General features: G+C 40.5%; 4 protein-coding genes across 7 annotated transcripts; 2 read left to right on the forward strand and 2 right to left on the reverse strand.

The window, feature by feature from the left end:
• The first annotated feature begins 14,905 nt into the window (after positions 1–14,905).
• On the forward strand, positions 14,906–18,303 carry erlec1 (endoplasmic reticulum lectin 1). 3 transcript variants are annotated; one of them, XM_072436790.1, is made up of 14 exons: positions 14,906–15,222; positions 15,297–15,401; positions 15,537–15,617; positions 15,741–15,818; positions 15,893–15,950; positions 16,023–16,069; positions 16,457–16,680; positions 16,978–17,158; positions 17,213–17,374; positions 17,451–17,510; positions 17,571–17,695; positions 17,770–17,847; positions 17,924–17,999; positions 18,199–18,303. In XM_072436790.1, exons 1-14 carry the CDS (start codon positions 15,085–15,087, stop codon positions 18,268–18,270), a joined length of 1,485 nt encoding a protein of 494 aa, XP_072292891.1. In that variant the 5' UTR covers positions 14,906–15,084; the 3' UTR covers positions 18,271–18,303. The 3 variants fall into 3 exon arrangements, with proteins under 3 accessions (XP_072292891.1, XP_072292893.1, XP_072292892.1); XM_072436792.1 differs by having other exon boundaries at positions 16,978–17,137; XM_072436791.1 differs by having other exon boundaries at positions 15,896–15,950.
• A 947-nt stretch (positions 18,304–19,250) lies between these two features.
• On the reverse strand, positions 19,251–21,918 carry gpr75 (G protein-coupled receptor 75). The gene is made up of 2 exons (XM_072437090.1): positions 21,625–21,918; positions 19,251–21,407 (listed from the first exon to the last, which is right to left on the reverse strand). Exon 2 carries the CDS (start codon positions 21,288–21,290, stop codon positions 19,638–19,640), a length of 1,653 nt encoding a protein of 550 aa, XP_072293191.1. The 5' UTR covers positions 21,291–21,407; positions 21,625–21,918; the 3' UTR covers positions 19,251–19,637.
• Positions 21,919–22,456: 538 nt separating this feature from the next.
• psme4a (proteasome activator subunit 4a) lies at positions 22,457–37,195 on the reverse strand. 2 transcript variants are annotated; one of them, XM_072437286.1, is made up of 47 exons: positions 36,538–37,195; positions 35,923–36,063; positions 35,705–35,821; positions 35,157–35,213; positions 33,881–33,925; positions 33,075–33,224; positions 32,938–33,001; positions 32,789–32,863; positions 32,371–32,493; positions 32,196–32,288; positions 31,234–31,499; positions 30,933–31,119; positions 30,759–30,848; positions 30,612–30,676; positions 30,328–30,478; positions 30,156–30,254; positions 30,013–30,082; positions 29,857–29,924; positions 29,564–29,779; positions 29,241–29,398; positions 29,058–29,153; positions 28,924–28,979; positions 28,791–28,847; positions 28,662–28,717; positions 28,430–28,528; positions 28,277–28,339; positions 28,111–28,206; positions 27,885–28,016; positions 27,600–27,809; positions 27,388–27,524; positions 27,243–27,296; positions 27,043–27,172; positions 26,883–26,964; positions 26,651–26,804; positions 26,512–26,581; positions 26,302–26,427; positions 26,077–26,229; positions 25,893–25,997; positions 25,728–25,819; positions 25,523–25,654; positions 25,238–25,446; positions 25,055–25,140; positions 24,845–24,973; positions 24,543–24,698; positions 23,889–24,051; positions 23,681–23,814; positions 22,457–23,586 (listed from the first exon to the last, which is right to left on the reverse strand). In XM_072437286.1, exons 1-47 carry the CDS (start codon positions 36,732–36,734, stop codon positions 23,452–23,454), a joined length of 5,544 nt encoding a protein of 1,847 aa, XP_072293387.1. In that variant the 5' UTR covers positions 36,735–37,195; the 3' UTR covers positions 22,457–23,451. The 2 variants fall into 2 exon arrangements, with proteins under 2 accessions (XP_072293387.1, XP_072293388.1); XM_072437287.1 differs by lacking the exon at positions 35,157–35,213.
• A 5,154-nt stretch (positions 37,196–42,349) lies between these two features.
• wdr27 (WD repeat domain 27) lies at positions 42,350–59,607 on the forward strand. Its single transcript, XM_072437520.1, has 24 exons — positions 42,350–42,613; positions 42,686–42,827; positions 42,973–43,097; positions 43,364–43,477; positions 43,585–43,636; positions 43,705–43,775; positions 43,860–43,974; positions 44,042–44,138; positions 44,646–44,737; positions 44,814–44,881; positions 44,958–45,070; positions 45,213–45,286; positions 46,382–46,451; positions 46,546–46,611; positions 46,681–46,784; positions 47,005–47,094; positions 47,444–47,565; positions 48,323–48,456; positions 48,573–48,667; positions 48,962–49,083; positions 51,192–51,289; positions 53,771–53,873; positions 55,178–55,276; positions 59,154–59,607. Exons 1-24 carry the CDS (start codon positions 42,482–42,484, stop codon positions 59,223–59,225), a joined length of 2,370 nt encoding a protein of 789 aa, XP_072293621.1. The 5' UTR covers positions 42,350–42,481; the 3' UTR covers positions 59,226–59,607.
• The last annotated feature ends 10,878 nt before the right edge of the window (positions 59,608–70,485 follow it).

A 70,485-nucleotide genomic window follows, 5' to 3' on the forward strand; every position in this document is an offset into this window, starting at 1 on the left:
TACCCGCGTTTGTGAAGTCACGCAAGATTTAGTTGCCAAAACATCGTGATGACTCTGGAGCGCCAGTGTTCTGTGCAAGGACTTGTATGCACAGAACTTTATTTTGTGACGCAAACAAAGAGTTTAAGCATTTATTCAGGGGTTTATGAGACATTTAAGTATTGAGATCTTTTCTATAGTTCCGAAGCAATTCATTTTTGACCATTTATTGAGATTTGCATTTTACACTTTTTTTTTTTACATTTGGTGGTCACATCAAAACTGCAATAGAAAAAGCTAAGTTGCCGAGCCAGTTTTCAGTCAGAGGGGGGGACTCTGGGCTTGTAATTGGTGAGAAGCCGGAGCCCACTCCACACAGAGGAGGGGTTGTTGTTTGAGAACTGCTGCTTCAGACACGTATTGTACAGAGACTTAGCTCTCAACACCTCCCTGCTAAATCCATACTTCGCGTCTTTGTAGCGTTCTCTATCGCCGGCCCTGTGCGCGGCCTCCTTCTGCGGCCTTAACTGCCTCAGTTTTGGAGTAAACCAGAGTTTGTCATTATTGAAAGTGACGTTGGTGTGTGTTGACATAATGCTGTCCTTACAGAATTGTCACAGTGTCCGTGTATTCATCCAAACTATCTGTAGAACATTTAATCAGCATTAGATATAATTACTGACATATTATTATTACAGATTAGCATGGTTGAAGAATCAGAAGACATGTATAGCACCTCCTATAGACTTGGACAATCGTTCCTGAAATGCAATAGTTCCTACAAATCAATCAGTTATAAGCTCATTAAATTGTGTTACGTTAGACATTCTGCAGCAGTCTATCGTTTTGTAGTCACCAATGTGGTTCGGGGGAAAAAATACAGACAACCGTCGTCTCTTTGGTCTGAGGGAAAAAGTCTGAACCACTTTTGGCCTACTTGACTGGGCCCATAACCTGTTACGTTAGACATTCTGCAGCAGTCTATCGTTTTGTAGTCACCAATGTGGTTCGGGGGAAAAAATACAGACAACCGTCGTCTCTTTGGTCTGAGGGAAAAAGCAACACTACTGACCATTTATTGCGCATGCTCATTACAACACAACAACACATTCACTGATCACGCAGGTAACACATGGCTTTGCTCCATCTGCAAGTATGCTCAACAAATTGTCTAAATAAATTGTAGAGGAATATTTGAGGAGATTTATTCCAATTGGAATTGTGGGCTGAAATAAAGTCAAAATCAAGCCACAGTGGGCTTGTAGGAGCTTTTCATAAGCAAAAAGAACTAACCCTAACCCGTACTGTGTCTATAGAAGTGCATTTGCATGTCTTTGAGCGGGTGTTAAAAAGACGTGTTGGCTGCTGAAAAGGCAGAGAGCCACATGGCAAATCTGCAAAATGTGAAGAGTGTCACACAGGAGGCAGCTGTGCCCCATTCAACCACACACAAAACTCACCCAGATGTTCTCAGCCCCGGTCCAAACTGATGTGAATATCAATCAGGAAACATTCATGTTTTCATCATGTTTGTAATTGTCCTCAGCCAGTTATTATATTTTTTTTTTCAAATCGGACATTCTGGAAACCAAGATTTCTTTTCCAGCTCAATGTGGGTGGGATGGATTAAGAAGTTCATTCTGATGTGTGCCTTTGTGAGGAGGAAGAACATCAAACAGCTCTATATCTTTCAGTCTGACAGCAAACAGTAGCCTATATATTTGCAGTTTATGTTCATTTTTCACAGTTGTGCTTCGATGACTTTTAGTTTGTATAATATTTCTCTTGCAAGTGTTGGTTCTATTTCTTATTGTATAGATTTGTAGATATACTAGATTGGAACAATTTAAGATTTAGGCAGGGCGGGTTTTTTTGTAGAGCACAATATGTACACAAGGCAATTCAAGTGCTTCACACAACTGGGAAAATGAAATGACATGTAAGGATGGAAATAAAATCATTTCAGTCACATGCGCAGCTAACCAAAATCGTTTTTAGCCCAGATTTGAACATTGCCAGAGTAGACACCTGTCTCACATCTTCAGGAAGATTTTAGCTGCATAAAACTGAAACACAGATTGTTTAGTCCGGACCCTATACATTTATTTTTACATGCTATTATGTGTTTATGTTATTGTTGTGCTCACCTTACCCATAAGTCTTTGCAGGAGTCTGCGGTGTGTCTAAATATTTGGCCTGCAACCATAGGTCTGTGTGTGGTAGGTTTCTGTAACATGGTCAGACACAGAGCATACTGTGAGTCTGAGAGAGACATGACTGTGCCAGAAATTAGACATCACTGAGCAGCCAAATGATTATAACCCCAAGTCCTTTAAGAAGAGGTTTTTGTGTGAGCCGCCTTAGAACAGATGACTTCCAGTTTCCTGTTTGCCTCGGGCCATTGTACATACTTGTATGTTTGTATCATGACGATGAATCATGAGCTAAAAGTGTCCACTCACTGGGTCATCTGTCAGGGTGCTGACAGGACCAGCTGGCCCACTACAGTTGCCAGGGGTACAGGGTGGAGGGTGGTCCTCCTACAATCCTGCAATCCTTCTAAATCAGGCCTCAAGCACAGCCAACAGTGGATTCTGCAAAGTATCCTCCAAAACAACAGCATCTGATGTAGACAGAAGGAGAGGAGGAGCTGTGCCCACGCAGCCTGGGCACTACTGCAGGGCCCATAGTTCAAAGTGGGTCAAGGATGGACTATCTCCCCTCTCAGGCTGTGTAAGCCATAATGGTATTTTGTGGTCAGAGGAAATTATGGAAGTGTGGAGATGATGAAAAATGTAACGCCTCCTAGACATCAGCGCTGGAGGAAGATGAGTGTGTTTATGGGCTTTACCTGATGTGATCGCTCAGGCCATATCCTCAAATACTCTCAGTCCTTGGCTCAATGAAGTTACAGAGAGAAACAGGTCAGACAGTAGATCGAATAAAGCTATTTAGTATTTTATTACAAAAACAGAACAGCAAAAAAACACTTACTACAGTGTTAACCTATAGTCTGATACTTCCACCAAATCTACTATAATAAACGTGTTATTATATTTGGATTCCTGCATGTTTGAGTAATCCAGTATTGTTCTGTGTTTGAGGCGTGAGTGTTCCAAAAAAATTCCTACCCCAAATGTAATGTTTACATACCATATACATACCTTACAGTAAATTCAAAACTTCCCTGCATTCCCCCAAACCCTTTACAATTCTATAATTAAAGAACCTCATTAACCCTAAAATCCTGTTGGCTCAATTACTCAAACATCAAGAACCCACCGCTACACCTACACCTTGAAAGAGACATGATTTAGTACGAGTAAGAATCTCATTTTCACTGTTAATTACCGGCCTGCGGACATCATGAGGAAACTAACAATTAACTTTCAGATGTAATGACACGTTTTGTCATCCTCTGGAGGATCTCAAAGTGTATTTTTTAAGAGAAACAATATAATAAGTCTACTTTTCCAAGTTGAAAGGATTTGGGAGTTGACTTTGGCAGTGTAGCGTCCCCTAGCACACAGAGGTGACAAAACTAAAAGTGAGAAGGGCTTAGGTAGAGCATCATCAATTCATGGCAGTTTACAGTGAGCGCCAGAGTGTAAGGCTGGGCATTTGAGAGTGTGTTCCCCTCCGGACTTGACCAGGTCGGCCTCTGAGATGCTGGTGGCGGATAGAGGAGCAGAGCAGCAGTGGCAGAACAGTAAAGAGTTGAATTGTAGAGGTGTGGACTTTTAGGCCTACCAGAGCGAGTGTCCCGGGCCTGGCAGATGGCAGCCTCAGGATAATGACCAGGTGACATCTGCGAAGGAGAGAGGGAGAGAGAGAGAGAGAGAGAGAGAGAGAGAGAGAGAGAGAGAGAGAGAGAGAGAGAGAGAAGGAGGGAGACACGTCGGACTAACACACTCACCTTGACCCAGCGGGAGGAGAGAGCACCATTCTACGTTCTACTTCTGTGGGCGTGGAAAGCAGCAGAGTCTACCTGGATTAGGGATGTCACTTCCTCAATACAGGGCTGTGATCTGATCGTTCTTTGGCAAACGTTGTGTTGGGCTGTGAAATGAATTATCGGGGAGAAACGCTCTTCTGAATGTATAACATGAGGGCACATTCTTATCCCATTTGCCTAATTCATCAACTCCTAAATTGGGGGTCATGGGGCACTGAGTTGTGGATCAGTCGGTGGATAGTCGGTTGGACTGGACCACAACTGGACCACTTTAGCTTGAAACCAACCACTGCAGACAGACTCAAAGACATCATTTATTGGGACATACTGCCATACTGGCAATGTTCAAATGTAAACTAAAAACAGTTTGTTTAGTTGTGCATACTAGATTGAAAGGATTTTATCTGCACTAATGATTGGTGTTTTTATTTGTTTGTGCTGTGATTTTAACGCATATCTCTTGTAATTACTTTGGTTTGTCAGTTGTATTCTCATTGATCAACCTGGAGAAAACTATGGTATCCCACCCACTAGCTGTATTATAAAAGCACAAACTAGTTTGTGCTTTTAAACAGATTATCATTTTGCAAGTATTTGGCTGAGTTTTAATTGTACCTCTATTTGAGTAATATTATTCTAACTATCATCTGTATATAGTCTCTCTGTCACACCCACCAGCCAAAAGAGTAACACAACACAAGCTAATATTGATCCACTAAGTTTCTCAACTTCTAAAATAGAGGTGTGAGAAGAGAAAAGAAAAAAACATTAACAGATTTCATGTGGGTGTGAATTTAATTTCTTTTATCCACCAGAGCTCAGTGTCTGCTTCCATAGCTCTATAAAGTACTGTTCTTTTATAATAATCAGAGCTGTCAGTCGAATAATAGGTGGACAGCGCTATTTCATTTACCGTTGAAACTTTTACACGTTTCTTGAAAATAGCCGGACTTCCTTTTTAAAAAAAAATTATTGCCTTTATCATACAGGAGAGGGAAGTGTGAAATGGGGGATGAGAGAGAGGGGAGGCATGCAGCACAATAGCCGTACATTTGCAATATATCTAAACATGTATCAATCTGCACAATGGTTGTTAGTAAAGGATAGCAGTAGTAAAATTGATAAAAATATTGTCTGAATTAAGTATCTCAATTTCAGTTGTTTCGATGGAAGTATTTGTTTGATTTAATTAATATACATTCAGCTCAGGTATTTGGATACATCTAAAACCTCCGTAATTGATTTGCAAAAACCAGACAGTGTCAAACTTTACTATTGACAAACGCTCTGTGAAAAGGCGAGCGCTGCTGCTTGTCTAAACCGTGTAACTCATTGTCGACTTTGCGATGCTGTGCGCACAAAGGTCATGGTTTGACAGTGGTGAGACCAGGAAAAGGTCAGATTCCTTGTGCCATTTGGAAAAGAGGCTCCGAGATACCGAGATGCCAATATGAATTACCACATCCTTCATAGTTCCCCCAATATGTGCCGTTTACTGAATAGTTCACAGGCACATGCTGCTGTAGGAGGAGAACGAAGCCTGGGGAAAGTGTACAAGTTTGCAAAAGTACATAATAAAGTGCGACTCTTTAGTTGAAGTGTGTTGTAGATATCCAGCAGGGAGATGACTTGCATAACCTCAGTACATTGCGACCTCGCGTGGGTTTGCAGTCTAAATAAGACTATTGGTACAACCGCAAACTGCTCTCCACATCCTACTTTTGTGAACTAAGGAGAAATATTGCAATAATCTAATAAAGTTGTGTTTTTGGCCTGCAGCGATGGATGACCCAATGAGGCAGTTAGCAAACTTTGCCTACTTCACAATGGAGGACCACAAAATCTCAAGTTTGTAGGGAATTCTGTTGGAAGAATGTAACCGTTTTTTTTAATAACGCCATGTCAAAGTGCCCACTACTCACAGGGAGCTGCTGGAGAAACTGTAAAACACTAGTTCCTTCTATTTGCTATTAAAAAAACGATTAAAAAGTAATACAAATGAAGCTTGTGTACCTTCAGTAACAGTCCTATTCATTGAAACACATTTATTTTCAGTTTTTTTGTACATTGAATCATTAACATTTATTCAGTCATTGTCATTGCAAAGATTGTTACATTTACTCAAGTTTACTAGCATTGTATATATATATATATATATATATATATATATATATATATATATATATATATATATATATTGACAGTGTAACAGTATTCTTACTTTTATGAAGGCTTGAGTTACTCCTCCCAGTGCGAGCAGGTCTAGCAGGGACAAAAGCTTATCCTGACAATAAGGATTTAAACATTTATAAATCAGATGTTACACCCAGTCAGTAACTCAAGTCAAACAACTTGCCTTGTCATAAAGAGGCAGAGAAATCCGAGGCACATTGAGTGTAAAAGTTGATTGATCTGACACGTTTTTGTTTTTTCAAAATGTTTCTGTCCATCCTGGAAGAACACCAGACTTTTTTGACCCTTTGAAGCACTATCATTTCTCCTAATATTACAGGCATTTTATTTGGGTAGCAGTTTATGGGGACCACTATATATTTTTGAAGTAACGTCACACACTTCTCTGTCACTTCAGCTTCTGTGTGACATTTTGTACTTGCATGTTCAAATTATCTGGCATTTGCACCTGACTTGCGCCACAGACTTCGGTTGTATTTTAGACTGTAAATCGTGGAACGGCTCTTGAACTTGTGCGGCATCTCTGACTTCTATGTAGACTTAATGATTGACTACAGTCCAACATGACCGGCCAAGGTCACAAATACACACAAGAGACACAGTTGTTTCAAGAAAAATACTGCATTTTGAACACAAGACAAAAGAATACAAGAGCATTTATTTCCAGTCTTTTGTCGGTTGGAGCAGTACTAAGCACACTCTTTACTATTGTATTGGTATAAGATGAATAATAAATGTTTAGGGGGACATTGTCATGGGATAAGGTTTGTTTTTTGTCATGAACAAACCACATTAGGCAGCCCCTTCACATCTCTCACCAGCTAACCATCTGTGGCCCAAACTGGTGCCAGTAAGACATGGTGACTGTGTTCAAATAATGATGGATTGTTGGATTTGTTTGCATCAATAACATTACTGCAGTCGAATACAAATGAATGGGCAAATGCAGTAGCATGAATACTGTACCATAAGAGTGCACCATATTGTAATACAGCTCAGGGGTTGTTTTGGTTTGAAGCTTAGACTATTTCTATTCATGTTTGTATAGTATATGCGACATTATTTAATCTATAATTGTTTTTTTATCATCAACATTGGCATTAAAGTTGTTGTAACATGTAAACATTTCTTGAGTAGCCATCAAAACGGTCGCAAGATGATTTCAAGATATAATTACAAAAATGTCTTTCATCTATAATCAAAATGAGTAAAATTAGGTTAATTTACACAAAAAATGATTACTAAAAACAACATTAAACCTGATTTATGTTTTGCCAATTGAAATTATTACTTATATCATCAATATCATTTTACAGGGGATCCCAGGTCAATGCATGATTATTTTAAGGGTCCCAGTCTGAAATGTTTGGGAATCCCTGCCCTGCACAATGCACTTCAATGTACTCCATCATTTTTATTAAAATTCTACAATGAATTTCTAAAAGTAAAAAGTAAAAATAATATGTCTATTCTTTCCCAGCTTTGATTTTGCTTCCTTGGTCCTCTTCAAGCCCCTGTCCGATTGGCTGACAATTATGATAAGGTAGTAACAGGAGATCTCTGGGGAAAAGGGAAAATCCCATAACCTCAAATGATGATAGATGCACTACTCAATCTGCTGTGAATTAAATTACTTTTTCATTCTCATTTAGATGCATTGGGGCTTGTGTGTCTCGACATACTCTGATAGTGTCATTCAAAAGCCAAGTCACAGGCGAAATGAAATCCCTTGAACCAGCGCCACGATTATTTGAAGCCTTTCCAGATCCTTCCAACCAAAAAACTCTCTCATTACCTTCTCTGCAGGCATGTTGGGAGACGCACCCTGATCCGCTGACACGGCCAAATCCATCGCTTTCATGTTTCTAACACTGCTTGTTTTTACTTCTTTGCTGAATTTATACAAGCTGTAGGCTTTTACAAGATTCATTTAGCCCATAACTGCCAGGCCAAAACAACAGGTGCTGTAGAACAACAGAGCACAACAAGCCAACTCATGTTGTCATATTAAAATCTGGATTCAAACCTGTGAGCCTCTTTTTCAAGGATAAATGATCTGTTGAGCCGCAAGACTTTTGGCTCTCACTCTTCAGTTACAGATGCCTCTCCTGTCTATTCAGCACCTGCACTTCTATATTTATCCAGGTTTGGGACTGGAACAATAAGATTGCATTTGAACCAAATGCTGGCAAAATGAGTGGATCTGGGAGGGTAGAATGGTAAATCTTAGGAATCCAAACAGAACGGCACTAAAGAGTTATATTTCTTGACTGACCTCTTGCGGCTTTTGTAACAGAATACCACTGCTAAAGGACCTTTTAGCTGGCCCATAAGTCATCATTTAAAGCTGTTTTTTCCAACCAAGGTATGGTTGGGTAACACAAGCACTTGCCTGGGGTAACTTAGAATGATTTATATGATGTATAGTCATCTTTATGTTCACATAAAATGAGATACTGTTTTGCAGAACCCCTCAAAATCAGTATAGAATCTCAATAAATAGTCATAAAAAGTACAAATATAAATACAGCATAAGCGCCTAATTTCGAGCAGAAAATGCGTCACATCTACACCTGCAGTCATACATTTTAACACTGTTTACACACATGCAATAGTGCGACCTGAGTCTACAGTGCCAGTGCTCATTTAAGAGAAAGGTGGAATTCAATAGTATTTAAAGATAAAATGTTCTTTGTTATACATATTAGATCCGGATTAATGTTTCCGTAAGACAATTTTGGCATGAATATGAATCAAACAAGAAAATATTTTAGTTTGTAAGATAATAGCAAATGGATTTATAATAAAAATAAATAGCGGATCACAAAATGGGTAGAGTTCTCAGAGTGAGACAATGCTTAGGGGCTACTCACTGATTTAAAGCATCATTTTGAAGCTTGAGGGTAAAGAAATTAGAAAGTTAATAATAATGAGCTGTAAATGTGATTAAAAGTCCATCCACAGACACGGTGCTGAGGTGTTGGCTGTGTGGTTTATAGGCGACAGCTAAGGATACATCTTAATCTCACTGCAGACCTTCAAATGCCAGGTTTCATTTCTCCTCGCTCCCTTTGGACTGATGTTATTATGGTTCTCGAGATGACAGTTGTATCAATTATGCATAAGGTGTGAATGTGCGAAAGGCATGTATGCAAATCAGGTTCACCCCAGCCATGCCGAAATAAATGAAATCCCATTTGAAAATAGGTATCACCTGGTAAGTTAAAAACTCTTCACAAAACACACAGCAATGGGGAAAGGAGGAAAATGTCACTCAAATACAGTGGAAGTAAAAATACAAAATATATATTAATTAATGCAACTACTGAATGGATTTGACATAATATTTTATAAATATTATAAATTAATCTAATCCAACTTCATTTGTAAAGCAAATTTTACCAACACAAAGTCCCCAAATTGCTGCACAGAGTACAAAACAAGCACAAGCCGCGCTAGTGGCGATGATGGCTCTCACCACCCGCGCGACCGCCTTCCAGCGCGACCGTGTTTTGTTGTTGTGTAACGATCTGCTCCTCAGAGCCCAGTTACCATTCATTTATTTAGGGTGTAATAGTGATGCGCAATGCTTTTGTGCCTGTTTGAGCTGCTAATAATGTCAGATCATGTGTAACCTGGAAAATAAAATGTCCACGCCCCAAACACTTCGTTGTGACCTCGTGCCTTTTACTTTAACCAAACAAAAAATCATGTCACACGGCTTCAGTTTACAGTTTCAACGGTCTCAAACCTTCACGGTGTTCACAGAGTTTAGTCATTAAATCCAACTGAGAGAAAGTATATTCCAAAAAAGACGGGTAATCCACAATCAATAATCCACAATCAGGCGCTAGGCCCGAGCGGCACCAAAATCACCAAACCCAAGCTCCTCCCCCCACCTGTAGTAACCCTAAGCTCCTCCCCCCACCTGTAGTAACCCTAAGCTCCTCCCCCCACCTGTAGTAACCCTAAGCTCCAGTCCACCCACCTCGGACACGCCTCCCATTCATAAAAAGGAATACAGGGCGGGATACTCAGAAAAGCGGGCCGTTACACACATTTTTTACGCACCTTTTGTGGCTATGCTACAGTTGTTGTTGTTGTTGTTGTTGTTGTTGTTGTTGTTGTTGTTGTTGTTGTTGTTTTATGGCGGTGTTGGCATCCGAGGCGACCGTGTTTTGACCGTGTTTTGATCGCGATTGCCCCGACACTTCATTCTCTTAGACTTTATACTTTAGACTTTATTCTTTAGACTTTACACTGCACCCCCTCCTCCCCGTACCTCCTTCACCTAGCAAAAGAGATCCGCCGCCATTGCTGATGCTAACACTAATGCTAAGACCACAGCACAAGAGGAATGTTCCATCAAAATAAAAGAGGAAGAGAAAGTGAAGGCATTCATTGCGCCTCTGCTGGCCAATTGTGAAAATACACAATATCTGTGATGCACTTTTTTCATGGCGTCTCGAGGAGAATATAAACCATGAGTTTCAAACAAATCAGACAATGTTGAGTTTTTCACACAATGGGTAGGGGGCGCTATAGAGTCAATTTGTTACATGGGTATTTATTATTTCCAATAAGACCATAAAAACACATTAGAGAGGGAAATATGAGCTCCGTAGATCAATTCCATTAGGCGTGACTTGTCCTTGAAAACACTGAAAATTAAGCCTTTTTTGAGGGCGTGTTACGCGGAGACCGTAAAGAATATCAACATTCTTTTGGATATTTATTAAATTTCAATGTCTTTAGATGCAAAAGATGTTGTTTTGAGCTCGATCGGACAAAAAACCTAGGACAAGTACGATTTTGAAAAAAAAAAGTCAAGCGTGGCGGTGCCACTTTGATTAGACATGGCTGACTTCTTGTTTATCATAGAGCGATGCTGCCAGGTGTGTTTTACTCCTCAAAGGTCAGAGGTCAAAGGTAGCTCTATCACTGTTCCACGTGCCATGTGCCTAGGCCAAAGATTAAGCATTTCATGTTTTTTCTTTTTTGAACTAGTCGGCACTGTTGCGACGGCCGTTCTCACAACCTCCATTTTATTCGAGTTCGGGCCGAGCTGATCGTGTCTATGCCCCCGTGTGTGACCTATGACCCCATGTGTGACCTATGACCCCATGTGTGACATTCATCAATGTTAGAGGGTCAAAAATGCCCGAGTTGTGACAAAATTACCATGAAAGAATAATAATAAGAAGAAACCAGGCAATAACAAAGTCTCTTCGCATTCCATGCTCGAGCCAATTCATTCCATTCCATGCTCGAGCCAATAAACAAATTAATTAATTAATAAATATGTACTAATCAAATAAAAACAAATTAAAAACCATATAAAATATAAAATAGTAAAATTCGGTCAGAGGACCACACAATTCTCATGCTCATGGTTAAATGCCAGTGAATAAAAGTGCGTTTTTAAACAAGAATAAAAAGCATCAACTGAAGGTGCAGTCTTTATGTGAGGGGGAAGAGCGTTCCAAAGTTTGGGGCCGACATCAGAAAAGGCCCGGTCGCCCCGGGTTTCGAGTCTCTTTGAGTCTTTTGGGGACAAGAAGTTGGAGCTGGCCCTCAGACCTGAGCGAGCGCAGGAGTGTAGGGAACAATGAGGTCTGAAATGTACGCGGGGGCCAGTCCGTGAAGTGCTTTAAAAACAAACAATAACACTTTAAAATCAACTCTAAAATGATTGAGGAGCCAGTGCAGTGAAGATATAATAAGTGTCATATGTTCTCTACGACATGGGCCGGTTAAAAGACGTGCTGCGGTATTTTGAAGGTTAGCTTGGCTGATCCCAGTGCACAGAGCATTACACTAGTCAAGACATGTAGAGATAAAAACATGGATCACCCACTGCAGGTCGCTAAAAGATAAAACCCATTTGAGTCTAGATAAAAGCCGAAGGTGATAAAAAACACTGCATTTATCTGCTTGTCAAGCTTAAAATCTCCATAAATGATGACACTAAGGTTGGTGGCTGTAGACTTGATGCAGGGTTGGAGAGACCCCAATTTTAAATTAAAATCAACTGCTTTGTTAGGCTTAAAAACAACTTTTCCTTTTTTGACTTATTCAGGTTAAGGAAATTCATAGCCAACCAAGCCTTGACATCATCCAAACATTTCAGGAGGGAGCCAGGGAAATATTTTTACTGGCAGATAGACTTGGGAATCGTCCACATTAAAGTGATATGATATTCCATGTTTTCACAAATCTGACCAAGTGGCAGGAGGAACAAAGAAAAAAGAATAGGTCCGAGAATAGAGCCGTGTGGGACTCCACAATGTAGAGGGGCCCTTGAAGAAAGGAGTCCCCAACTTTAAAATTAAATGACCTGTCGACCAGGTAGGACCTGAACCACTCCAATGCCGTTTCCCTGACACCCGCACGGTGCTCCAAGCGAGATGAGAGAATTGTGTGGTCCACTGTGTCAAAAGCAGCTGGTCTAAACCCAAAAGAACTGCCACACTCCCAGAATCAGTCATTACAAACAGCTCATTAAAACCTTTAAACGAGCAGTTTATGTGCATGAAGTGACCTGATTGATAAATATCTATTACATTGCGTTGTTGTAAAAAAGATTGTTGCTAAATTAAGACAAGTTTGTCCAGGAATGATTAATTGTAGAAAAACCTCAAGTGTAGTCATGGACACTATTTTAGAAAAACAAGGTAATTTAAGTTAACATTAAACATGACCGCATTCAGTGGCAGAAAGTTAAACTATAAAGCAATTCTACTAGAAACAGACAATTGCTGAAAAATAAAAGAAAATAAAAACAAATTGAATTAAATACTCAATCTCAATCATTTAAATTGCATTGTAAAACAAAACCTAAATCTAAAAATGTTGAGATAAAGCAATCTTAGTTTTTGAAATGTCACAAAAAGATTATGTCACATTTATTTGTACAATTATTTGTATCTGTATCATGTTTTTTCTTTCCAGGCAAAGCACTAACATTACCATGGAGACAAGCAGGTGGCTGACCCTCCACCAGAATCAGTTGCATCTTTAATCCTCCTCAAATCTTGTGGATATGTATGTATGGTCTACTGCAGGCCTGTAGAGAAAAAGATTGTGTTTGTGAAGGGAAAATGTGTTCAGATCTGCTCTGATGAAAGTGAGCAGTGATTTACTCCTCACGGCTGAGTCTGGATCATGTTCAATCATCCTCTTGCGTGACTTGAGCTCAGCCTTTGACATAGTTGAACATAACATTATTTTGTATTGTTTGGTCTGTTGGCCTGCCAGGCTCTGCCTTGTCTATGTTCCACTCCTTCTTTGCATGACCCAGAATCCTTCACTCGTCTGTCTCTCTGATACATACAGTGACATACATCTCAGACTTCCTTCAAGTCAAAGAATCCAACATTGACCTACTTCTCTTTGTTCCTCTTCATGCAACTGGACCTATGAAACCTTACCTGGGTAGTTTATCCTTTTCCTGCTTTTTCCTGCAATTTATGAGTTACCTTTGACACCAACCTCAAATTTGATTTTCACATCACAAAGGTTGTTCAATTGTGCCATTGCAAATCAGAAACATTGCCAAAATAAAGCCTTTTCTCTCCCATGGAGACCTTGAAAATGTCACTCATGCCCTCATCTTCTCTTCAATCGACAACTGCGATGCACTTTATTCTGGCCCGAGCCATTGTTATTACTCTACACCTCCACATCCCTCTCCTCTTAATCCTGCTTCATTTTGTCTCAGGTTTCTTTTGTAATCTCCCTCCTTCTTCACTGGCTCAAACTCAAAAGCTTATAACATGTGATTTATTCTTGAAGCAACAGTGACACCATCAGGTTATCAAAGGAACAGTCATTAATAGTCATTAAATTAATTTACAGCAGCACAACCGACAGACGCGAATACTCCACACATGGCCAAGGTCTATCAATTACCAATTACTTTTGTGCACTATATAGTTTTCATGTGAACACCTCCGCTCGTGAGGCTCGTACTTTAGACTGTTGTGTTGAATCAACACAGTTGTTGTATGAGAAATGGAGCAGGGACCTTCAACCATTAAAGCTTCATGCTTTTACACATGAGAAGAAATCACAATGTTTATTTTTTCTTTTAATTTCAGTCATGATTGTTGTTTAAAAGCAACACGTTTTTTCAACATATGACAATGTAAGAATTTAATGGCATTTTTATAAAAAATGTGTGTGTGGTAATGTACTATGGTCAGGATATAAGATAAGATAAGATAAGATAAGATAAGATAAGATATTCCTTTATTGTCCACACATGGGGAAATTTCATTGATGCAACGCAGGTAGATACAGAGGTAGATACAGAGGAAAAGAACAGATCACTTATAGGAAGTTTGAAAAACACTCTCAGTAGAAGATCTCCTATAAATAAAAACTCCCATAGACAAAACCTCCCATTTCCCAACAAGGGAAAATAAATAATAAATAAATACCATTGCATGTGATCACGACAGTAATTGCACATGAATATGTGTCGTGACAGTAACCACGGATACATAATATATATATATATATATATATATATATATATATATATATATATATATATATATATATATATATATATATATGTATATATATATATATATATATATATATATATATATATATATATATATATATATATATATATATATATATATATATATATATATATATATATATATATATATATATATATATATCCCACTTTTGGCCACCTGCATGGATGTAACATGCCACCAGGTGTCGCTGTTGACATTTCCACCCAAAGCTGGGTCGGAAAAAGACGTGGCAAACAAACGTTCATTTCCGGTACGATTGTTGTAGTGACAGATTTTCAGCCTTGTCAGAGCTCACACCGGGGAGACTTTTAGTAGTTTTATTCCCGGTACAGCGCACTGTTAGTGTGAGGTGTGTGGCCCCGGTGCGCCCGGGGGAAGCGGCCTGGGAGCCGCTGAAAGGAAATCATGGCTGGGCTGCTGTTGGTGCTGTTCGGGGCGCTGGTGGAAATCTGCAGTAGCATCTCTGCAAACAGAGGAGGGTACCCCACTTTTACTGATGAAATCCCCTTTAAAATAACCTGGCCCGGGTCTGATTTTAAGCTGGTAAGATACACATTTACAGTCAGAGTCAAACGTTAAACCTATTTGCTTTAGTAAATGTGGAATCTCCGTTGCAGCCAACGTCAGGTGCACTGTATAAGGAGGAGGACTATGTTATTATGACCACCACAGAGCAGGAGAAGTACAAGTGTCTCCTGCCCTCTCTGACCTCTGGAGATGAGGTAAGGTGTCTTCAGCATTTCAAGATTAGCATTACACTTAGAATTGTTAACCACCAAATTATATTTTACATAGCCTGCAGATATTATATAAACATATGCCACAGAATGTTTACTTTTGTCTCGTGTTTGTCCCAGGACGATGGTAACGAGTACAAAGGACTTACTGCAGGTGAACTCCTGGATCCCTTATTCAAACGCAGCAGCTGTTCATACAGGGTCAGTTTCACTTCCTTGTTTCTAATCTCTGTTTCCAGCTGGTCAGATGTGCAAAGCATTTGAATAGTACAGCGTACCTTTGGCATATTACATTTTAACATGTTTTGGTCTGACATGTTGCAGATTGAGTCATACTGGACTTATGAAGTATGCCATGGCAAATATGTCAGGCAATATCATGAAGAGAAGGAAACTGGACAAGTCAGTATTGTTTCTTTATATTTATACATCTCCTTTTACTACAAAGAAGGGTTAATAACTGTTTGTTTGTGAAGAAGGTTAGTGTACAGGAGTACTTCTTGGGCAATATGGCACAGAAGAGTCAGTCCACAGGTGAGTGGATTTATAATACTGTCATTTAACGTCTAATACGAGAAATCTAATCCAGTTTGAATTAATTTTCAGAAAAGCTTGAAGAAACTGAAAGTGAAAAATCGGAAGACGATACAGAGGTTTGTCATTATCTTTTACATTGCCATTGAAACATACTTTGGCATTGTTATTGGAGCTCAACAATTTTGGTAAAATATTTAATTGTGATTTTTCTTACAAACCTTACGATTAGTTTTGCGATTTACGTCCAGGAGCGTTAACATTTTAGAGAAGGCTGATATCTGAACTGATAGACATACAAGAATGACGTGTTTGTGGTCTAAACTACAGAATTAGCAGGTTTTAACAAGATATTAAGTTGTTTGCAAAGGAATTATTTATTGCTGTTCTTGCGATTTTCTAATTGCGACAATTCAAATTGTGATTTTGATTTGATTGCAATATATTTTACAGCCTTGATTGTAATATTGTAATTAATCACATTTATATATTTTGTAAAACCTCAGGTGCCTACTAAGAACATAGAGGGTCAGCTAACCCCATACTACTCTGTGGACATGGGGAATGGAACGCCTTGCACCCTGAAACAGGACGAGGCCCGTTCTACATCTGTGCTTTATGTGTGCCATCCTGAGGCCAAACATGAGATCTTATCTATTGCCGAGGTCACGACATGTGAATATGAGGTGGTGGTTCTGACGCCGCTGCTCTGTGACCATCCAAAATACAGGTCCGTTCATGCCCTTCTTTTGTACACCTGTACCCTAAAGTTGTCATCTTAATTACTAGTTACTTAAGTTATTGTTTTCCAGTTTCTCAGACCAATTTCTTTTTAAAAAAAAATATATATTTTAAATCTTGTAGAGTTAAATAATAATTATTTATTTGATCAGACTTCACACCCTCAAATATATTACTATATGGGAGAAGTATCACATTGTTGTTGTTATATTATTACTGCCAATAAAAGAGTAATTTGATATTTTTATTTATTATTGATTCATTGACTTTCCTTCCTGTGTGTCAGATTCAAGACTTCTCCCGTCAATGCAATCTTCTGCCAGGCATTGTCAGGCTCACCGCTCCGACCTCAGCAGCTCACACAGCTGGACAAGGAGCGAGAGGAGCTGCTCAAACCGCCTTTTAGCAGCAGCAGCAGCAGCAGCAGCGCTTCTGAAACCAAAGAGGTCAGGCAGTCTGAGATGCAGGTGAAGTAGTAGCAGTTAAATGCATTCTATAAAGTGAATTTGCACTTTGAATAGAATGCGGCGTCTCCAGTGAGAGAAGAGGCCTTTTCCTCCACTCAAAAACCCATGACGGTCGGAGGGCAAACTCAAGTCACTGTAGGGACAACACACATCTCCCGTCTAACTGATGAACAGCTGATTAAAGACTTTCTTAGTGGCTCGTACTGTCTGCATGGGGTAAGAAAAGACTATTTAATATGTTTTTTTTTTTTTTAAAGAACACATTACAAATAAAATCTTCTTTGTTTTTTAGGGTGTAGGTTGGTGGAAGTATGAATTCTGTTATGGCAAGCATGTCCATCAGTTCCACGAGGTAATGCTAGCCTTTTGCATATTAAATTAAGTTACATGTGTAACTGAACATATTTTTCAGGATAAAGAACAGGGAAAGAACATCGTGGTTGTGGGGAGCTGGAATGTGGAGGAGCACATTGACTGGGCCAAGAAAAATGTTGCTCGATCCTACCAGTTTAAGGAGGATGGAGTTCAGAAAGTCAAGTACGATTTCTCTTTTGCAATATAGTATGAAAATAATTTGACTTTATTGTATTATGATTATACTTTTCCCATAGGTTGGTTTCGCACCTTTATGGACATGGGGATGTTTGTGATTTGACAGGAAAACCAAGACAGGTTGTTGTAAAATTGAAGTAAGTAACAAAGTATTGCAACTGGGTGTCTGTAATAATTAATGTATTTATTATGTTTTCATGTTTTGTTTCTCAGATGTAAGGAGTCTGAATCTCCGCATGCAGTTACTGTGTACATGCTGGAGCCTCAGACGTGTCAGTATGTCCTTGGGGTAAGTGTTTAAAATAAGCAATGATTTACATAATCAATTTCCGTTGAAGCAAAAGAACAAACAGTCCAAGCAAACTGCTTTTTATCATTTACTGAATGTCTAATTTAAAATATAATGGATCTTTAAACGCTGCACTTTTCTAGGCAAAGTGCAAAACACAGAAATTGTGCATACAAAAATGTACACCTTTTTTCTTCAGGTTGAATCTCCAGTTATATGCAAAGTTCTGGATACAGCAGATGAACATGGACTCTTATCAATATCCAGGTAAACTTATGGACTGTATTACTGTAATACTGGAGAGGTGGAAGAAGAGAGGTCAAGGTAATGACTCTGGCTAACTCCATAAAGCCAACAATGAGATGCACCAACATAAGCCCAGAAGACTGAGCCCAGGATCCACTGCAGTCCAGTTTGTGCAGAGTAACCCTGTCACCTGGGACGCCACCTCACCCCGAAAGACAGTGTATCACTTCTGCCTGTTCTCTGCTTTACTTCAAGTCTATTTATGGAAAGCAATTGGTTTAAAAAATAATGATAAATCCATATGTTTTAGGGAATTACAGATATACATTTTTATTTTGAGATGAAAAGCTGCTGTTTGCACTTGTCGGTCAGGAAGCAGCTGTATGGTTGAGTTTAACTTATAAGGGGAGTTGCAGACTTTTTATTGTTGAAGTTACAAATGCCAGTGGATGATTGAAAGAGTTTGTTTTTATGGAAATGTACACTGGGATTCTGATCTGTGCTGTATCACAGAGATAAACCAACTGATTTGAAGTTACTAATTAAAGAGCTCAAAACCCAATTTGGTCTTATCTCAGTGTTTTTTACATGTGCTCCTACTGTTTTATAAACAGCATTTCACTCATAACTGAAAACTTGATGCCATTAACTGTTTTAGGTACACTACATGTCATATTGTAGAGAGCAAAGAGTCATCCCTGGCAACCAAAAGGGAGGTTTTTTTTCTTTTTGATTGGAAAATAATTTGAGTGCTCGACGTTGGTGCAGTTGGTGCAATTCCAGGGTAGACTATTTGCTGAACGTTTCCCTGTCTCCCCCTTTCACACTGCAACTGCCCTGTCAAATAAAGGGCTTCTACCTGAAGTAAACCACCAGAGGGTGCTCAAGGGCTGGAAAAGCAACGTTTCATGTTTAGTCAGTACAACTGCAGTCAACACATGAAGTGGCAATAAAACATAAGCAGTGACAAGAAAATAAAAATACTTTTTTAAAAGGATGACCATCTTTCACTTGCCAAACATTTATTTGTTTAAAAAGTTTTAAGGATCACAAACATTTAAGAAGCAGATGTCTCCATCCACAGGTCATTGCCATGTGAGGGCTGTGCAGGTTTTCATAACACGGTTACTACAGCAACTGCTTTCAGGGCTCAGCACAAATCAGCTCATGTAGTCTGCAGCATTTTGAACCAAAGTCTTGCATTAACAATGGCACATGCGTGCACAGTACAGTATTGTGAAATACTCTCAAGTTTGTAGGGCCAAGAGCAGAATACATTTTGGTTTAGTATTATTCATCTCTCTTTCTCTGCCACCATATCCTGGAATCTAAAGTGAGATGAGTCCTGTATTAACACTGATATACAACTACAATCCAAACAGGTGAGTGTGCTTAGACTGAGGGGATAGGGATCTGGTGCACAGAGGTGCTGTCAAAGTCCTGTAATGCATCTTGATGAGTGTGGTAATGCATAGCTACATAAGACTTAGCAAAAGCAAAGGTCTGTGAGCTGACAGGCTGCAGGCTCGTGGGTGAGCTGGGCCCAGCAGACGGGCTGCTGTTGTATATGCTGTAGTAAGGCTCGATGCGGGTGTTGATGGGTGTGGAGGTGCTGGGCGGGCGGGGTTTGCGTGCCCCCGTCCCTTTTGGGCTGCCTACACAGTCCCTGGAGTGGCTGGGTCCACACGCCTGGTCAATCAGCCTCCTTTGTGGCTTTGGTGACAGGACATAGGCCGAGTTGGTCTCATGGTGGGACGACTTATTGCGGTTCACTTCAAGACTGCCTTTTCCCATTGCATGAAGGCGGGTCTTTTGCTTGCAGCAGAGAAAACCTAGAGCCACCCACTGAAAACAGCACAAGACGCGGCGGCGAAGACCAGCACTGTTGCGAGAATACACAAAAGGATTAATGCCTGATTTGAGAAAGATGAGGACAAACCCGCACAGTTCAAACTGGTAATGTGTAAAGTTACTCTCTGGTGACAGCACATCTTGTGCCAGGGAAACTCCCATTGGCAAGCAGCACAGCAGTACAGAAAACACAATAACTACACAAGTCACCACTGCTTTGGAGTCTTTGGCTGTGGCCAGGTTGACTGTGGACACCAGCTGGCAGCACGTGGCTCCTGCTGCGGCCCCTGGCACAACAGGCTGGTTCCTGTTGGCACATGAGCGAGTCTGAACATTCTGCAGCTTATTGTAGGTCTGGTTCCGGTACAGAGAGGGGCCCTGAACACCACACTGCATGCTCTCAAATCCTGCTGCAATGAGCGGGGGAGGAGGTGGGGGACAGGTGGCGTCCACGCTGATGATCGGGCATTTCCTCACTTGTGCGTTCTTCCTCAGAGTCTGGGCGATCATGAGGTAGGACACGGACACCACGGCCACACAAAAGGCAAAGTCTGCCAGGTACACGTACAGTACCACTCTGGCCTGCCCACCCCCGAGACCAAAGTGCGGGAGGCAGGGGCCATCTCTGCGTGGATAGGCCCTCATGGTCAGCAGAGCTGCCATGGTGAAGCTGGAGGTCCACAAAAGGGCCGTCAGAGCCAGGGTACAGGGGAAAGAAGCAGCTCGGTTCGGCTGCTGTCCCAGTACCATGCGCAGTCTGTGCAGGGCAATGACAGCCACGGTCTCCAGGGACATGATGATGAAGCCAGAGCTGGTCAGGTGGAAGGCAAAGCAGAAACTTTTGGACACTCCGTCCCCTCCACTGGCGTCCAGAAACAGCACCAGTGCAAACATAGGTGCAGTCACACAGCAGATGAACAGATCACAAAACGACAAGTTGAGGATCATGAAGTCAAAGTTAGTTCGAAACTTACGGAACGCCGGGTCAAAAAAAGACAGGAACACAACCAGATTCCCATACGAGCCCAGACAAAAGATGACAACGAGGAGGAAGGAGCAGAACGTCAAGGTGGCAGTGTGGATGACGGCCCACCCTGACAAGGCCTGTGATCCCAGGGCTCCGGGGGTAACGCTGCTCAGGTTCTGGGTCCTTGGCACTCCCACCAGCTCTGGGGCTGGGACAGTGGTGTTCATTTTAGTCTGATCTTCTTTGAAATTCTACACGCTGGTTTTACACATCACATCCCGACGACAACACGTTGTCAGCCCCTGCAGCTCCGACATGGGCACCACAGCCAGCGGAGAAGGATGCTGAAGACAGAGAAGCATTGTTATTTTAGTCATAAAGAAACGCAGCACTCAGTTTTTGTAATTAGACCGGTTTGCAGACATTTTTTACAGTTGAAGCTATGCGCCACTGCAATGAACACTGCGCCCCAGCAAACGACGTTTACATTTGGCTCTGTTTATTTAGATTTGCCCCGCACCTTAGACACTGTGCTTATGGTAAGAACTGAACAGAACGTACCCGCTGAAGTCTGTAGCATCCGTCACAGCCATTTAAACACGTCTCCATTTATCTTCATTTTCAAGCCGCGACTGAACACATCGAGTCTTTTGGAAAAGACAGAAAATCTCCCGTTTTCGGCGCTATTCCAGAAAGAATAGGCGGAAGTATGGCGGATGTTGGCAAAAAAGACACGCTTCTCCAAATGCGTCGTCATTTAACACAGGTAAAACAAAATCCGACGGGTTCTTTAGGTTTTCTTGGCGATATAACGGAGCCATTCTTGTGTCGGAGCGACACAAGAAATGAGTATGAAGTCACTGCCTACGTAGGCGCTTTACAGCGTGAGCATCAGCACTGCATCCAGAGAGATGCTCGTGCAAGTGGAAAACCTCACCTTACAAAACGATTAGGAAGAACACACGGCAGCATCGAGCTGATGGTTTCAGGAGGAACCACACTGACTGCATCAGGTTTGCCCATTATAAATGCCCCAATGTACATTCTGTACTTGAGTCATAGGACCAGAACATGATTTCATGTTTTGTTGCCCAGGCCTATCAGGTATACTCGGCCAACAGTCTCCATTTGTTAAGAGTAATCAGTGGTTGGTTTGCCCTGTGCTGCAGTCCTTAACAGCATCTCAACAAGTTGCTAGGCAACAAGTATGAATGGCATTAATTTTTAACGCATGTCGTAATCGTGTGCCACAGGCTGCAGCATTCGTCTCAGTGCTAATGAATCACCTTTTAAAATGTCTACTTTGAGTCTCTAGCCAGACCTTTGGGTTTTGATGATGTGTTACATTTAATCACTCAGTTTAAAACACAAAAAATAATAAATAATACAAATGAAAGCTTGATACAAACTTTATTATAACATTTAATGAGCAAACATTCCACCTAAAAAAAGGAAAACAAATCACTGCAGTTTTGGCACTATGCTATACATAAGTGAAGTCCTACATTGTTCTTATCGGGGGGAAAACAACAATTTATTCATTTTTTTTTTTTTTTTTTAAGAAAAAATAATTCATACTCCATAGAACTTAGGAACAGGCATTTTGGTTACGTTTTTGCACCGAGACACATATGGTTATAGATCTGTGCTTCTCACTGCAAACATCACACAGCACAGCAGAGGGGAGCATCTCCTCTCCCTTCATTGCAAAACAAGTACATGAGAGTAGTCTAAATGATTTGAACAAGACATCTACATCATTTCAGAAAAAGAAAAGAAAAAAAAGTCTGTTACACTTCACAAAGTAAAATAAATAATAAATATGTTTGTGCATATTTGCTATAGCATGACATATGCATACATATGCATGTATAGCACAAACACAAAGACATTGTGTGTGCGGGTTCACTCTTGGAAGATAGTAAAGAGGATGTCCTTCACTGGACATTGTGTTGGCTCAGAGTTTATACTTGGGCTCAATCCTGAGAAATGTGTGGACACCGGCAGTTGTCTTCAAGCATCTCCAAAATGCGCACACACTCCTTTGTGCACATGCACACAAGATAAAAATGAGGAAAACCCTGTACAATAATATTACACGCTGCAGGTTTTTCATACCTGCAATGATTAAACCTTAAATATTAAGTATAGTAGAAATGTAAATGAACTAGATACATACAAATCAACAAGCTGTTCAGTTCACGGGTCACATTTCAGTACTTTTTTGATTTTTTTTTTTCTTCACTCCCCTCGCCCAGATACATTATAGTACCTGCATTATGATGGTTCTCTTTATATTGCTGTAAAATAGTTTCATTAATGTTTTTTTTTACTAACATTTTAAGTGTTATGGGAGTCCATTTCAAAGTGAAATCTAAATACCTGGTATTAGGCATAATAACAAGGAGACACAAGCAGGTCAGTCAGGACGAGAAGCTGATCATCGGTGAACTGCTGCTTATGCTGCTGCCAGTTGTCATGGTGCGTTCGCCTGAAGTTTGAGAGGGTTTTCTTAACAGTCATCTGGGAGGAAACATGCTTTACATTTAGGGACACGCATTTTCTAATTTATAATTACCCAAATATAATTAATCATACAAAAAGCTCCAGTCTGTACCTCTATAGGTTGGGTATCATTCAAATGGGCGCTCAAGTCCATCAACAGCTGAGGCATCCAGGTGGGAACATCGTACGGGCTGGAGAGTATACATGCACTCAGCCCAAGGACACCAGCATGGCGCCGTACCAGGTCTATCAAAACATGACAGATGTTCAATTTAAAGCAACTGCATCATTGTCTTACTGTTGCAAGGCTACTACTTTACCAGCTGAGGGTATAGGGTCCACCATAGCACCAAGCTCTCTCTTCCTTTTTTTTGGCAATCGTGTCTTACAGAGAGCTTCAAAATGAGCTTGCATTGGGCCATCCATCGACAGAAAATTGCACTGTAGAAAGCCACTGAGTGTAGTCGCAGCCATTTCTCTAACCTGTAAACATGAAATGAACCGTCTCTTCTTGTGTCTCGAGTTATTTATCTCCTAAATTAATTTGCGGATGTGATTTGGCATATGTAGCAAAATGTACTAGTTTTTAATCTAGAACCGCAGAGTACATGAAGTTGAGTCCACATTAAATATGATTTTAAATACATCTTTAACATCACTTGTCACTCTATCCACCCCCACTCTTCTTCCCCTCGGTCCTGTGTCCCTTATCTTCCTTCAATCTGAACCCAATTGCCATGGCAACAGATCACTGCAGCCTCCCGTTCCCATAGCAACAAGAAAAGAGACAGAGGGTAGAGAGAGAATGCTGAATCACCACAGTGAAGCTAGACGCAATGAGCAGCACTAGCATAAACAAGCAGGTTACAGCAAATACTGGGCCAACTATTATATAATCAAAGTGTCATGTGCTTTTACATTAGAGGATGCGGTTCTAGCCGCTTTTCCCTTTATTAATACAAATGGTACTTCACCTCTAATTGTTCATCCCCCAGAAGCTTGATCACCAGCGCCCGGATATTGTTCACGATTGCTTGGTCACTCATGACAGTGAACAGGTTATAGAAAACCATGATCTGAAGATATGTCAACACAGTGTACCGAGCATGCCAGGAATTACTGCCAGCAATCTGCAACAAATTACATACAAAGCTTACACTTAAGTGTTTGCACATTTTTTCATCTGAGATGGTTATAGCATCATAATCTGAATTTGGCATAGACCTGCTATTGTTTTTTCCTGTTGAATGACAATAGTGTTGAAAAACAGACTCACCTCCCGCAGCACATCTAGAAACATGGGGATCTGCTCGGGGTAGAGCAGCCCCTGAGACATCAGAGATAAGCAGGTCTTTGCATCACGTTTTAGCTCATCATAGCTATCATCATTCTCAACTGGGGCAATCTAAACATGAAACAAAGGTACATTATAAATATGCATGATCACCTAAAATGTGATTCAGACAAGACAGGAAAAAGTGCCAACCTTGAAGAGCAAAGGAAGGAACCGTAACTGCTCTATAACGGCAGTGGAGAATGAGCGCCCAGCACTCGCCTTCAGCCATTTCAATACTGACAATATGAAAAAATGTAGTTTAAACAAGTCATGAAATGCTAATTAATAAGAAATTGTCTTGCCACAAATGGGCAGTCTATACAATCATCGCACCTGTTTTTAGGAGTTTTATCGCTTGGGTCCTCTCATCTTGCACTCCCACCTCATTCTCTTCCATCACGTGATTTTGTATTTCTTCGTCATCTTCAGTCAGAGGCTTCAGGCGCAACAAAACTCGCTCCGTAAAATCAGAGATACGTGGAGACATGGTTGGCTTGGTGAATGGTAGATTCACATCAATCATGAAGATATACGTGAGAACACTACAGAGGAAAAAAATAACTGTCAAAGTCAAGACAATGAAATCCAATGTCACAAAAATTTTTCGAAATACTTTACCTGCCAATTCTTTCTCGCACATTTTTGTAGACTTGTGTAAGTTTGGGCTCCAAATATTGCAGCAATCTGTGTAGAAGCTCAGGGACACGCCACTCCTGTTGAGCAAGTCCGCCTTGCAGCACATAAAGGCGACTGGCAGAAAAAATATGTAAGTACTTGGTTGTTCAAATATTTCTACTACTTTGTGAGATAATGGTGTGTTTACCAGGCATCCACAAAAGACCCCCCCTCTCCATTCACAGGAGACTCCATGAGCATCTCAAACAGCCAGTGCAACTTCCGTGGGTCTCTGCTCTCCTACAAAAGACAAATAAAACATTCTAGAAAGCAAGACATTTAAGGGACAATGTAAAGAACGAGGTCTACGTACACAAGCTGTAGCAATGCAAGTGCCCCAATCTGCATAGGTTTCTATGGTGATGTTGGACAGAGCAGTGCGCAGTAAAGGACACAACATTGTCCAGAGATTTTCAACCTAAAAAACAATCAAGATGAAGTATTTTATGCCTGAAAATGTTCAGTAACCCTTGCGACCTTTGGATAAGGATAGTAACCTTTGGATAACTCCAGTGTTTGCATCCTCTGATCAAACCAGAGATGATCTCCGCCACACAGCGCTGTTTGCTCTCATGAGAGTCAGCAACAAGGCGCTCCATGTGCGGCTGCAGCAGTGGCAGAAAGGCACTGTGAAAGTTGCGGAATAACCCCTGAGACAAACAACAATTATTAATTTTGTTTGCAATAATAATAATACTTAAATATTTGTTTGGGATTCTCACTTTGAACAAACAAAATCTGCGAGGGCTGAATGTGTCTTTGCCCTTCCGGTCTTCCAGAGAGAGAAACTCTATGAACTGGCTGATGAAGGCAGGGTCTGTGAAATGGTCATAAATAATCTGTTCCCGCTGTAATGACATATGGCCTTTTGTTAATATTATTAGAAATAGACAAACAGCCATTTCGCAAAGTACGACTAATAGTGCATTAACCTCGGTCATTTCATCTCTCGTAAGATCTTGTTTGGGCTGCTCTTCAGACGCTGCATACACTGTCAGCTCCCTAAAGTTTAAAACATCATTAGAAAATATAAGAAATAATCGAAATGTAGCAGTATTTTCAGTATCTCACTTTGGCCAGGCGTAGTATCCCCAGTGTGTCTTTTCCACAAACACGCACTTGTCCCAGGCCTCTTGTGTGCGCGGCAAACTGCTGCTGTCATACTGAAGCCACTTGTTGTCTGGCCGGTCTCCAGCAATAATACTACTGGACTCCTTGAACTCACCTAGAGCAAATTAAAACAAGGAATGTAAACAAGAAAACCAAATGCAATATCAATTGATACATTAAGTACAATGCTTACAGAGCTTAGATGGACTGACAGAGACTTTCTTATGTGGTCTCTTAATCTGCTTCATGATTCCTGCCACAGCTGATATTGCCACCTAATGGAGAGAAAAAATAATGTTTCAAATAAAATCTTGACAAAAATATATATGCTGTAACCAAAATTGGTAACCAACCTTGCGAACATAGAGCGAGTCATGATTGAGACTTTTAACAAAGAAAGTGATGGCGGCTGGTGGGAGTTGATTGTCGTCTCTCAGTAACAATGACATGAAGCCAATTGCAATGTGTTCAAACTTCCAAGGTCTACAAAAAAAATACATTGCAAGTTTGATAAAAACTGACCAATCATCAGTCCAAATATACAATGACCTACAGGTTGCTGTTGCTTAAATTGTCCAGCAGATCAACAATCAGCTGATTATATTTCCTACAAAACATGAAATGTTGAAGTGAGGAGGAAAGGAAATGTATGAACATTTCATTAAGAAAGTAAAGTCACAATGTCAGGGTTAACTCACTGCACAGACTCTGTGTTCTTCTGTTCTTGTCTCTTCAAACCTTCTGCTACATCCAGGTCTGTGGGAACAGGCTCAGAGGGCACAGGGGCTGCGGTGACCATCAGCTGCTTGGCCACAACGCAGCACTCGGAGGGAATCTGTGTGTGTAAAAACAGTGTTTTTTATAGATTATATTTTAGTAAATTTCCAATCATTATCAATACTAATCTTACAGCAAAGTCAATGCCAATAGTCTCATACTGGCGATGGATTTTATCTGCAAGGTCATCAAACAGCCGCACAATGGAGGGCTTTTCCAGGGACATAGCAGAGCTAAGGCCAGAGCGCACAATAGCAGGCCACGTCAAAGAAATACAATCCCAGTCGTGCAGATTGGCGAGGCAAACACCATTGTGATTCCCAAGAAAGCAGTAGAGGGCACCCTGAAACAGAAAGAAGAGTCATGCAGAAACCCAAACTCATCTTGGGTTAAAAAATAATTGAAAGCCCTGTCATACCTTGTACTGCTGCTGGGTAACACTGCTGTTGTCTGGGTCCAGGAACTGCAAAGCATGGGGAATCAGATCTCTGCAGCAGAAGTTATAGGTCCCAAGTGCAGCGAACAGCACAGTTTGAGCTCTGTTTCGGACCTGCAAGATAATATTTGTATATTATATATTGCGTATCAGATTAAAACATTGAGCGTTATCTTCACGTGCAGTAGACTCGCTGCTGTGAACTTACCTGGCTGTAGGTGCTTGTGGAAAGTCTCAACAGATCTTTCATCAGGTCTTGGTGAATACTTCTGTACTGACAGCCTTCCACGGTCAGCTTTCGCAACTAAAATTAACACTAGTTTAAGTATACACAAGAAATACAACTATACTAAATAAAAGCAGAGGTTACATACTTCATGCTGAAGCATAACTCGATCTATTAGCAGTGCTCGGATGTGCTGCTTTCTGCCATGAAGCTGTAGAAACAAGTAGTTTATTAAATTAAAGACTTGTCAAGGTGGAAACTTGGCCTACGGTGTATTAAACAGCACAACAACAACGCTCACTCTGTTTTCCATTGATTTCTTGACAAGATTGAAACTTTTCCAACGCGAATCAAACTCGTGCTTGTGCGAACCTTTGAAATGCAACAGATCACTGATAATCTGAAAGAAAAAAAGGTTTGATATGAAAAATGTTTAGTCTACAGGGCATAATCTGCATTGAGTTACAAAAGACAAGAATTACATTTGGAGACGTATTATTATAAATCAGTTTACACACGAGTAATAATCTTACTTTGATGATGGAGAAGAGAGACTTGGTGTCATCCTCGGTGTGCTCCAGAATATAATCTATAATCACATGGGAGAAAACGTTAATGGTCAGTTTACAATGGCACTGCAGTAAAAGTAAGTTTATACATACGGAGCAACTGTCTCATCACGCGGCAGATGGCGTCTCTGTAGTTCTCTCTGGAGTGATCTGAAATATATATCAAACATTTAGCAGTTAGTCAAAATATTACAGTTATAAATATCAAGGATTAAAAGGACCATACCATACTCCATCCCAGTATAAAAGGTGGTTTCATTTAGGTTCACCATACTCTGGACCCTGAGGACAATCATGCATAAAGCTTTAAATTAAAACATGATATGACATTACATTTTATTGAACAGTACTGCTGCTTACAAGTCAGGGATGGGCTCTCCTTTTAAAGGGGGCATGAGAGTTCCTGCTCCTAAGAGACAGTGTTGGACAATGCTGAGGCTCTGCAGAACATCATCTCTGGAAAATGAAAGACAAACTCTTGGTAAATGATACTGAAAGGATGAGCTCATATGTCACATTCACACACATTATACTGGATTATACCTGCCCATGTCCTGTTCCCCTTGGGCAAATCTCTGAAGGCGTTGAAGTTCAGGTTGGAGAATAAGGTCCAAAAGGTAAAAATTAAAGGAAGTCTCCTCAACACTTGGGACGTGCCACCGAATGTCCAGGTTCCACAGATCCCCAGGTCGACCCCAGTCCTTTAAAAAAACAAAATAAAAAACTTTTGAGTTACTGGACAATCACTTTGGCATCCTTTTTTTTCCTATTGGTAATTGTCATTCACTGTTTTGAAATAGTAGTTCAAGACAGACACTGGCCTTAATGGGATCAAAGTTCTGACTAAGAAGTCTGAGGAGAAGTACCTTAATAGGCAGGTAGTCACTGATGGGTTGGTGGAAGCCTCCGGGCACACTGCAGTACTCTGTGGGATAGATGAGCACCGTGGAGCGGAGAATGTGGTGGAGCAGGTTGCAGGCGAGCGTATAGCCCTGCTTGCACTTGAGGTGGAGCGTCAGCTGCAAAATCTGCACCAGTTCGGAGCGATAGGGCAAAAGTTTGTCTCCATCTACTCTGGTCACCTGCAATGAGAAAAAAGAAAAAGGTTAGCTCAAAATCATACTCATTTACAATAAGAAAGTGAGACGAGTACAGTCACCTCAGACAAGAGCTGTAGATTCCACAGAAACTCTTTGTCAAGCTCTTCCTCGTTTAGTACTTCCTCATCTGTGTAGGAAAAGTCAGTGCTTTTTGTTGCTCTTTTTACCGTCACAAATGTAAATAGACAAATAAAAATAAAAAAAATGCAACTTACTGACTGCGATTTGGTTGATTGCATTGCAGCAGTGTGGCACAAAAACCTTGAGCGCCTCGGCTGGGTGACACTACAACGGGAGAGGGCACAAGGATGAGGAGCCAGAACTAGACGACGACCTACGCATTTCACACTGGACTCACTTTGGACGCCGCTCTGCACATGTCAGCGACCATCCTCCCAGCTACGCGCGTCTCAAAGATGTTGGTGGTTGCGAAGTTGAACACCTTCTCCAGAGCCACCTTAAAAATCAAACCTCGCATAAGAACGTGATGGACAGAAATCCCTTGAGTGGACCGACGTGTGTGTAGTGACCTTGAAGAGGTCCAGCGAGCATTGTGTCAGGATTGTGCTGAACGTTGAGGAGAGGCCCAGTTCTACCAGACTTTCCAGATGAGTCATTTTTTCTGTCTCGGTTTCCTCTCGGGTTTGTTCCAGAGTGCTGCTGTCTATTAGGGCAAAGCATCTGCGCAGAGCAAAGCGTTTCAGTTACATATCAAATGATTAAATGCAGCAATTGTCAAGATTCAAGAGCATAAATGATTGCAGCAAAACCTTTACAAAGAGTTGTGTTGATGTGAGAGACAACATTCACGAACCTGTCCATGAACTGAAGGACAAAATCTTCAAACTCGGCAGAAGCGGAGCACATTTCACGTTCAATCTAACAGCAGCAGAGGAAATATTACATTCAGTTTTATATAATAGTTCCTCAAGAAAAAAAAAAACGCATATTAGTCATTCACCTCTGTTAAGTCTGTTCTTTCATGGAGGGCAAATGAGCAGTCAACTAAAGGCACCAAGGTCACAAATGTAGCAATAAACTGGAAGGTAATCTGTGAGCAGAGAATAAGTCACTTAATTTCAACTCGAAACAGCTTAGTTTGGATGAGCCTTTAGGAACAGATGGGTGGAAGTACCATGCACTTGCTGAAGTCATTTGGGTCCACCCCAGGCAGAGCCCTCATGAGCAGGGGCAGCATGTGAGTGGGGCCCTCGGGAAAGAAACGGCCCCCGGAAACCAGACTGCGAGCCACCCCAATCATGCAGCTCAGAGTGGCTGTGAGCTGATGCGGCTCCGTCAGCGTCTCCAGAGCGGGGTACGTCCTGCCGAGTGTGGAGAGCAATTAGGCCTTTGTTTAATGAGAAACCTAATTATTCAGTTTCTAGAGCGTGACATTGTTATGAGAAGTGAAATAGAGTTAAAATGCAGGAACTTACTTTTCTAGTACTGGTGGAATGACTAGCTCGGGTCGCATCAGGGCCAGGTTTTGTAGTGCTTTTGCTGCATCAAGGCTGCCCGTTTTGCTGAACATGGCGAGTAACACAGGCTCCATCATGCCATTGACAAACTCTGTGATGTCCTGCTCTGTGAGTTTGTGGCTGTCGGGTATTGGGGTGAGCCAGGTGGACTTTCTGTAGCGCTCCCTGTGCAGCCTGCGCACAACACTAGCAGGGAGTCTATGGAGCAGCTTCATCAGCTTCATCTGTGAGAGGTTAAAAAGAGATCAGGACGGTTTGGGGATTTACGGAACACAAATCATAAGTTCACAAATACAAAAGTGGCGTGAATTTTGTTGTTACAGAGCAGAGCGTTCTAGAACAAATTGATCACTTTTGTTCCAAACCTGATTTTGGGGGAAATAAGTCAATATTGTCAACAGAAATGTGAAGATTTTGTAAAAAAAATATAGCCAAATATTCTGTCTTTCAAATACACGGGTCATAAAAATAAGTGGAAACATATTCTGCATTTTGTTTACAACAGCCAAAAATAAACAGTCATCCCTGTGCCATTAATAGTGCAGCGTGTGGGACATGTTTTGCCAGAGATTGCAGATGTAATGGAGGGCGCACCTCAAAACAGAACGGCATGTGGCGCTGCCTTCAATGACCTTTATTAGCTTTGTGGGCTAACTCACATGTCTGGACCTGATCCTGTGGTAAACCCAGAGCAACAGAAGGGTCCTTCAGAGCAAAAAGCATGTGTCTCCACCGTCAGCATGACAGTGGGTATCATGTGCCACATTAAACCAGCATGGTGGATCAGTATTAGACGATAAGTATTACGCTGGACAATTTTGCTTTGGACCTAAATAAGTGCCTCCTTTGTTGTTGATGAATTACTTAATATGAATTGAATAATATCTTCATATAACTAATGAAGTATACAAGTCACTTACCAACCAACGACCATGGTTTGAAGGATGAAAGAACGATGTAATACTTTTGAAAAGGCCACTGAGCTGAGCTTGTGCCTCTTTGTTGGGTCCACCCTAATAAGAAATTGTAAAAAGATCAATAAAGGTAAAGAAAGTGAAGCTACCGGTACTTAAAATTGTTTAAGTGTAAACTCACCAATAAGGCAGAGACCCACAAAACTGCATGGTTAATGTCATATGCATTTGTGATGTATCGTGGCACCATCATCTGACTGGAGCCGACTGGGAGATTCAGACTTCTTAAAATTCTTGTAAAAATCTAAAATACAGGAGGGAAATCTGTTTAATTTAATTACATTCTATTTAAATGAAAATATATTGTGTGAACATGTATTTGACAGAAAGGTTTTAGTTAATATGAGAAATAACTAATATGATTGTATGAATATGATGAAACACACTTTCACATTTCTAAAAGTGACACACTGCCAGATCAACAAGGAAACTTGAGGAGCCGTAACGCTGTAGTCTCACGAGTGTGTTTCGCAAACCTCCAACTATGTACCAGACTGTTGTGTGTGTGTGTGTGTGTGTGTGTAAACAAACAAACAAACCTTGGGGATATAGGGAGTCCAGTCAATGTAGCCAATGTTATCATTAGCCAGACGAGCAAAAAGACTAACCAGATGCTAAGAAGAAAAGCAGAATCCCACATTAATACAGACAAGTCTTTGCCCGTCACTTGTAAGATAGGATGACTTACCACTTCCCAGCTCGGAAGGTTTTGAACAGACACCCATAAGTTCAGCATTTCCTCAAACCACAACCTGATGACAAACAAACTGCTTTAGCACATGTACCGGCAAATATATCAGATTGCCGTTATTCAAGATGTCATACTTGAAACCCTTATCGTTCCGCTCTGGGGGGAGAGTGGTGGGCAGAAAGAGCTCAAAGTAACTGATCGCTCTCTGCATTGTAACATCAAATGGACATAGAAGAGGTCTCCACTCATCCAACATTTCCTGAGTAGCCGAGTCAGAAAAATACCTGTGTAAGTGCAAACAACTTTAGATTGGATGACAACACTCAGACTCTCAGCTGATTCACACAATCAACTGAACAGTGTTTAAGCATACACTGACTAATTAAGATTGTTTATTCTAAGTTACATTTCAAATGAACTGATACTGCGCCAGGAGACCCAGATAAAGCTAAAGTGACGCTGCTTGAAAACAACAATTTCCTGTGTCATTTTGATGTAATTGCTGCATTGTCTGAGTCATAAACCCTCTTCTCTAAACATGGCAGGGCAATAACAAAATGAGTTGAAGAGTATCTTAATAACCCATTAGTCGCAATTCATCCATTAACTTGTTTCAGCCTTAGAACAAATGTTTGTGTATAAATTGTCAGCCAATGTCCTGTTTTTACTTTTTGCTGAAAAAACACTTCCTGCACTTGTTTCTGACCAGTATTTTGGCACTTGACCACGAATCACTCTCCCTTCTCACGGTAATAGGAAACGCTCAGACAGGACAGAATTAGATGAGATAATAGGATTATCTGCGTAAGAGTCCAAGAGCGCCCTCAGAAATCTGCAGCGCTATGTTGAGCTAATGCAAACCTCAAACGTGTTTTCCTCAGGTTAGTGATAAATACGACTTCAAGAAAAACAAACAAAATAAAAAATAGAGTACACTCACGGTCTGCAGTTTTTTATCAGTGCTCTGATCACATTTTCCACAGAGCTGCAACAGAAAGAAGCATGTCAATACTGTTTTACAACACATTTAGTACACAAACTCTGGTTGACGTGAAGACTTAATTTGATATAAATTAAAATTTAAAATATGCCTCATCTGAAATAATGACATTACTTTGTCACCAACACTGTAAAGATAAATGTGTATATTTATTCTTAACCCACAATAAAGAAAATGTTTTTCTACCCTCTTATAATAAAGAAAGGTAGGAAAACATCATCATGTGGTTTGTTGTTACTATTTCAGTGGTAACTGGCCTGAGTCCTGTATTGCCACATTTGTTTTGGTTGCCTTTTGAGCTTCTTAGGCATCACTTTGACAAGGTTATCTTCACTTACAGATGACATGTGTGAGGTCATATAACCACTCTAAAAGCCCATGACCAATATAACTCCAGCTTTTGAGCTCCCAGCCCAAGAATCCCACCCATGTGCTCTCATGCAAGCTCAAGCCATGCCTGGGACAATCTGACTCAACCACTGCTAGCGTGATGGTTTGAAAGCTGATATGATACACAATTGGGAAACCAGCAACATTTTAGCCATTATTGCAATTGTAGATGCAATACAACCATCTTGATACACATTGTGCCAACATCACACCAATAGTGTTAAACGCATGCATTTCAAATATGTTTAATGCATTTTAATACACTCAAGAATGGGTCGGTAATGAGTAGTCCGCTACAAAGGGTCGAGACATTAAGGGTTCTCCAGTGACCTTTGTATCAGAGCCTTACATTGACCACAGCACATTACAGGATGGGGACAAACAAACCATACTATTGCCTCCCTGAAGCCCCTAGACATCTGCCAGGCTGCAGCCCACCACCGATCAACTTTTGTTTTGTTTTTTTCAATCCAAGAAACAAGCCTCATTACAAAGTTTTGTCTGACAATTTTGAATGATTTTGTAGTTTTCATTGAGAACTTAAACCAAAGCAGATGAATACACATCTCACATGAAATTAGAAGGGATCCCAGAGAAGCCTATGAGCGTAGATGCAGGGGATAGAGGGCTGAGAATCTGTTAGCTGCAGTGCGACAGTCTCCAATATGAGTGTAATGTTAACATTGATCATGAACGGTTCTGTTCCTTGTACAAGCTGCGTATGGGTGGCGAGTTTGTGCCTTTACATGCAATTTATCCAAGAAAAAAAACAAGTGACCAACAGGATTATTTCAAAGTAAAACAGAAGGAGGAATATTGTTCTTACCACCTCCGAACCAATTTTAGCATTAAGTTTTTAGAGGATGTACGAGGTCGAGGAGAGCTGAATGTGAAAGGAGACAAAGGAATAAAGATTGCATTCAGCAAAAAAACGCTAATCACATAGAGAATATTAAATTAACTAACTTTACAGCTCATCTCCATGTAATGTATGTTTTGTGCAATAGATTCCGCAAGCTTTAAGCGAAAGCAGCTTGTATTAAACCATAATGATTCATATGTGACACGCAAAGATATGTGAGAAACAATGTTCCCATAGCACCATAAAAGAGCACCTCGCACTGCTGGCTGCAAGCGCTTCACAGATTTTCTCCAGGGGTGTTGAAGTAATACCTTAAATAATCTGCACATATCTAATGTTTCTGGTCTAAATGTGAGCATACTGTTGTGCAAAATAAGGCAAATAAATGCAAAAATGTCTTCTGTGGGTCTACTGTGTTTGAAGTAAAATGGACTAACATTAACTAATCATTTTATTCGAGCTAAAAAACATTTACAATAAAAAAAGGTAGAATATGCAAACTACACACATACTTTGGAAACCAGTTGAGACCCAGATGTTCAGTCTTTGAATACAGAATCCTGTCATGTAGTTCGTACAAGGGTCGCCATGGTAACTCTAGGTCCTCCCTCGACAACAGCTCTTTTTTCCTAAAAAAATAACACCACAAGGAAAAAAAGATTGTGAATGATTTCAATACAAAAACAATGTGTACTTAAAGAGTGTGTATGAACGCGTGTCCGCCTCTTACTTCAGGAGGTTGATGAGAAGGCGAGAAAAGCCTTGCATCATACTGATCTCCAGTTTGGGGATCATCACTAGCTCGTACAGCAACTTGATGAAAAGTACATGATCTTCTTTGCTGAATTTCCGACCGTACAGACGCATGTACCTGTGTGTGGCACAGAGAAAGAGAAATGTCATGAAGTTGTCTGTCAATCACATTCAATGACAAAAGTTCCAATCATATTTTCTGCACATTACAAACCCCATGCAACGTAATCCATATATGATAATAAAAGTCAGACAAGAAACTGGGTCACCCCACTGTAAACTTTCCATCACTCTGAGCCAGGGCATCAGGAGGCCAGCATGAATGACACGGATTACACTTGAAACTTGTTTATAAAGTGTAATGAACAGTTGGATTATTAATATTGCTACACGCTGAAAGTGCCTATTATTTCAGTTCAAATCAACGAATACCATTTTCGACTGTTTTCCATTGTATACAGCTGATTACACCGAGGCAAAACATAAATAGAGTCCATCTTTCAGTGACAAAGGGAGCACTTCTTCATTAGCCAGTAAATTGAAGAAGTGGAGCTTAAAACTGTCACATGTTTGTACAAAATAGATGACTTACGTGGAAAGTTTCCTCGTCCAGAAGAGCACGCCGGGCCATATTTCTCTGAGCTGTACGGCTCGGGCCAAATTACCTTTAATTTTACTCAAAACATCATTGGACTCTTCATCTAACCTGTCCGCATAAGGGAGGAATTTGTTGTATACGATGTCCTTTTGAGGTTGAAATCCCAATGTGTCGCACTGTGCCTTTTTCATAGTACAATTCCTTTAAAAAATGCTAGCTTTGAGATGCTAACAAACTGCACTGCGCTCAAGTTTGGTTCTTGTTTTGTTATTGTTTTTTTTTTTTAAAGAACTGCGGTGAAGTTTGAAGCTAGCCACCTTCTTCGTCCACTAGCCGGGTTGTTATGGCCCCCGATGACTAAGTTATGAAATGCACAAGTTCCAGACACGCTAGGTAGCCATTTAGCTTAAGTTGTGTTAGCTCACTTTCCGATTGAGCATAACAAGAATCATTTCCGATATGTAAGAATAAAAACGCGTTAGAAAGATCTAGTCAGTCCGCAGAATGACTTGGCAAAGAAACTTGACTCTTTTGGATATATCCTAAAATGTGAATCCCGCTAACGGCGTGGCTAAAGTTAGCACCGCACTACAAAAGCACAGTCATATAACAAGGACTGTCAACGTCGTCTGATTCATCCAACTACAGCTTAGCGGCCGTAGACGACACCCAACCTGCACCAACCAACAGCGTTTGTGCACTTTGACTACATTTCCCGTAGTGCACCTCTCCATTCACGCTTTTAATAAACACTTTATCCTTTTGCAGTCAACCGGGATGACCTGAGATCCACTTAAAGCTCGACTCCCACTGTTTTGTTCCTGGGTTGGTTGTTACGAAACTAAATTTGTCCCATTTTTTTTTCATCCATCGAAACAAAACATTACTGTCATTTTGGTTGTGCCATTGCAATCCAGTAGCAAATGATCGCTAGTAGTAAGGTAAAATAGATGTTGTATTACTGATGTATTTTTAAACTTTTTACACATTTTCAAGCGTCATAATGGAACTTCTAAAATCCTGTTGACCTTCTGGTCGTTTACTGCCACCGTGTGGCGGGTGTCAGTACTGTAGAAAGTAAATACACTGTATGCGCATTGTAATGCGACAACTAAAAATCATATTTTTATACATATTGTATACATTATGTGTTATATTTATGCATTATATATACTGCAGCAACACCTATTAACCTTTACAATATAAAGCAGAACTTCTCTGAGTAGAGGGCGCGGCCATTTAGGGGGCGCAAGACATCAGGAGTAATGTGCGCACATTATGCGTTACACACGTGTTTGAAGCAACAGAACACGCCCAGTGCCAAACAGGATTAATCTCTGCCCCTCACACATGTTTGCCTGTTTGCCTCTGTTGCTCCTTTGTCCCTTCGCTGTCCCACCTCTGTCTCCCTTCTGACTCTCCTCTGTCCCTCCCGTCCCTCCTCTGTCTCTCCTCTGTCTCTCCTTTGTCCCTCCTCTGTCTCTCCTCTGTCCCTCCTCTGTCTCTCCTCTGTCCCTCCTGTCTCTCCTCTGTCCCTCCTGTCTCTCCCCTGTCTCTCCTCTGTCCCTCCTGTCTCTCCTCTGTCTCTCTTCTGTCCCTCCTGTCTCTCCTCTGTCTCTCCTCTGTCCCTCCTCTGTCCCCTCTGTCTCTCCTCTGTCTCTCCTTTGTCCCTCCTCTGTCTCTCCTCTGTCTCTCCTCTGTCTCTCCTCTGTCCCTCCTGTCTCTCCTCTGTCCCTCCTGTCTCTCCTCTGTCTCTCCTCTGTCCCTCCTCTGTCCCCCTGTCTCTACTCTGTCCCTCCTCTGTCTCTCCTCTGTCCCTCCTCTGTCCCTTCTGTCCCTCCTCTGTCTCTTCTCTGTCCCTCCTCTGTCTCTCCTCTGTCCCCCCTGTCTCTCCTCTGTCCCTCCTCTCCTCTGTCCCTCCTCTGTCTCTCCTCTGTCCCTCCTCTATCTCTCCTCTGTCCTTCCTCTGTCTCTCCTCTGTCCCTCCTCTCCTCTGTCCCTCCTCTGTCTCTCCTCTGTCCCTCCTCTGTCCCCCCTGTCTCTCCTCTGTCTCTCCTCTGTCCCTCCTCTCCTCTGTCTCTCCTCTGTCCCTCCTCTGTCCCTCCTGTCTCTCCTCTGTCCCTCCTGTCTTTCCTCTGTCCCCCCTGTCTCTCCTCTGTCCCTCCTGTCTCTCCTCTGTCCCCCCTGTCTCTCCTCTGTCTCTCCTCTGTCCCTCCTGTCCCTCCTCTGTCCCCCTGTCTCTCCTCTGTCCCTCCTCTGTCTTTCCTCTGTCCCTCCTGTCTCTCCTCTGTCCCTCCCGTCCCTCCTCTGTCTCTCCTCTGTCTCTCCTCTGTCCCTCCTCTGTCTCTTCTCTGTCCCTCCTGTCCCTCCTCTGTCCCTCCTCTGTCTCTCCTCTGTCCCTCCTCTGTCCCCCCTGTCTCTCCTCTGTCCCTCCTCTCCTCTGTCTCTCCTCTGTCCCTCCTCTGTCCCTCCTGTCTCTCCTCTGTCCCCCCTGTCTCTCCTCTGTCCCTCCTGTCTCTCCTCTGTCCCCCCTGTCTCTCCTCTGTCTCTCCTCTGTCTCTCCTCTGTCCCTCCTGTCCCTCCTCTGTCCCTCCTGTCTCTCCTCTGTCCCCCTGTCTCTCCTCTGTCTCTCCTCTGTCCCTCCTGTCTCTCCTCCTGTCTCTCCTCTGTCCCTCCTGTCCCTCCTGTCCCTCCTCTGTCCCTCCTGTCTCTCCTCTGTCCCCCCTGTCTCTCCTCTGTCTCTCCTCTGTCCCTCCTGTATCTCCTCTGTCCCTCCTCTGTCCCTCCTGTCTCTCCTCTGTCCCCCTGTCTCTCCTCTGTCTCTCCTCTGTCTCTCCTCTGTCCCTCCTGTCCCTCCTGTCTCTCCTCTGTCCCCCCTGTCTCTCCTCTGTCTCTCCTCTGTCCCTCCTGTCTCTCCTCCTGTCTCTCCTCTGTCCCTCCTGTCCCTCCTCTGTCCCTCCTGTCTCTCCTCTGTCCCCCCTGTCTCTCCTCTGTCTCTCCTCTGTATCTCCTCTGTCCCTCCTGTATCTCCTCTGTCCCTCCTGTCTCTCCTCTGTCCCTCCTGTCCCTCCTCTGTCCCTCCTGTCTCTCCTCTGTCCCCCCTGTCTCTCCTCTGTCTCTCCTCTGTATCTCCTCTGTCCCTCCTGTATCTCCTCTGTCCCTCCTGTCTCTCCTCTGTCCCTCCTGTCCCTCCTCTGTCCCTCCTGTCTCTCCTCTGTCCCCCCTGTCTCTCCTCTGTCTCTCCTCTGTATCTCCTCTGTCCCTCCTGTCCCTCCTTTGTCCCTCCTCTGTCTCTCCTCTGTCTCTCCTCTGTCCCTCCTCTGTCTCTCCTCTGTCCCTCCTGTCTCTCCTCTGTCCCTCCTGTCTCTCCCCTGTCTCTCCTCTGTCCCTCCTGTCTCTCCTCTGTCTCTCCTCTGTCCCTCCTGTCTCTCCTCTGTCTCTCCTCTGTCCCTCCTCTGTCCCCTCTGTCTCTCCTCTGTCTCTCCTTTGTCCCTCCTCTGTCTCTCCTCTGTCTCTCCTCTGTCTCTCCTCTGTCCCTCCTGTCTCTCCTCTGTCCCTCCTGTCTCTCCTCTGTCTCTCCTCTGTCCCTCCTCTGTCCCCCTGTCTCTACTCTGTCCCTCCTCTGTCTCTCCTCTGTCCCCCTGTCTCTACTCTGTCTCTTCTCTGTCCCTCCTCTGTCTCTCCTCTGTCCCCCCTGTCTCTCCTCTGTCCCTCCTCTCCTCTGTCCCTCCTCTGTCTCTCCTCTGTCCCTCCTCTATCTCTCCTCTGTCCTTCCTCTGTCTCTCCTCTGTCCCTCCTCTCCTCTGTCCCTCCTCTGTCTCTCCTCTGTCCCTCCTCTGTCCCCCCTGTCTCTCCTCTGTCTCTCCTCTGTCCCTCCTCTCCTCTGTCTCTCCTCTGTCCCTCCTCTGTCCCTCCTGTCTCTCCTCTGTCCCTCCTGTCTTTCCTCTGTCCCCCCTGTCTCTCCTCTGTCCCTCCTGTCTCTCCTCTGTCCCCCCTGTCTCTCCTCTGTCTCTCCTCTGTCCCTCCTGTCCCTCCTCTGTCCCCCTGTCTCTCCTCTGTCCCTCCTCTGTCTTTCCTCTGTCCCTCCTGTCTCTCCTCTGTCCCTCCCGTCCCTCCTCTGTCTCTCCTCTGTCTCTCCTCTGTCCCTCCTCTGTCTCTTCTCTGTCCCTCCTGTCCCTCCTCTGTCCCTCCTCTGTCTCTCCTCTGTCCCTCCTCTGTCCCCCTGTCTCTCCTCTGTCCCTCCTCTCCTCTGTCTCTCCTCTGTCCCTCCTCTGTCCCTCCTGTCTCTCCTCTGTCCCTCCTGTCTCTCCTCTGTCCCCCCTGTCTCTCCTCTGTCTCTCCTCTCTCTCCTCTGTCCCTCCTGTCCCTCCTCTGTCCCTCCTGTCTCTCCTCTGTCCCCCTGTCTCTCCTCTGTCTCTCCTCTGTCCCTCCTGTCTCTCCTCCTGTCTCTCCTCTGTCCCTCCTGTCCCTCCTGTCCCTCCTCTGTCCCTCCTGTCTCTCCTCTGTCCCCCCTGTCTCTCCTCTGTCCCTCCTGTATCTCCTCTGTCCCTCCTCTGTCCCTCCTGTCTCTCCTCTGTCCCCCTGTCTCTCCTCTGTCTCTCCTCTGTCTCTCCTCTGTCCCTCCTGTCCCTCCTGTCTCTCCTCTGTCCCCCCTGTCTCTCCTCTGTCTCTCCTCTGTCCCTCCTGTCTCTCCTCCTGTCTCTCCTCTGTCCCTCCTGTCCCTCCTCTGTCCCTCCTGTCTCTCCTCTGTCCCCCCTGTCTCTCCTCTGTCTCTCCTCTGTATCTCCTCTGTCCCTCCTGTATCTCCTCTGTCCCTCCTGTCTCTCCTCTGTCCCTCCTGTCCCTCCTCTGTCCCTCCTGTCTCTCCTCTGTCCCCCCTGTCTCTCCTCTGTATCTCCTCTGTCCCTCCTGTATCTCCTCTGTCCCTCCTGTCTCTCCTCTGTCTCTCCTGTCTCTCCACTGTCTTACTGTACATCTGTCCCGCCCATGGATCTATTGGTCCCGCCGCACGCGCTTCTGTCCTGGTTCCCTTCGCACATGTCTCCAACTATAAAGGTGAATTGTGTTGCTTTTATTTTGGTAACTTCCTGTGTAACCGGAACAGTGAAACGGAAGTCTACTTGAGATCAAGCTAGGGTCATCAAGGGAACAAGTTTGTAATATGAATTAATGTTTCATTGAACATGTTAAAAATGTTGATTTTAATAGTTATACTAAGGTAAAAAGATAGTAAATGTTATTATATGGACAAATGGTAATTATTCTTGGTGTGTTCTTGCCTAGCTCTTACGTTGGTTGAATGACATGGAATGGAATAAACAATAAAAACTCATTGAACCATCAGGTCTGGCCTCAATTCGAGGACGTTGCACTCTCCTGTTTAGAAATGTTTTAATTTGCTCTGCGACTGACCGCTCATGTGACGATATTAAGCATAATCGTACGCACCCGCATTGTTGTTGTTGTTGTTGTTGTTGTTTTATGGCGGTTGACATCCGAGTGTTGCATTACCGCCAGACTTTATTCCTTAGACTTTGTCGTAGTCGCACCCGCATTCTTTTCGCATATTATGCATTATATTATGCGAAAAGAATGCGGGTGCGTACGATTCCTTTCCACTTTGATCCATGGACTTTGAAAACAATGAAACATAAACACAGAGGTACCTTTTTCATCTCCCAACTGGGGCAACGTCTGAGGAATAAAGTCTGGCGGTAATGCAACACTCGGATGCCAACCGCCATAAAACAACAACAACAACAACAACAACTGGGGCAACGAGACATCTACGTCAATCTACGTCAATCGGAAGTAAATTCTGAGTTTGGTGTCACCATGGTAACCTGTGGGCAGAGAGCTTTTGTCTATGTACATTTTTGGAGCAAGTAGCACATAGATAACGTTGGATGAGTGTGACTGCTTGCTAAAAACATTGAAGATGATTACTGAAAAGCTCTGTCTCACTCGGGTTCGGCTCGTTTCCCACCAGCAGCTTGCGTGCTGTCAATCTTTCTGTGCAATATTGAATGACAAAGATATATTGGTTTACCATCACATGGACACAAAAAGGGTAACGTTAACTATTAATCTGCAATACACCTGCCATCGACACACCTGTTTATTCACAATATTCTATTTATAGCAGCAGTTGCAATTGACTGGCCACCACAGTGACATCAGTGTTATGACTTTTGGAAAAGGTAACAGGCCAGTTCTCTGTTCTGCCTCTGCTGATTACATTATCATCTGGGATATTGAGAGTTGCCAGAAGAGGGCCAGAGAAGGTGCGTCAAAATAAGTAATGCTTTCAGCCATATAGTGCATTGATGGTTGATCAGTTGCAAAGTATTAATCTGCTGTCTCTCCATAGATGACTAAACTTTGAAACCTTTTCTGGTTATTGCTGATTTGTTGCCTTTATTTTTTCAGGCCAAATTGTTGCTGGAACAATTATAGCCACATTGTTGGGAAGAGTAGTTCATCTTTCTTTTTCTGCCTCTGATGACAGAGTTGCAGCATGCACCAATAATACTGCTTATATACTGAACTCAAAGGTAACATTTACTACATATGCAACTATGTCGGTGTCATCCCTCATTCATCCAGGAGTGTTCCATTGTAGAAAAAGATTCAGTAGAAGTCATCTGGACTTTTTAGAAAAACAAAACGCTGCGACTCTCATCCAAGAGTGAGAATGACTCTTGGATGAGAGTCGAAACGTCCAGATGACTACAATTGAATATCTTTCTACTATGATGCAACTAATGATCACACAAGAATATGACTAATTTAATCCTATGAAAATCTTTTCACCAACTAGAAACAAGAAACAATTTCCACTTTAACTGGTCATCTCGGATTTTTAACTTCTGCAGAGTTTTGTTCCTGGAACAGTAACATTTTGGTCACCACGTCAGAGGATCGCACTTTCAAGGTCCTGCTAGATATTTCTTATTCTCATTTGCAATGCACATGCTGTTTTTTTATTTCCAGAAAGTATATATTTTATTATACTTAACAATAATATTACATTTTCCTCAGGTGTGGGATTTACAGACTGAATCAGTCATCTATCAATCGTACGTCCTGTCCGGTATGAAGAGTTTTAAAAATGTTTTTCAGAAGTATTAACAGTATGAATTAAATATGATTTCCTTTTAGGTTCTCCAATAATCAATGTGATATTTTTGTCAGAAACACAACAATTTTGTATTGGATCATTGGATGGCCGGGTTAGGAAAATATGCCTCTAAATTTCAAATTCTGAAACATGGGAAATGAATCTAGCAAAACTATGTGTTTGTTTGTTTTTCCAGGTATGGTGCTTTTCTCTTACTAATGAGGACAGGTGCCACCTGGTGACCAAAACTGATCTTCAGAAAATAGAAAAAAGAACTCGACTGCTTCAAGAGCCTTTGGGACAACAAACAGGCAAAGATAATTTCACAGAAATATCTCAAATGTATTTTCGTTGATTAACAATGTTCTTTGTCTCCAGGAGGTAGCACACAAAGTACACAAGTAGGGGAAGTGGAGACTGCTAAACCGATTCTTAAAATGGAAGTGTGTTCTTTACCATCCACAGATGAGAAAAAGTAAATTCTTACCAGCTTTTTAACTGACATTTTACAATATTGTTAAGTACCGTATATATATTTTTCTGTCTATATGAACATTATCACATGACGTTATTCCAGAAAAGCGTGGAATCCAATAAGCAGTAGGAGCAAAACCATCACAAAAATATCACACTGGAAAATATGATCCAAACAGAAGAAGAAATATCACACATTTCCACATTACCAAATCTTCATGGCCTCTTTCGTCAGAGGGCACAGATTAGGGCCAGAGGCATTAACTGTTTCATGCTGTCAAAATAATGATACTAATACAAAGTCAGCTTAATTCAGCGTCATACAATACATTTAATTATACTACTGATAGTACTACTGAATATCTAAAATCGGATTAACATACGATAGTAGTTTTTGTTGTGAAACGTATTTTTAGCAGGAAAACACTGATCCACAAAGAAACACACGCAGACATCACCTTCACATGGACAGAATATAGTTCAGAATACATAACTGGTGTTCCTGCAGGAAATCTAGCTGGATATGCATCGGAAGCACAAATGGACTATACATGTTGGACTTGGCCACCTCAGAACTGTTAACAGTGCTCTATTTTAAAGGTATTTGGGGAAATGTTTGTCAGAAATGTCGAAGTGTAAAATATTAGTTTTCACCATTTTTAAATGTATTTAATAGATTATCCTGAGTTGAGCATCACCATGGCCGGGGCTTATTCTACTTCTTTGAGCCAAGATAATAACTCTGTAAGTACTAGCCAGATTTGTCTCATGTCAGTCCTTGCGTATTATAATCTTCCACTTATTTTAAATGTATGTCCAGATTCTGCTGTTTGTGAGCTCTTTGTTCACACCGTGTTTGAGCCTGTTGGAGCTAAATATATGTGACCTGCAAAAGACCTGGGTTAAATATGAAGGGCTTTCAGTGTTTCCAAGGTAATTATAACATTAATCCTATGAATGCATGTATTTCTTGAAATCTATTTTGTAAAACTACATAATACAATATAACATGTAAATATGCATGTTGGATAATAAAGACATTAACGTTGCTGTTTCCCCTCTGTTATTTTTGCAGTTCTTCTACACTGCCAGAGTCTCCTCTGAATGTACAGTTAAAGAAGAAGGATGTCCACCTGCCTAAAAAGAAAGGTTTCTTGTCTTTATTTTAAAAAGTAAATAAAATATATGCTTCATAAATCTTAAACCAATCCAATCGAACACAAACTGATCAGAACTAAGTTAAGCTCATCCAGGATATATTACGGTCTGATAACAGACTTTGAGAATTGTTCTGGTTTCATGCTTTAACAACTACAACTACATTTGATGACATACAAAGCTTTAAATGCACATTGTTGGAGCTTTGTGGTTACCTGGTGTATTATTTGACTTTTTCCGCACATATATTTTTCTTTTACTGGAGACTTATTCTGTTGTTAGCATCTGGCTCACACTGCGAGTTAGTGCTGAGGTTGCCAGTTAGCCAGACGTCCCACAGCTGGAGAGAAGAGAGCTGCCAGGGCCAAGTCTTGTATGGGGATCATCAGAGAGTCTATGGGCACTGCGTGACAGCCACGAAAGACCAAAAAACCACAGACATGCAAAAGACTTATGCAATCCATAGAGCATAATATAAAACGAGACAAAATCATATACAAATACCGTAAGCGATCTGGCAACAGACATTTGACTGTGCAATGTGACCCTACAGAGAATATAGAGGACAGAGGATTTGCTTTGACCAGAACATACATTTGTTAGGATACAATTTGCACATACTCAATGCTTCTTCAGTTCTTTTCAAAACTAACTTACGGCCAAGGTAATTTAATGGACCAGAATGTGGTGTTTACTACTCCATAAAACTAAATCACCATTAAATAACAGCTGGATATCAATGATGCTTTTGACAAGCCAGCAAAATGTTGGTGCCTTTTACGTATATTTTCATCCTAAATGCTCAGAGTATGCAGAGTATGCAGGCTTTGCTCTCCTAGAGCGATTTCTGGCTAGACAAAGATACACACTTATAAATGGTATGGAAAAACTGATCTCACTGTAATTTCATGATAACATACTGACAGCAAATGCCTTCTTTCCACATTCAGTAAATACATGCATAGTACAGATGTGTCCCTAAATCTGATGGTATTTTATTTAATTTTATTATACCCAAACAGCAGCACTAATAACTGACTTGACTTTATCACAGTGTCTTTTTTAACCCAGTCTTTTTTCACATAGTGGGAATAAAAGATCATTCATTGTTTTTTAACACAAAAGTGAAGTCATCTGGCTACACCAGTGCTACAAAGTATGTTTGCAATCTCTTCAAGCCATAACACATTTGTTTCTCATCTCATCATTCTAGTATCAACACATATGACATTTTGTTCTGTACTTTCCAGAAGAGATATGTTCTCTCCCAAAACAAATGTTACAAAAGGCCCATCACCAAAGACTATCAATACAAAGTAAGAATTTATCAAGTAATAAATAAAATTAAACTTTGATGCCAGAAGCCATAACCTTACTTTTTTAAGGAGTTTTAAAGTCCAAGATTACCCTAAGGACTGTGCAGCCCCAACCACGTCAAAGACAGAGTTTGCCACATCAAGCAAACCTTTGTACAGCCTGCAATACTCAGGTAAGACAGATGTCCCCAAAGTTTGTATGTAAACCACAAACCGTATTCTACAACTATTGCTCAGTTTCTTCTTGCACTTTCACTTGCATGTATGTTTATTACACTGTACTGTATTGTCTGAAACTGTCCAGCATTACTGGTCTGTTTAAGTGTAGGCAATTTACAAAAAAACACTGGGACCAGATCCATGAAAAGTCCTGTGTTTCCTCTTCTCTCCCAGGTGACGGAAAACAAGTTCTGTGTGGTCTTGGCGACTGCTCAGTGTTACTGTTTCAGTCGTCTCTTACGGGCAACCCAAATGTCTATTCAGGTGTGTGAAGTCAACACTGCAACCCATGAAACATCTGACTCCTATTATGTCCCCAGTGTTTTTATATTTTGGGAGTATATTGGGTTTATTGAAATTGAACAATAACACACATTTTGATAGCTATTTTGATTTATTGATTAAACTGTTGACAACAAAACTTGTTTTATGCCACGGTTGAAATGTCAAATGAAGTATGTGCAACAGAACTTTATCTAAATGGCCACAAGGGCGCAGCAGAGTTAAGTTGAGCAGAGCCCTGGCCCAGAGGGAACTGCTGCATCATTGAAAAAAACACAATAAAACCCTAATTCTGTATCATTGTGAGTTTAATCCTAATGTTGACATACAGGGCATGACAGGGCGGTGAGCAGTGTGAGCTGGAGCCTCAGTAGGCAGTGGTGGCTGAGCGCCTCGAAAGACCAGACGCTGCGAATCTGGACCCACAAGAGCCCAGAGTCTGCTATTATTATGGTAAATGTCCCATGCAGTGCATTTAACATACGCTTCTATTTCATTTTATTCTGCTGTGGTTTCTTCTTTCTAAGCATTTCTTACGATTACAGTGCCATTCATAGTTTTATATTGTTATTTGCAAAATTGAAATAGAAACGCAGATCAATGGCCAACTTAAATTTGATCCATTTCCAAGGTCATGATTCAATACAGCGATTCAATACACACACAGGGTTTGAACATGGCTCGAACTTTTCAGCCTGGGACCTGAGAAAAGTCATGCAATCAACCTGGGACCATACAAAGATATATAAAATGTATACTAGTAATCAGAATCACTAATAACATGCTTAAAATCAAGTTTGTTATTTGAGTTGTTATGTAATTTTTCCTCATTTCACAAAAGACAGAGTCAGAATTTTCATTAGATATTATTCCATTACATACTGGACAATCAGAATCAGAAAGGGGTTTATTGCCATTGTCAGTGAACAGAATTCACAAACTGGGAACTTGCTTTAAGGTGCAACATACAACAATGAATAATGATAGTAGAAAAAATATATCAAAAAGGGCATGCATTCCATTTTTAATTTACAAATAAGATCAAATAGACTTGGTCTGAATATATACACAGTTTACAGTTGGTCAGAATAGTGCACCTGTCCTCAAACCCTGGTCTCTGCTGCAGTTGTCTTCTCCTGGACAAATGCGTGTATGGCCCTAGTGCTTTGGCCAAATCACTTTTAAATGACACTTCCTTTTATGTCTGCAGGGTAACGGAACCTTCTCCAAACCAATCAGACGCGCACAGTTTTATTATCTGGACAAATTCATACTTGTGGCATCGGGGCCTTTGCTTCACATGTATCTGTACAATATAGACACTAATCGAGATGACCTCAGAAGGCAAGTTCACTTTACCCTGATAACAAAAGACCACTTTGTGCACTGTAGAACACATATTTATGTAACCATATCATTTTATCAGTGGAATAAAATTAGCTCTTCTTTTTTTCTTTTAGGTATCAACAACATAGTGCTATCAAATTGACAAACTCGTTGTCTGTATCAGCAACTGAGATTACTGATTTGTCTTCAATCAATGATTTTGTGTCTTGTATCCTTTAATGAATCATGCTGCAAAATACTATAATTTAAATGTTTGCGTTTGGTCATATTCTGTATCTCAGCAGTCTCACTTCCTTTTGCCCTGGGACTTCCTCTGTCTGCGTGAGAAATGTCTGCGGTCCAGTCTGTTGTTAAAGTTTACACTACTTTACCTTGAACTAACCCTATGGACATGTGGCGTCACTACCTATATACATTTTACACAGCTTCAAATCACAGCGTCAAATCATTTGTGTTACAAATTGGAAAGAACGTTGCGTTTTATCCCTTATCCTTGTATCAGACATCGTTTTGGTGTGTGGATCAGATCGGTCCATCCAAGTTTTTGACATGAACAGAGGTGCAGTTGCTGCAGAGTTACCCGACGCCCACAGTCGAGCAGTCCACTGCATTACACAGAACAAGGTGAGCAGGAATATATGTATTTTATATTTGCCTTTTATTGCACTATTATTATACGATATCCAGCATATTTATTATTTCATGCATCATTATATAGAGGTGGTAAAATAATTATTGGGTACCAAAACAATGGACGAATAGGTTTGCATGCCAAAACAAATGTATAATGGGATACAATGTATACATTCATCTGTAACACTTTATAATAACTATAATTATTCCTTAGTAAAGTATGAACAAAGACTAAATTCATAATGAACAAATAGTTTGTTAAGAATGATTTAGGCTTTGTATTACTAACCCTAACTCTTTACCATAAACCTCACCTCAACCTTTATTTAGTAGTTACTAAGTCTGAATCATGCTTAATAAACTATTTTTTCATTATGAAATAAGTGTTCATGCTTTGTTAAGGCATATTAAGGTGTCATTGTTATAAAGTGGTACCCATTAATCTTTCTAACGATTTAGAAAAATGCTATTGCAAATTCAAGAAAGAATTGTACATGATAAAAGGCTTCAGTGTTGCATAAGACATCTAAGAGTTTCAGAGTTACATAAGGAACCGTCCATCTCTGAAAGAATAAACGTGTTTGTGGCGTGAATGAAGAAGGTCATGGTTAAAATAACATCTGTTGAGATGTTTCTGTGACAGACAGACAGGAAGTGTCATAACCAGTATCATTCATTTTGCTGAGTGTTTGAATGTGAATCTTCAGCACTGCAGATTAACAGTGCCACATTATGGCAGAAGGAGATCACATGCTGGATGATGGCCTTGGAGTAATGCTGTTCCATGAGGCTTTTGAGTTTATGTGGCCTCAGTCCTTCATCACTGTCTCAGCCCAATGTGGACCCAATTTTCAGATGTCTAACAAAGTAGACGTCCTGGGCTTTTATCCACAGCGGTATAGCTCTGAATGTATCAAGAATGTAAGACATGTCAAAATGAAAACCAATATCTCACAATCTGTTTGTATTCAGGGATTTTCTTCATGTTTCATCGGCTTTAATTTGCTGTACCTGATACAATTGTTTGATATGGATAGTATATAATCTAAAAAAAAAAAAAAGTCTTCACTGCTGCTGCTCCAACACGTCAGGGACCTTTCTTCAAATCAGGAGGACTCATTATAGAACTTCAAATCCCTCTTTAAACCCACCAATGGGCTTCCCAGATTTAATCATCATAGAACATCATTGAGGATTTCAAAATGTACAATATAGATCCTATCTGATCCCCACCATCGATTTCAAATGTCTAAATGACTTATATTAATTGACTGCAGAATTGTAAATTGCTGCAGAGTCATGGCCAGAAGAGATGTGTGTCCTGAGGTACCCTGACACATGGACTTTATCCACTTCTTCATGTTAGCTTGTCCACCCTTGACAGTCACAGTGGCCTGGATTAGCTGTATGTACACTGCTGCTAGTGGTATGAATTAAAGGTATTAACCTTCATAGCTGCAAAGCACTCTTGCACACAGCAGCTGATACTCTGGACCAGAGGAGCCTGCTCTTTGTCACGCTAGCTTTTGTGTGCGCACTTGCTGGCTGCCTGTGGAGTGTTGTTTCAGCTTCACTGTTGCGTCAGAGCAGGGGTCCTCTGCCTGGACGCCCGTGGGCATTGGTTTGTGCGAGGGTTAATGCCAAAGGATCAAGAGGATTGCCCCTGTCTCAAGAGCACACAAATAACATCAGTCTACCCTCTGCTCTCTCCTCCCAAGTCAGATCAAGCAGCCGAGCAAGTCGAATGAAGCAGCTTTTCCCACTTCAAATTTCCATCGCCTCTCCGGCAAAATTCACCTGGAACTCATCAGAGCAGAGAACTTCTCGGAAAATGCCCTCTTAGAAGGCAGTTCTCACACTCCTTAATGGAAACCTAAACAAAAAACAACGCAGCCGCAGGCTTCTGCAATGCAAACTCAATTATCACATGCAGGGAAACCTTATATGTGACTTTAAACATATCTTAGATAAAATGGTAAATAAAGGAAAGTCATAACACCAAAAGAATAGTTTTGCTGCAATGGCTTTAAAATGCTCTTACAAAAAGCACTTTTCCATATGCGCTGACTAAGCATAATTGTTTTCTATCTGTCTCACAGGGGTCTATTTTCAGCGCTCAAGCTCCTGATTCATACAACCTCTTCCTCACAAGTGCTGTTACAGATGGCATCAAGATCTGGGACCTTCGGACCCTTAGGTCTGTATCGTATATAGTGTATACAGTATTTGTTTGTTTGTTTGTTTATTTATTCATTTGGTCAGAACAGCGCATGTTAATGTAATGTAAACCAGCCACATTATTATTGAATGTCTATTTGGATTGCACCCGAATATTAAAGGTTGAATGGACGATTTTTTTGGCACAAATCTAAGTCTTATTTCTTCGTGGCGTGGACTGCCGATCAGTCCTGCCACGTGTCAATCATAAAACGCACCTATCGCTGCGGATCGTCCCACATTTCCGCGTGTCTAAGCGCATTGATCTATCATAATATAGTTCCCTCAGTGTACGGAACAAAATTAAGACGGAGAAAGACAGTTCGAGCTGACTCAGAAGAAGACGGAAATCTGCGGGAGACGAGAGATGCGATGCGATCCGTTGCGCTAATAAACAAACGCACGTGTGTGTATCAGTCCGCACGGGGGAGTGCGCATGCGCACTTCCACCTGCGTTCTCAAATCGCTGAAAAATCGTCCATTGCACCTTTAAATAATAATAAACTGCACTTGTCTTCGCTTTAACAGTTCTGTACATCAGTACTTTGTGGTCACAGATGCCCTAGGGAATTACAAATTAATGTATTAAAAAAAAGAGACTGAGCTGGCTTTATTTTAGTATAAAATTAGCATTTGATCTTTTCTAGACTAGTGGCTCTCAACCCTTTTTAACTGCAACCCCCTAAATAACAATAGCATAAAAAGTAGGCCACCCCCAAAGTTATAATGCAGACTCATAGACCTAGATGAATTACTTTAGCTGGCCAAATGTACATATACCACTGCATTTGAAGAGCGTCAGGCCTTGTTTAAGACTATTGTAGCAATTTCCATTTTCCCCCTCATATCATTTGGAAATCCCCAGAAATCAGCAGGTTGAGAACCACTGTTCTGGATGATAATGTGCCCCTCAAACCTTTTTTAACATGCAAAAATAAAACACTGAGCACGTAGCACCTAAATATATATGGCAGTGAATTCAAGCTCTCATGGATAGACATTTTGGCCCTGTATTGTGCATCTGGTCTCATGTGAAAGACAGCAGTGTGTTTAACAGCACATCCCCGATCTAGTTAAAACCTTGTTACATCCTTAATTCCTTAATATGGGGATTGTATAAAATCCATATATGATTCAGTTGATTATTGCACAGTAACAATATAGGCTGTAACTCTGAGGTGCTAAGCCTTTGCTGCCTCACTACTTTCCTGTTCTTCTCCCACATTTCCACAGCACTTTCACTTTTAAACACCACTCACAACCACCTTCATCTGCTCTACACTGTTCTTGTGGTTATCTATTAATTAACTTATGATTAGCGAGAACTATAGTGGGATTTACAGACTTTCGATAATTCATATTTTGTGGCCTGCTTCTCTAGCTCAATGAAGATTTGGAAGATTTTGTTATTTTAGATAAACTCATTTGCCTAATCTCACATGTCACATACTGTAGATGTACTGTATAGCAGACAGGTAAATACTAGTGTTATTCCCTAAACTATGAACTTAACCGACAATATTTCAGGGTTAAAGGAGGTCGATGAGGTCTGCTGATTACCTTAAATAACACTAAATACCGGTACCCTGGAGGATTAGTTTTGTTTAACAGTCTAAGGGATCAGGCCTCACAAAGCAAACTGCATTATCCATCAGATAAATGTTGAACAGTCATCACTTACACATACTCACAACACAAGAAAATGTCTTGGAGGAGTTAGCATCCCCAGATCCCTTTGTCAATACACAATCCATTTTCTAACCAAAGACCCTTAAGCATTTGTAAACTTGTAAACAAATCTACTTATCTTACATTTATCTTACATATCCGAATTCAAGTCTTCCCAAATTTATGCCATATTATAGTCAATTTTAAATGTCTGAAATGTTGGCGCCTGAATGACAATGACAACTTTTTGTGTTTTGTCACTCTCTTGAGTGAAACTGAACCCTTTTGAAACAACATTAGTAAAAGCGGAACTATAAATTGTTTTTATGACAGGGTATCCCCAACGTCGGCTCATGTGAGCAGTGCAATAACTCAAAAGCCTGCATATAAGGCTACTTAATGGACGCCATTGAATATGACCTACTTTTACTCCAGCTAATGACATTACCACATGGATGATGTTGAAGATATAGTTTCACCAGATCCTGTTATTTTTAGGGTTTGCCAACTTGCCAGCTCATATAGAAGCTGTGGCTGACTGGGATATGGCATTGTGAAGATGTTACATGTTATTCCCCAACATCAAGGCGATTGCATAAGTTAGACAATCACTCTTATTTCCTGGATGTAGTGATCTCAGCTGGATTCTATTTGGTCAGACTTTCCAAGATTTGTTGAAAAGTAGACATTTCTTTCACCCGTTGAAAGATGAACTGCACCTCTAAAGAAAGTGTTGACATAAAGAATAACAGTGCTGCCTAAATCTCATCTTATTTCTTCTGTTCCTCTTCAGGTGTGTGCGGAGATATGAAAACCATGTAAATCGCTGCCACTACTGCTCCTCCAGTCTTTCACCATGTGGCCGCTACATTGCAACTGGATCAGAAGACAACTGTGTACGGTTTATAGAGTTCAAGTGACTTTTCAAGTAGTAAAACCATTCATTATTTCAATTATATTTGAATCTACCCATTAGAGATGTGCAATACAATAGTAGTCATTACATGCCATTGTTTTTATTAAGCATAGGGGAGCATTACTTGACATTTGAGAGCATCTCTTTTTAGAAATGACATCGTTTCTCAGAAATCGAGATCATGCAGTAAAAGAGACACCCCATATTTATTTGTAGCCGCTCTGAGATTTCTGTAAGCCTGATGCATTTGTACTTGTCGTAAATTTTTCAAAGAGCAATGATGGAAAAGGGAGTTGAGAAAACCTTCCATATCATTTTCCAAACTACACCGAAGCCAAAATCAATCTAGGATGAATATTTTAGTGTTGGCGATATTATCCTGCTTCACTGCTTCATTCAATACATTAGCATTTCAATTTACTCATAAAATACAATACATGTAAAACTATAAAACATTAGCTTATCAAACAATTGAAGAAGGATTTCCTATGGAAGTATATACAAAATATCAGCTAATTGACTGCCTTTATCCAATGTACCTTTTAAAACCATTTCTAATCCAATTTTCTACAAAATATATATTAGTTTTACATGGTGAACAGGACATGACAAAAATACAATTTGTATCTCGTCCCCAGAAGGAGCCAACAATAAAAAAGATAAAAATAATAAATCTTTTTTTGTTTAAAAAAAAATGTACTTCCAATACTGAAGTAGATTCTACAGCAAATACTTCAGTATATAAATGTAAGTAAAAAGTTCACTGAGCTACTTTTACTTGTATTGGAGTATTAATTGACCAGGTGTGTCTGCACATTTACTCAAGCAGTGAAAAGCAGTATTTTGACCGCCTCAGCCTATAGCAGTACCTTGAAAGAAAGGAATTGAGATGTCTTACCCTGCACACGTTATGGAAACCAAACCACCACTAAAAGAGCATATGACACATTTTTCAGAGAAACTTAATCTGCAACAGCTGTAGTCTTAGTTATCATCTGGTTATAAACAACTCACATCTGTTTTATCAAAGCAGATACAATTCTGTTAATATTTCAATTTGAGAATATCAATTTATTTGAAAGTCTTACGATGACTTGAACCTGCATAAAGTTCTCACCCAATTAGCTCCTACAAATAATGGGCTTTCAGACAGATCTACAGGGGCTCATTAGAGACTCATTGCTTCAACAGCTCCTTCTCTTGAACATACATAAACAAGTACTGTTAGAAAATTGCTCAATGTTTTAAAGCTCATTTTAAAAAAGACTTCCTTGTGTGCCCCAGGCTTACGTCTATGATGTTCGAAGCAGTAGCTACCTCCACAAACTCCACAAAGAGTCATCACCAGTGCTCAGTGTGGCCTTCAATCCTTCCACGCCAGAGGTAAAACTACATCTTCATATCATGACTAAACATTTGCCAATAGGCCCCATGTCATCTGATGTCAGCATGACGTGAACAAACCCCAAAATACTAGGTTATCGGTATGAAAAGTATGACCTTGTTCAGATGGGGGAAATAAGTGTGTGGTTTTTGGCATTTGATTTAAATCAGTATAGTGTTTGGTTTAATATAGTCTTTAAATGCCTCTCTTCTGAGCCTGTCTGTGGGTTCAAACAATGGTGGTCAGTTTATTTTCCAATCAGATAACATACTCCTCTTCCGTTCCATATCGCTGTGGCCTAACCAGACTCGTACTGTACACTGTGCGGCCTGCAGGCTTTTCCAGAGTGAATCATTGCTCCGTTCCACATTTGTCAAAGATAAACACTATATTGGACCTATGCTTTCAGTTGTTTTACTAGAAAGAAAATGCACACAAGACACCAATGTTCTGTTTCATTAGAAAAAACATTAAGGCCCAGCTTTAGTTTCCCTGAAATTTCATCACAGACATTTTTTAAAATCTTCTTTCCATTGACTTAACTCTTCAGGATATTGTCCATCTGCAAAAGCAGTATTTTCAATTGCAACATCTTAGCCTCCACTGCTCGTCCCTTGAGATGTTTGTTGACTGCATTTTGGAATCGAGGCACATGTTTTAAATCTTCCCGTCCATCTGTGTAAGACCATTCAGTGAAACTCTATAGCACAGAGATACTTTCAGATTTGCCAGTTTGAAAGGGGAAAATTTGATCTGCAGAAACCAATGACACACTTGATCAGTCAGACAACGCTCACCCCACAGCAGTACTGCTTTGTTCTCTCTACTTTAGTTATACAGACACTGGATCTACACTGTGCACTTTACTACTACTGGGACATGTTTGTGATGGAGCAGAGCAGTAGTGCCTGTTTATCTCTCAGGAACACAGGGCAATGAGTATCTTATTACATTAAGACAACAGAAATGTTCTGTGTTGGTGCTTAGCCCAGACACATTCAAACCAAACAGACTAATCTGTTCCCACTAACCTACAATTTTGGTTTAAGGCTGTGCATTTTTGTCATTTGGGAAAAGCCTCTCAAGTACCGCCTGGAGCTCAAACAATAAACATTTTGTGAGCAGTGGCTGGCAGGGCAAACACTGATGTGTTTTCTACTATTAGAAAAGACAAAAAGACAGTCTTTTGCTACAGGCAAAACACTTCTGGCCGGTTTGAAACAGGTTACTGGTTCACATAAAAAAGCGATTCCACATGTTTTGGAGATGTCAAAAACTTTTAGTTTTCCCAAATACCTTTAAAGATAATTTTGCCATTTCAATTGTGCATTTAGCGTTTGAGAACACCAGCTGGAGAGAAGTTCCTGTTTTAAGACACATTCTTTAGGAATGGCTTTGTTATTTCCTCTAATTGGAGTTTTCATGTACCTAATGTATGTAATGTAACCATTTATGTATTTATGTAGGACTGTGACCGCTCGCTGACACAAACAGCTGTCTTCAGAACTTAAAACGTTTCATTTCATCTAAGAGGATGAACATTGTGAATCATCTCTCTGGCTTTCAAACCTGTCCATATGTCAGCATGTATCACTTTGGCTCTGTGCAGCCAGTCAAGTGCAGCTGGACACTCTCGGGGCCTTTTTACAGTATCTAATTTGTGGCCAATTAGAAGCCCATTCACACTCTCATTTCCCTGTACAAGTCTCCACTCCTCTCCTCTTGGCTCAACAGAACAAATGTTGTCGAGGGCCAAACAGTCTGCGCCAAAGTCACAGCAGACATTAGATCAAGTGGCTTGTGTTCAATGCAGCTGGAACTGAGAAAAATAGATCTGGACTGAACCTTGTTGTAGAGGCAGTTTTGAGTTTTAAGCTCCTTTATGTATGACCTGGATTCATATTTATTTACCAGCGTGAGCATCTTTGTCATCCCACTGTACAGTACTGAACGTCTTGGTAGTTTGGCCTTTGTAAAGAATGTGTTCCTAAAATGAATGATCCCTGGAGCAGAGGGAGCTGCTGCTTTTGCTTTGAACTATTGATTTGTTGTCTTCTCTCCTCACGGTATCAGGCCAGTTCGTCAGACAAAAACTTATGTAACACACGTTACACTTGGTGCAAGTTCATATCGTGATTTAAGACCTTCCTCGGGTTCACAAATGAGACCTTCAAGTGTCTTCAAGTGACTTCTGAAAACGGCATGGCAAACATGATTAAGCCATATGTTCCAAGGATTATCTGTATAGTCCATCATACATCAAACATTTTGTGCCTCTTCTATTGAGATATATAAATGCCTTTTACATAATAACATTGTACACAGTTGGCTAAAATATGTTTTGTTTTTTAATTTGTGTTTATTTTTGCATTCTTCTCTGACATTAGTTGCAAAGTTGCTTGTGAAACAATTTTCTGAGCCTTAAAAATTTCAAGTGGTTGTTTGCCCAAGGGCGAGTCCCAGACTTCTCAGCCAGTGTTAATTAAGGTCAACATCAAGATGAAGGTCGCAGTGAAAGTGGATTTCTTACACAGTGGTAAAATGAGCCATCAACCAGTTTATTCTGGCCTGTGTGTTGTATCTAAACAGCAGTAACAGATATTTAAGTGTTTGGATAATTGAGCTTTTCATTGGCTTTCACTGCAGAAGTGGTGAGTACTATTTAGAAGATATCCAGTGAAGACTAATTTTAAAGGGTCTTTGTGATAGCAGCTATTGTAAATACAGTAGTACAATCAAGCAGTAGCGGCAATAGAAGCAGTTGTAGTCGCAATAGTAAGCAATATTAGCTGTGGTATTAGCAGTCAACTCTACTAAGAATAAGCCATCAGAAAAATGTTAGGTTCTGCCTGTGTTGGGTCATCTTATTATGGACAATGGTCTCCTTTCCCAGCACAACCACAAGCCTGCTGGTAAAACATCATTTCTATATCAAACAGATTATTGAATGGAGCCATATAAGTAAAAACATGAATTCAACAATGCTTATTGTGCTTATAAGTACATGCAATCAAAGACATTCAGTAAACTTGCAAATACAAATCTGAAATTCTCAGATGTTTTGAGATGTTAGTGCTAGCAGTGGCTAAAGGTGCCCACTAAAGGCGCCCACTCATTTAAATCTTATATTTACGTAAGTCTGGGCTGCTGGAAGACATGTACATGTACATGTATGTCTGTATGAAGGGGTCAGTTTGATGTGTAGTTAGAGGAGCCATCTGCACAGATTGGAAGCTTCTGTGAGTCTGTAACACCACCGCAGTAATGAGTGATACGTCAGACATTTTTAATTTACCTTATTACAGTGACTGACTGTGTGGCTGGAGTTGTATATGATAATTGTCCACACTTGTGGCATTTTTAAAAAATCCAAACAACTGCACTAAATATGATTAAATAGACTTTGGGGTAGGAATGGATGATACCTCAATCTTTTGTATTAATACGATACAAATGTATAAAAATATATACACATAAATGGTTTCAAATAGGCTCTAAATAAAGAACACCAGACAAAGATGAGTTCCATGTGCTAATGTTAGAGTGAGTTTGACCCAGAACAATGAAAAAATGGCCATGGCAATTTACATATACTAATTAGTATTGGTATTTGCATAACTGTATAGATACCCATATATTACTGAGTCGGTATTGATATATATCGACCCCATCACTACTTTTATGATTCTATAAACATCTCTTAGGACTAAACCATGTAGTAAATTTAATGAAAAACATATGAGGTAATCCTTGTAAATCCTGTGTGGATCATAATCTTACTGATGCTAGGCCCCATCACAAATGCAGGTGTGTTCTTATGTAACTAAAGAGTTTTAAATAGACTTGATTCTGACTTTTGTTCTGTGTCTTTTTCAGCTGCTCACAGGAACTTTGGATGGGAAGCTCCGGCTGTTTCAGCCCAGCACCGCACAATGTTTGTCTCCATAGGACCACCACAATATCACTACTGTGTCAAACCAGTTTGTTTTAACAAATCATTTTGTTGTAACACATTTTCATTTAATTCACAATTGTATGCAAAGGTTTTGTTAAATTATTTCTATTAAACTATAATTGAAATATTTAGATTGGTAGGGTCTTATAGAACCAGCATCAAGGCAGAATAGGTTCTTTGTTGAGTCTTTATTTTTATTTTTGCGCTGCCTTTATACACTTGTGATTTTCATGCGCAGTCTATTTGACTTAAATAGGCAAGATTACAGATAATAACAATTACAAAGATGCTAAAACAACCATTTATTAACCGACTCACAGTGAGGAAAGTAAGTATTTCAACACCCTGCAATTCTGCAAGTTCTCTCACTTAGAATCATGGACGGGTCTGAAGTTTTCATCGTAGGTGCATTTTCACCGTGAGAGACAGAATCTAAATAAAAATCCAGAAATTACATGTATGATTTTTAAATAATTTATTTGTTTGTTATTGCTGCAAATAAGTAAAGTTTTTTCCGGACTATAAGTCGCACCAGCCAAAAAATGCATAATAAAGAAGAAAATATATATATATATATGTCGCACTGGAGTATGAAATAAGGTGCAAGTGTGAAAATAAATAATATCACATATAAGTTGCTCCGGAGTATAAGTACCATTATGATAATATAAGTATATACCTGGGGCGCGACTTATAGTCCGGAAAATACGGTATTTCAACACCTGAGAAAATCAGTGTTAATATTTGGTACAGAAGCCTTTGTTTAGAATTACAGAGGTCAAATGTTTCCTGTAGTTCTTCACCAGGTTTGCACACACTGCAGCAGGGATTTTGGCCCACTCCTCCACGCAGCTCCTCTAGATCTGTCAGGTTTCGGGGCTGAGCAACTTACAGTTTCAGCTCCCTCCAAAGATTTTCTATTTGATTCAGGTTTGGAGACTGGCTTGAACATTCCAGAACCTTGATATGTATCTTGGTTATCCTTGGTTATCCTGACTGTCGGATGTTGGAAGACTCAGCCTCAAACCCACCTTCAATGCTCTGACTGAGGGAACAAGGTTGTTGCCCAAAATCTCGCAATACATGGCCCAATTTTTTTCTCCTTAAAACACTGCAGTTGTCCTGTCCCCTGTGCAGAAAAGCAACCCCAAAACATGTTTCCACCCTCATGCTTCACAGTAGGAAGGGTGTTCTTTGGATGGTACTCATCCTCCTTCTTCCTCCGAACACGGAGAGGAGTTTATACCAAAATGTTCTATTTTGGTCTTATTTGACCTCATGACTTTCTCCTTTGCTCCTCTGGATCATCCAGATGATCATTGGCAAACTTCAGACGGGCCTGGACATGTGCTGACTTAAGCAGGGGAACCTTCTGTGCGATGCATGATTTTAAACCACGACAGCCTACTGTATTACCAATAATAACTGTGGTCCCAGCTCTCTTCAGGTAATTGACCAGCTTCTTCCGTGTAGTTCTGGCCTGATTCCTCATCCTTCTTATCATCATTGATAATGAAGTGAGCTCTTGCATGGAGCCCCAGTCCAAGGGAGATTGACATTGTCATCTTTAGCTTCTTCCATTTTCTAACAATTGTTCCAACAGATCTTTTTTCAGCAAGCTGCTTGCCAATATCCCCATAGCCCTTTCCAGCCCGTGGAGGTCTACAGTTTTGTTTCTGGTGTCTTTTGAGAGCTCTTTGGCCTTGCCCATGGTTGTAGTTGGAGTCTGACTGGGGGGTTGGACAGGTGTCTTTGCGCAGCTAACCAACTCAAACAGGTGCTACTAATTTAGATAATATGTGAAGTAGAGGTAGACTTTTTAAAAGCAGACTAACAGCTCAATACTGTCTTCCACAGTGGAACTACACCTAACCTACTACCTGTTCATCATTTCTAAGTTGGAGAACTTGTAGAATTGCAGGGTTTTTAGATACTTACTTTCCTCACTGTTAGAGCGTATTTCTGGTAGGTTGTGTTTATTCAAGATGTGGAACAGATGTATTTTAGACGTTTTTGTAGTCGTGATGATTGCTACTTAGCAGCGCGGCTCTGAGGACGATGACATCAGCTGGGTGCAACCTGTGTAGCTGCCAGAGTCCCACATGCTACTACTGTTCACATCCACCCACAAACTGTCCAAGGCTTTCACAGTCAAGAGCAATATGTCTCGGTGAATAACTTGCTGTTTAATGTACAAAGTTTGAAATGCATGATTATTTATCATTTTACACAACAGTAAATGTTCCCTTAGGCTGCTGTGGGTGGAGGTCCCTGTCTTTTTACATAAACTGATGTGGAACAGTGATGTCACCAGTACATTTGCACATAGTTGTCATAAATAAAACTGCTTTCATAATAATAATAATAATAATAATAATTACACTCCAGATCATCAGCAATGGGAAGACTATTGTATTTAGTTACATAATACAGTGTACTGTATTCTAAATTTGGAATATAATTTCAGATTAAGTTTAATTTTGAACATCATGTAATAAAAGAGTTGCAACAGTATTTACTTACTTCCCAACACTGCCTCAACCTAACATACTATCAAACTGTTTAGTATTAAGAAGTACAGTTGTTTTACATTGTGAAACATGTACCTCTCATGATTATCAAGTACAAACTCTCATGCATATTTAGGGCACTACATTGTTGTTTGCTACATTTCTGTTGTGACTGCCCCTTGCCAGGTTGTCCTTGGTGAGCCGTGCTCCTGTATAGATTTTGTTTTGTTACTCCCTTTGTACTGAATGCTGTGACCTTCTAAGCCAGGCATGTCCAAGCTAGGGCCCGGGGGCCAAATGCGGCCCTCAGACCAATTTTTGTTGGCCCTCCGGCTTCCTGCTATGTTGGCCCAAACAACAAAAAGTAGTACTTTTTACTGTGAAATTGGGAAAATTCAGGCATATTGATGTTATACCAACCGAATATTAATGTTTTAGGTCTAATTAAAGGTGTGGAGGCTCATCGCAATTACATCAAATGCAAAAATTTGAATGATTCACTTCAACAAATTTGACATTTTCAAGTTGTTTGTGGCCCTCTGCCCCGTTTAAGTTTCAAAATGTGGCCATTGGTGAAAAAGGTTTGGACATCCCTGCTCTAAGCCATGGGTCATAACACTATCCAATCTAATCCATTTTATTTATATAGCATGATTTACACAACCAGAGGGTTCCAAAGTGCTTCACAGCAAGGTAAAAGACTACAGAGGCATAAATAGGATAAAAGTAATAAAATAAGATATAAAAACAAATTCAAATAGAAAATTAAATCAAACAAACACACTAAAATCAATGGAATAAAAATAAATAAAATAAAATAAATAAAAGGTGCTGCCCTCCCAACACATAAAAAACATACAATCAACACACTACATGGTGTTAAAAGCCAGAGAAAACAGATGGGTTTTAAGAAGCGATTTAAAAAGAAGCAGTGAGGAGGCTTTTCTCATGAGGAGTGGCAGTTTGTTCCACAGTTTTGGAGCTGCCACTGCAAAGGTTCGTTCACCTCTGAGCTTTAGCTTGTGGCACTGTAAGGAGTAGCTGGTCAGCTGACCTGAGGGAACGGCTGGGAGTGTAGGGGTGTAGCAGCTCGGAGAGGTAAGGAGAGGCAAGACCATTTAAGGCTTTAAAAGTAAATAAAAGAGTTTTAAAATGAATCCTAAAATGGACGGGCAGCCAGTGGAGTGAAGCTAAAATAGGCGAAATGTGCTCATATTTTCTTGATCCAGTTAAAAGACGGGCAGCAGCATTTTGGACCAGTTGGAGACGAGCAATTGAGGACCCACTAACCCCCATATAGAGAGCATGTCTATGTTTATGTAAACTTCAATTTTCTTGCTCAGCTACTGTTTCAAACTTAATACATACTGTGTTGGATCTCAGATGTTCAAATGAAAGAACAGGCAGTTCATAGTTGTAAGTATTACCCCATAAGAAAAATCAATCCAGTCTGTGAAACTGCTGTCACTCACCAGCTAACTGTCAGGAGGAGATTCTTTGACGCTTGATGCTGATATTGATGGACCAATTGGCTGATTTGTTTTAACTTTTTCTTTCTTGTTTCTATCCAACGCTCTGCTTTTGATTTATGCCTGTCTTTTTGGAAATAGCCTGTGAGAGCACCACAGAACATAAAAGTTGTACTGGTTTTCTATCAGGTTTGCTTTGTCATTATGTTATTTTTTTATTTGTGGTTTGCAGTGCCACATAGACAAATATGGTATTGGCAGGAAAGACTCTGCCCTGCCATGTTAAGCTTTAGTGTTCCTACAAGTGCTGGAGACTTTCAGGAACAAAGCATAAATTGTATTTATAGTGAATTTATGTGTCGGCCTTCCTCCTTTTATTTTAATGTTGTGGAATGCTTGTCTGCGTGCGGACCAAGGTCATCCCTTGAATGGATTAACTCCCTAAAACTGAATCCGTAAACAAGAAACTATTAGTTTAGCAGCACATTCCTGGTCTGTGTGAGGTCGGATCCTGTATACTCTCCCTTTGTTTACCTCAGAAGTTAGAAATGGTGTTTATAATTGCTTTAGAATTAGAACGACTATGAGAACAGCCGCACCCTTGAATCATTTCAGGATAAATTCCAACTGTTATCGCTCACAATGCATTATGATTTTGGACCCTCCTGACTTGGATAGATCATCTAATGGACAATGTCAGATACCCTGAAACACTTTGTATCAGATGTTGCCTTGTCTTTATGATGTCTTCATTTATGCATGTGTGTTTGTCCATACTTATCAAGTAAACAGGTCTAAAAGGTCACCTTAGGATCTTTTGCTCCCAAACCCAAACCAAGCTCTGTCCCTGCACCAGCGCTACATAACATAACCATTAATCACTGAAGTCTTGTGTTCAGCACCATGAGATTTCCAGTGACTTGTATGGAAAGACAAACAAGAAGCCAGACGGATATACTCAAGTAATGAGTGTGTTTGTTGAAAAATTCCACTAGGGATCATAAAGCATAATGTGTAGTTCTGAGTAACCTTTTATGATACAGACATGCAATCACCAATGGCTTATTCAAATGCCAGAACCATATGTCAGTAATATTGCTCCTATGCACTATGCAATGGGGAATTTGAAATACTATTGTTCCAAGTGCATAACTAAAATTGTATAGTTACATTTTGAAACATATATAATAATAATATGACTTGTCTTGCCTTGCACGTGATATAGTATGATATATATCAATCAACTTCCCGGTTTCATTTATCAAATAAATTAACACAAACTCACATGCTTAAGTGCGTATTACTTAAGTGATACTGCATAGGTTTTATCTATTTTACAAAACAAAAAGTATTCCTAGAAATCGATTCTTCAGATCACAGATGTGGTTTATTTATAGATGTCTTGGGCAGCTTCTGTTATGCAAAGGTAGCGACTGATTAGCAGCAGATGGTGTTATCCACAGTACTAGGAATAAACATTTGACTTTCAAACACTCCGATAAATCAACAAGAGAATTTCAAGGCTGTAGCGGAAATATGGAGAAAACCGAAGTGCTTATAACAAGACGTGCCAGATCACAACCCGAGTTAGGAACTGCTTATAAACTGTGTCAAACCATGGAACTTGCTTGAAATACTGGCTTATTAGAATATTGCCATGATGGTGGAGGATGTGACGACATCAAAAAGTTTTGCCTAAACTTATTTTTTTTGTGATTGATTTCAGTGGCAGCTACAGTATTATATTTTCCTTTGAGGATAATGTGCGAGGTGAGCCGAGCGTAAGCCAAAGAGCAACAGTGAGATGGTTCAGTTTGTCTTGATAAGCCTGACGTCTTTGTGCTTTTGTACATCTCGTTACTTTAACCCACAAGCCTTACGCCAGCCACGCACGCACATGAGCCCCGCTAGCAAATACCTCTCTTTATGACCAAATTAGGAGGCAATTTGATGTTTTCCTCCCTAATCATGTCGAGGTAAGCTTGTGGATTAGTTTACATACTAACACCAGGTATGTGTACTGTATTTAATTTACTGCTGGGATAAGGACATCTTACAGAAATTATGTGTTTCTTAGGGATTGACTTTTGCCATAAAAAGATAAAGTAGAGTGACTTTGAAGACCGTGCCGTGATGAGTGCTGATACGCTCAGGTCTTTGTCATGGTAGAATTTGGAAACTGCATCAAAGCGTGGAATTAAAGGCCAGTGTATATCATCTGACATTTATAAGCCAGTGCTCGTTTTCAGCACACCCTGTTGCCAACTAACCATGGCTATCACCTCCCGAGATAACTTAGATTCACAAAATAACTTCTCAAGTGATTGTGTTGCTTTGTTTCATATCGAGCCAAGATTTTGTATCCCGAAATGAACCGGGGTAAATGGCTTGAAATCTAATATGTGACACGTACTGACTGCTGCAGGGACCAGGGAGACGAGTGTTTGCTTCACCACAGCGGCATCAGTCTAATTTGGGTTGAGTGCTTGGAGCTAAAGAGTACAGACAGAAGCGGGGTGCCAGCTGTAAAACCTGGATTCAATAATGAGCAGGAAATTCTCAGTGGAACATTTGGGATTCTTCAGACTATTCTTCAGTGTTGTAGGTCAGTGGTTCCCAACCTTGTGCCGAGAACCCCCTCAGCTTTGTCCTCTAATAAAAGTTTTCTTCACTAGTATATTGTCAGTCATATTTTCTTGCTTTAATGTTGTTGATATCAAAATTTTCTAAAACATTCTTAAAGATGTAAGATGTACTACAAAGTCATTTTTCTTTCATTCATTTACTTTCATTCATAAATTAAATTTCCCCTTTTTTTCCTAATCTGAAGTAATGTTATGTAAATGCTCGCTGCGCCCTGATAGGTCCCTGTATCCCTGAAACACTGTTGTAGGTTATTGTTCAATTGCATGATTTACAGGTTAGTAACTATTTTATTACTATAACTATTTTCTAAACACGGAATTCTGTTTAGTGACCCTCATAATTTAACCAATGATACAGTGTATCTGTGTGTATATATTGTTTTTTATCTGAATTAGTACTTTTTGCATCCATGGATTGAGAAAAATCAAATTGAACAGAATGTAATTTAACAAGTCTTAAAAAAAAGGAAATATATGACATTTGTGCCTTTTGGAGGGAAATGCATGGAAGACAAGTCAAGTAAACTGGATTAGCTGGTGTACATTATGATTTTGTAGCAGCAGCACCTTGTGTGCCCAGGGACCCAAGGCCAGACTCCTCCCCCGTCTGCAGCTGAGGAGACCTCAGTCTGCACAGAGTCTGGATCCACCAGGTCCCTCACATCCATCCTTCTCCTACTCCTTACTTACTTCTGCACTCACAATCGGGAAATTGGCGCCAAAACTCACCAAAAGTTAAGCTCTGGTGAATTTGCCTCATACATCTTACTTGTCAGCTAATACTTCATTTCCAAACAGTTTGTGGAAAGTTGAGAGTTGAAAGACTGATTTAATCTACAAAATAAAATTGTACAACACGGAGGAAGCAAACTTATAATTACTGTTGTATAATGTATTAAATGAGTAATTCCTGTGGTATATGTCATTGTTTTATTTCACCCTGTGCACATGGGTCTTTAGTTTAGAACATTTTATGACTATTTAATATGTTCCCAACTCCAGCAGTCAAAGATTTGGACAAGACCTTCCCCAGCTCCATTACAACATTATGAAAAGCAGTGTTGCACAAAGATGGCAATGTTTTGTCTTTCAATAAACAAAAGCATTTAATGTGTTCCTCATAGCCCTGAACCCCGTAGGCTGCAGGAAAGATGATAAATTAAACAAATAGCTATTATCTTTTCCATCTGTCCTCCCCGAGAAGATCATTCTATGTACTAAATTTACAAATTACACAGGCCAAAAATACTCCTCATGCAAATCTGGGGTTAAGAAGCATTCATCTGTAAAGTTTACTCGAAAGGACTTGCTGCAAAAGTAATCACTACAAGATGTGAACATATTTGAACGTTTAGATAAAAAATTTAATCTCTATTTTATTTCCAATGTTTAGAAACTACAATAAATAGCCTATGCAATAGCTATTATAAGCTCCTTCATTTTGCATATAAATCACACTAAGACAAAGTCAGAACAGGAATATCTTACTAAATCTGTGTCAGCCAAAGGATGATAATTATTTTCGCATTACATCTTGACATTTTTGAAGCGTAACAGATGCTATTGTGTGTAAGATAATTGTATAATTGTGTGGAGTGACAGTCCGAGGTTGCTGGTGCTACACTATGCTCACTTTATGGCTCAATAAATCACAGCCTGGGAAGTTGTGGATTTGTGTTTTGGTGCTTGGTTGGATTTTCTTTCCAGGACAGAAAGACTGCGACCCACTGTGATGCATTTTAATGATTAATGGTGCCTATGATCGCACCCAATGTTCCACGGCTTCTGTGCTTTCGAGGTGATTTGGATAGATATTTGCTAGAAACTGTACAAAATGCATTGTTGTAAATTATACACTAACAAGAAATAAATGTGACAGTTCACACATGGTTCTGAAAAGCTGTGTTCAGTTGCTTCTCAATCTTGAACATTAAACAAATTTATAATTAAGTGGTGGTTGTTACCACTTTTAACTTTACTAATTCCCGTCTTGACCATTTACTGATTGTCTTTACTAGGGCTGCAGGATATTGGACGATATGCGATACAGATGTTAAATTCGGCAATATCGATGTTATTGAGATATTTTCTAGCATACTATATTGAAACACACTTTAATTTACTGTCAAACTGTGTCAACATAAAAACTTAACAAAGACAAAACTAAGACTTATGGAGGCAGATTTAGAGCCTTAACATGCAAAAAACATGTTCCTTTTAAAAACATTACCTTTCTGTCAAATATAGGGCTTTGGTGTTATAGCAATATATTCAAATTGTTGCAAATCTGTTATAGTATTAGCCAATATTGCACTATTGATACTTTTGTGATACAGTATATTGTGTTTTTAGCCTGTCTTTTTCCATTTCACGCTACAGCCATTGTGTCAAAAACATACAATATATGTGAGAAAAACAAAACTGATTCATTCACAAAAAAAACAAGTGGGGTACCCCGGGTTTAACATCACAACTGGTCTTATCTGTCTAACCCGTCTCGGCAAACACAGATAAAAACCATCCACTTAGTTGTCCTAAAATTAGATTGCCGTTGACTTATAAGTTCCTGCTGCAGAAACAGTGAGCTTGACAAATGAATGAATGAGGTTTAAGATAAATTAGAGTGCAATTGTAGCTTGCCAAATGTAAATAAGCTGGATCAGAGCTCACATGTGTTTAAGGCAGGGAGGCAGAAACACAAACGCTCTCAGTGGCAGTGTAGTGATGCGTGGTGACAGTCAAACACTAATATTTTGACAGTGAAAATAACTACTTCTTGAATCTTGAAAAAAAAAAAAATACAAATAAAATATGCTAACCTTTTTGTGTCACTCTGTTGAATCACTGTCTAAAAATATATGTGCTTTGCTTCCCCTTAGACGCATCCATTTAGTTTAGAAACACTATGACTGAACAACACCCAAATGTTAGTCTTGATAATAAACACAATTATGAGTGTTTTTGCATATCCTTTCATTCTTTATTAATTAAAAGGTACATAGTTGGTTCCCCATAGTTAATGAATATACACTGCGATCCTACAATAAGGCTCGCCATTCCATCTGGGAGATTATGCAAGCTTATTTTACTATGCCAGTCTTTCTAGCCAAATTAGTTTCATTGGTATTACTTAAAGTTTGGCATTATTACCAACCATAAAGTGACTTTTTGAACATTTTAATCACATTTTCTAAGCATCTTTATTTTATTACTCCCCAATGTGAATGTAAAATTAGCATGTTAACGTATGTCTGTGGGTAGTTTGTTGCTCAGGTGCCAGATTTCCTTTTTGGACTGTGTAGAGACACACTGAACCAATTTCTTGCAGAAAAACACATAAACCTCGGGGTGAAGTCACAGCTTGGAGACCAAGCTGGAAACTCAGTTGTTTATCAAACCAAACTGACATCCATCACTTTTAGATCTTAATACTAGAGTCTACATGTACTGTTTCAAGGACTGTCTGAACTAAATGATCTGAAAAGATTTTCTGAAAAATTTTGGATGGAGTAAATATTTGCATTTTTAAACACTGACATCTTGTCCCAGCCCAAAGTCAAAATAAGTCTTCCTGTGACTGTTAAGGATTGTGCTACTATAAATTGTAAATGTTTTGCAAACACACTAACTAAACCAGGGCTCTAGCTGAGACATGTCATGCAAAAAAAGTCCTTTTCAACTTTTTAGATGGAGATATATTTGTAAATATATAGACAAACTTTGTGAGATATGTTTACCTTGACATGTATCGGCTGCGAGTTATGAGATTCAGAAGATGGCTCAAAAATAGCAGCAGAAACATATAAAGATAAACACTGTCTAAGAGATAACTATTGTAAATGAGGACAATGAGAATGTTACTAAAATTACATGAGAGATAAGTTTAATGCCAGAGTGTGGAACATCCCAGAAATGCAGTATCATCACCATGGAAACATGCACATGGCAGAACCCCACCGTATAAGTTACATAGTGCACTTTGAATTATTTGTTTAATTATACTTATATTCTTCTATAGGAACTGTAAGAAACAATTTGGAGAACCACTGCATTAAAGACAATGACTGAATATTTATTTATTTTATTTTTGTATGTAGACTGTTTTAATGCCCGTCATGAGCATTTTGTGCCATAATGTTTAGTCAATTTATACCACTGTTAACGTGTAACTGCCTGGTTGCTAAATCATTGTTGTTCAAAGACAGATACACAGTTTACTTCAAAACATCTGCTCTCACCCACTTTTTCCCCTATTGAATGCACATTTTCATTAGTCACAAACCAAGATGTTTCCGATTGTATACAATGGACTGCCCACATCCAGCTCCACAGGGCTCCAGAAAGAGACGCTGTATCAATCTTTCTCCCTCTGACGCAGACGAAAAGCACTGGCGAAAAGCTGACGATCTCCAGGCTTAAGACAGAGCTTGCTCCAAAGTATCTTTTGTCCTAGTTGTCATTTTCATGTTCTTTTTTTCCACATTGCAGACATAGCTGGGATTCTGACAATTGACATTGACTATTGTTGTTACAGCTCATCTTTATCTAAGTGAAATATATTACAAACTATTTCAGTCTGTCTCCAAAGGAAATTAGGCTGAAAAAATGCACAAAATATTTACTCAGCAG

This window comes from Eucyclogobius newberryi, unplaced genomic scaffold, assembly GCF_026437365.1.
Source record: "Eucyclogobius newberryi isolate DKJ021-1_F unplaced genomic scaffold, fEucNew1.0.hap1 SCAF_8, whole genome shotgun sequence".
NCBI classification, from domain to species: Eukaryota; Metazoa; Chordata; class Actinopteri; order Gobiiformes; family Gobiidae; genus Eucyclogobius; species Eucyclogobius newberryi.

Coding starts and splice junctions, on each gene's coding strand:
- erlec1 (XM_072436790.1), top strand. CDS start 15,085: ATGGCTGGGCTGCTGTTGGTGCTGTTCGGGGCGCTGGTGGAAATCTGC. Junction 15,402..15,536: donor CTCTGACCTCTGGAGATGAG/GTAAGGTGTCTT, acceptor TGTTTGTCCCAG/GACGATGGTAACGAGTACAA. Junction 17,848..17,923: donor CAGGTTGTTGTAAAATTGAA/GTAAGTAACAAA, acceptor TTTGTTTCTCAG/ATGTAAGGAGTCTGAATCTC.
- wdr27 (XM_072437520.1), top strand. CDS start 42,482: ATGATTACTGAAAAGCTCTGTCTCACTCGGGTTCGGCTCGTTTCCCAC. Junction 42,614..42,685: donor ATCACATGGACACAAAAAGG/GTAACGTTAACT, acceptor TTCTATTTATAG/CAGCAGTTGCAATTGACTGG. Junction 48,668..48,961: donor AATCAATGATTTTGTGTCTT/GTATCCTTTAAT, acceptor TCCTTGTATCAG/ACATCGTTTTGGTGTGTGGA.
- gpr75 (XM_072437090.1), bottom strand. CDS start 21,290: ATGAACACCACTGTCCCAGCCCCAGAGCTGGTGGGAGTGCCAAGGACC.
- psme4a (XM_072437286.1), bottom strand. CDS start 36,734: ATGAAAAAGGCACAGTGCGACACATTGGGATTTCAACCTCAAAAGGAC. Junction 33,002..33,074: donor CGGAACGATAAGGGTTTCAA/GTATGACATCTT, acceptor GTTTGTCATCAG/GTTGTGGTTTGAGGAAATGC. Junction 28,529..28,661: donor CTCTCTTCTCCATCATCAAA/GTAAGATTATTA, acceptor TTTTTCTTTCAG/ATTATCAGTGATCTGTTGCA.